General features: G+C 46.9%; 1 protein-coding gene and 1 non-coding gene across 3 annotated transcripts; one reads left to right on the forward strand and one right to left on the reverse strand.

The window, feature by feature from the left end:
- The first annotated feature begins 24,042 nt into the window (after positions 1 to 24,042).
- Positions 24,043 to 25,864, forward strand: LOC100191685 (uncharacterized). 2 transcript variants are annotated; one of them, XM_020538774.2, is made up of 3 exons: positions 24,043 to 24,657; positions 25,401 to 25,478; positions 25,600 to 25,864. In XM_020538774.2, the coding sequence occupies exons 1-2, from the start codon at positions 24,293 to 24,295 to the stop codon at positions 25,438 to 25,440; spliced, it is 405 nt and encodes a 134-aa protein (XP_020394363.1). In that variant the 5' UTR covers positions 24,043 to 24,292; the 3' UTR covers positions 25,441 to 25,478; positions 25,600 to 25,864. The 2 variants fall into 2 exon arrangements, with proteins under 2 accessions (XP_020394363.1, NP_001354045.1); NM_001367116.1 differs by having other exon boundaries at positions 24,066 to 24,625; positions 25,600 to 25,858.
- Positions 25,865 to 26,464: 600 nt separating this feature from the next.
- Positions 26,465 to 26,537, reverse strand: TRNAA-AGC (transfer RNA alanine (anticodon AGC)). The gene has a single exon. It is a non-coding gene; the product is annotated as a tRNA-Ala (tRNA).
- Positions 26,538 to 72,089: the final 45,552 nt, after the last annotated feature.

Genomic DNA, 72,089 nt, shown 5'->3' on the forward strand with positions numbered 1-72,089 from the left:
GGGAAGGCCCCTATGGCTACTAGTGCTAAAAGGAACCATGCATTTTTGTATCATGATAGAAGACAAACTAGAAATGTAAGTCATGATGCTTTTGATTCATATGTTTATGATTCTCATGCCATGTTTGCTCCTAGTTCCTCTTATGTGTATGATAGAAATGTTACTAGGAGAAATGTTGTTCCTAAAAGAAATGTTATTCATCATGTGCCTAGAAGGAATGTTATTCATGCTCCTAGGAAAGTAGTGAATGAACCTTCTACAATTTATTGTGCTTTGAATGCTTCATTTGCAATTTGTAGAAAGGATAGAAAAGTAATTGCTAGGAAGTTAGGGGCAAAATGCAAAGGTGATAAAACTTGCATTTGGGTCCCTAAGGAAATTGTGACTAACCTTGTAGGACCCAACAAGAGTTGGGTACCTAAGTCCCAAGCCTAAATTTGCCTTGCAGGTTTATGCATCCGGGGGTTCAAGCTGGATTATTGATAGCGGATGCACAAACCATATGACGGGGGAGAAGAAGATGTTCACCTCCTACGTCAAGAATAAGGATTCCCAAGATTCAATCATATTCGGTGATGGGAATCAAGGCAAGGTAAAAGGGTTAGGTAAAATTGCAATTTCTAATGAGCACTCTATCTCTAATGTGTTTTTAGTAGAGTCACTAGGATATAATTTACTATCTGTTAGTCAATTGTGCAATATGGGATATAACTGTCTGTTTACAAATATAGATGTGTATGTCTTTAGAAGAAGTGATGGTTCACTAGCTTTTAAGGGTGTATTAGACGGCAAACTTTATTTAGTTGATTTTGCAAAAGAAGAGGCCGGTCTAGATGCATGCTTAATGGCTAAGACTTGCATGGGCTGGTTGTGGCATCGCCGCTTAGCACATGTGGGGATGAAGAACCTTCACAAGCTTCTAAAGGGAGAACACGTGATAGGTCTAACCAATGTTCAATTCGAAAAAGATAGACCTTGTGCAGCTTGTCAAGCAGGGAAACAGGTGGGAGGAGCGCATCACAGCAAGAATGTGATGACCACTTCAAGACCCCTGGAGCTGCTGCATATGGACCTCTTCGGACCCGTCGCCTATCTAAGCATAGGGGGAAGTAAGTATGGTCTAGTTATTGTTGATGACTTTTCCCGCTTCACTTGGGTGTTCTTTTTGCAGGATAAGTCTGAAACCCAAGGGACCCTCAAGCGCTTCCTCAGGAGGGCTCAAAATGAGTTTGAGCTCAAAGTGAAAAAGATAAGGAGCGACAACGGGTCCGAGTTCAAGAACCTTCAAGTGGAGGAGTTCCTTAAAGAAGAAGGGATCAAGCACGAGTTCTCCGCTCCCTACACACCACAGCAAAATGGTGTGGTAGAGAGGAAGAACAGGACGCTCATCGACATGGCAAGGACGATGCTAGGGGAGTTCAAGACCCCCGAGTGCTTTTGGACGGAAGCCGTTAACACTGCTTGCCACGCCATCAACAGGGTCTACCTTCATCGCCTCCTCAAGAAGACGTCGTATGAGCTACTAACCGGTAACAAACCCAATGTATCGTACTTTCGTGTATTTGGGAGTAAATGCTACATTCTAGTGAAGAAGGGTAGAAATTCTAAGTTTGCTCCCAAAGCTGTAGAAGGGTTTTTATTAGGTTATGACTCAAATACAAAGGCGTATAGAGTCTTCAACAAATCATCGGGTTTGGTTGAAGTCTCTAGCGACGTTGTATTTGATGAGACTAATGGCTCTCCAAGAGAGCAAGTTGTTGATTGTGATGATGTAGATGAAGAAGATGTTCCGACGGCTGCTATACGAACCATGGCGATTGGAGAAGTACGGCCACAGGAACAAGATGAACGAGATCAACCTTCTTCCTCAACTATGGTGCATCCCCCAACCGAAGATGACGAACAGGTACCTCAAGTGGAGGCGCTCGATCAAGGGGGAGCACAAGATAATCATGTGATGGAGGAAGAAGTGCAACCGGCACCTCCAACCCAAGTTCGAGCGATGATTCAAAGGGATCATCCCGTCAACCAAATTCTGGGTGACATTAGCAAGGGAGTAACTACTCGATCTCGATTAGTTAATTTTTGTGAGCATTACTCTTTTGTCTCTTCTATTGAGCCTTTCAGGGTAGAAGAGGCCTTGCTAGATCCGGACTGGGTGTTGGCCATTCAAGAGGAGTTAAACAACTTCAAGCGCAATGAAGTTTGGACACTGGTGCCTCGTCCGAAGCAAAATGTTGTGGGAACCAAGTGGGTGTTCCGCAACAAACAGGACGAGCACGGGGTGGTGACGAGGAACAAGGCTCGACTTGTGGCAAAAGGTTATGCCCAAGTCGCAGGTTTGGACTTTGAGGAGACTTTTGCTCCTGTGGCTAGGCTAGAGTCCATTCGTATTTTGCTAGCATATGCCGCTCACCATTCTTTCAGGTTGTACCAAATGGACGTGAAGAGCGCTTTCCTCAATGGGCCAATCAAGGAGGAGGTGTACGTGGAGCAACCCCCTGGCTTTGAGGATGAACGGTATCCCGACCATGTGTGTAAGCTCTCTAAGGCGCTCTATGGACTTAAGCAAGCCCCAAGAGCATGGTATGAATGCCTTAGAGACTTTTTACTTGCTAATGCTTTCAAGGTTGGGAAGGCCGATCCAACTCTTTTTACAAAGACATGTGATGGTGATTTGTTTGTGTGCCAAATTTATGTCGATGACATAATATTTGGTTCTACTAACCAAAAGTCTTGTGAAGAGTTTAGCAGGGTGATGACGCAGAAATTCGAGATGTCGATGATGGGCGAGTTGAACTACTTCCTTGGGTTCCAAGTAAAGCAACTCAAGGACGGCACCTTCATCTCCCAAACGAAGTACACGCAAGATCTGCTAAAGCGGTTTGGGATGAAGGACACCAAGCCCGCCAAGACTCCGATGGGGACCGACGGACACACCGACCTCAACAAAGGAGGTAAGTCCGTTGATTAAAAAGCATACCGGTCAATGATAGGTTCTTTGCTTTACTTATGTGCTAGTAGACCGGATATTATGCTTAGCGTATGCATGTGTGCTAGATTTCAATCCGATCCTAAGGAGTGTCACTTAGTGGCGGTGAAGCGAATTCTTAGATATTTGGTTGCTACGCCTTGCTTCGGGCTCTGGTATCCAAAGGGGTCTACCTTTGACTTAGTTGGATACTCAGACTCCGACTATGCTGGATGTAAGGTCGATAGGAAGAGTACATCGGGGACGTGCCAATTCTTAGGAAGGTCCCTGGTGTCATGGAACTCTAAGAAACAAACATCCGTTGCCCTATCCACCGCTGAGGCCGAGTATGTTACCGCAGGACAGTGTTGCGCGCAACTACTTTGGATGAGGCAAACCCTCAGGGACTTTGGCTACAATCTGAGCAAAGTCCCACTCCTATGTGACAATGAGAGTGCTATCCGCATGGCGGAGAATCCTGTTGAGCACAGCCGCACAAAGCACATAGACATCCGGCATCACTTTTTGAGAGATCACCAGCAAAAGGGAGATATCGAAGTGTTTCATGTTAGCACCGAGAACCAGCTAGCCGATATCTTCACTAAGCCTCTAGATGAGAAGACCTTTTGCAGGCTGCGTAGTGAGCTAAATGTCTTAGATTCGCGGAACTTGGATTGAATTGTAGCATACATGTGTTTATGCATTTGATCAGGTTCATTCTGCATTTTGTTGCTTATTGTGGTGCTCAAGTTGTACCAACACTCCCTGGACCTCACAAGTCCGTTGCAAAGTGATGCACATGTTTAGGGGGAGATGTGTTACAACTTGACCCTTTGAGACTAACCATTTGCTTGAGTTTGCTTGATTTAGTCTCGAAGGAGGATTGAAAGGGAAAAGGTGGACTTGGACCATGAAAGACTTCCACTGCACTCCGATGAGAGGGTAACTAATTCCAAGTTCATCTCATGAAATCTTATTGCCATTTGCTCTTAATTGAAGACTTTGGTGAGGCAATGGGGTTAAAAGGCCAAGATTAATCCCGTTTTGGTGCTTGATGCCAAAGGGGGAGAAAATAAAGGCCAAAGTGATAAATGGATCAGCTACCACTTGAGAGATTTTGAAAATAGTAGAATAGAGTTTTTGTTTTGTCAAAAGCTTTTATTGTCTCTATTGTCAAAAGTTGACTTCTTGTGGGGAGAAGTGGTGATTATGGGAAATAGGGGGAGTTTTTGAAATCCTTGATCAATCTCTTTTGGTATGACTCTCTTTATGCTTCAACATATGTGTTTGACTTAGAGATAGAGATTTGAGTTTGATTTGCAAAAACAAACCAAGTGGTGGCAAAGGATGATCCATATATGACAAAATTGAATAAAACTCAAAGTTAGTTTTTATTTGAAGTGATTTTGCACTTGTTCTAGTTGCTTTATGTTGTGTTGGCATAAATCACCAAAAAGGGGGAGATTGAAAGGGAAATGTGCCCTTGGGCCATTTCTAAGTATTTTGGTGATTGAGTGTCAACACAAGTGTTTAAATGTGAATCAACGCCCCTGGATGAACAAAGTGCAAATCTAGAGAAAAGGTATGTTTCTAAGTCTTAGTACATTGGTTTTGTGTACTAATATATTTGTCTAAGTGTTAGAAACAGATAGAAGAAGAGAAGAGAAGACTTGGCTGTGTACAGCCAAGGGGCTGCTTCGGTCTGGGGCACCGGACTGTCCGGTGGTGCACCGGACAGTGTCCGGTGGTGCACCGGACAGTGTCCGGTGCGCCAGACTGCCTCGGCCGAAGAGGCCGCTCTCGGGTTTTGCTCCGGCGACTTCGGCTATAATTCACCGGACTGTCCGGTGTGCACCGGACTGTCCGGTGAGCCAACGGTCGGCCGGGCCAACGGTCGGCCGCGCGATCGGCGCGCGACACGTGGCCGAGCCAACGGTCGGAAGGAAGCACCGGACTGTCCGGTGTGCACCGGACTGTCCGGTGCGCCAGATCTGCAACGGTCGGCAACGGTCGGCTTCGCCATTTAAGGAAATAAATCGGGCACCGGACAGTGTCCGGTGTGCACCGGACTGTCCGGTGCGCCCGACGACAGAAGGCAAGGATAACCTTCCAGATGTGCTCTCAACGGCTCCTAGCTGCCTTGGGGCTATAAAAGGGACCCCTAGGTGCATGGAGGAGTATACCAAGCATTCCTACAACTCTTCTAAGCACCAAGACATCAATCTCACGCATTCGTTTCATTGTGATAGCATATAGAGCTCTTGTGGAGTTGTGAACTCTTTGTGTTGCGTTGCGAGCTCTTGTTGCGACTTGTGTGCGTGTTGTTGCTCTGATTTTCGAGTCTTGTGTGCGTTGCTCATTCCCACCTTACTCCGTATTTCTTTGTGAACTCAATTGTAAGGGCGAGAGACTCCAAGTTGTGGAGATTCCTCGCAAACGGGAAAAGATCAAAGGAAAGAAAAACACCGTGGTATTCAAGTTGATCATTGGATCACTTGAGAGGAGTTGAGTGCAACTCTCGTCCGTTTGGACGCCACAACGTGGAGTAGGCAAGTTTTGTACTTGGCCGAACCACGGGATAACCACCGTGTCAACTCTGTGATTGCTTTCTTGTGGTTATCGTGTTTTGAGTTCTCTCTAGCCACTTGGCCATACTTGTGCTAACCCTTAACAAGTTTTTGTGGCTTAAGTTTTGAACTTTCTCAGGATCACCTATTCACCCCCCCCTCTAGGTGCTCTCACCTCGCTAACTGAAAGTCACCTAGAGGGGGGTGAATAGGGCGAATCTGAAATTTATAAACTTAAGCACAACTACAAGTCGGGTTAGCGTTAGAAATATAAACGAGTCTGAGAGAGAGAGGGCACAAAACAAATCGTGAGCAAATAAAGAGCAAGACACGATGATTTGTTTTACCGAGGTTCGGTTCTTGCAAACCTACTCCCCGTTGAGGTGGTCACAAAGACCAGGTCTCTTTCAACCCTTTCCCTCTCTCAAACGGTCACTTAGACCGAGTGAGCTTTCTCCTTAATCAAATGGGTCACTTAGACCCCACAAGGACCACTACAAACTTAGTGTCTCTTGCTTTGATTACAAGTGCCTTGAGAATAAGAATGGGAAGGAAGAAAGCACGATTGCAAAAGCCAAGCGACAAGAGCGACAAATAACACACGGATCACTCTCTCTCTCAAGTCACTAATCACTAATGATCACTTGTCTCAATTGTGGAACTTGGAGAGATTGGAGGCTTTGACTGTGTCTTGGGATGGATTGCTAGCTCTTGTATTGAATGTTGAAGGTTGGAATGCTTGATTGTAGTGAATGGAGGTGGTTGGGGTTGTATTTATAGCCACCAACCACTTCCTAGTCGTTGCTTCATTCTGCCAACCGCGGACGGTCCGCCCGCCTGGACCGGACGGTCCGCCCCTGCAGATCAACAGCTGAAAACGCAACAGTCAGCAGTAACGGCTATATCAACGGCTATATTGCATTTAATGCGTCGTCAGATGTCAGATAAAGCCAGTCACGAACGGTCCGGTCGTGCACCCTGGACGGTCCGTGAGGATGCTATAATTCATTTTACCGAACCCGTCACCTTCGGGTTTTTCGGTTCCTCACCTACCGGACGGTCCGCGCCTGAGGCCGGACGGTCCGCGCGTGGTCTCGGACGGTCCTTGCTTTTCCTCCGGACGGTCCGTAGTGTAGACTTGGATTTTTGCATTGGTTCTATCCGAGGGTCATCCTGATGTCGCGGATGGTCCGTCGCAAGGGCCCGGACGGTCCGCGCTTAGTCTGTTTTTCCAAAAAGCTTCTCCTGTCTGGAATAATCTACGGTATTCCGGACAGTCGATTTAGAATAGTTGTAGATGAACCTTTGACACCTGTAGAACATATAATCTATACCAAACTAGTTAGTTCAATTATTTGTGTTAGGCAATTCAACCACCAAAATCAATTAGGAAAAGGTGTAAGCCTAATTCCCTTTCAATCTCCCCCTTTTTGGTGATTGATGCCAACACAAACCAAAGCAAGTATAGAAGTGCATAATTGAACTAGTTTGCATAATGTAAGTGCAAAGGTTACTTAGAATTGAGCCAATATAAATTCTCATAAGATATGCATGGATTGTTTCTTAATATTTAACATTTTGGACCACGCTTGCACCACATGTTTTGTTTTTGCAAATTCTTTTGTAAATTCTTTTCAAAGTCCTTTTGCAAATAGTCAAAGGTAAATGAATAAGATTTTTGAGAAGCATTTTCAAGATTTGAAATTTTCTCCCCCTGTTTCAACTGCTTTTCCTTTGACTTAAACAAAACTCCCCCTCGATAAAATCCTTCTCTTAGTGTTCAAGAGGGTTTTAAGATATCAATTTTGAAAATATTATAAATAAGATATCAATTTGAAAATACTTCTTTAAAACCAAATTGAAAGACTAAAATTTTTGAAATTGGTGGTGGTGCGGTCATTTTGCTTTGGGCTCATGCTCTCTACCCCTTTGGCATAAATCGCCAAAAACGGAATCATTAGAGCCCTTTCGAACTACTTTCTCCCCTTTGGTAAATAGAACATGAGTGAAGATTAGACCAAAGACGGAGAGTTGCTCAGAGCGACGACGAAGGATGAGTCATGGAGTGGAGTGGAAGCCTTTGTCTTCGCCGAAGACTCCAAATCCCTTTCAATACACCTATGACTTGGTTTGAAATAGACTTGAAAACACATTAGTCATAGTATATAAAAGAGACATGATCAAAGGTATATTTATGAGCTAAGTGTGCAAAACATTAAAAGAAATTCCTAGAATCAAGAATATTTAGCTCATGCCTAAGTTTGTTAAAGGTTTGTTCATCTAATGGCTTGGTAAAGATATCGGCTAATTGATCCTTAGTGTTAATGTATGCAATCTCGATATCTCCCTTTTGTTGGTGATCCCTTAAGAAATGATACCGAATGACTATGTGTTTAGTGTGGCTATGCTCAACGGGATTATCCGCCATGCGGATTGCACTCTCATTATCACATAGAAGAGGAACTTTGGTTAATTTGTAACCATAGTCCCTAAGGGTTTACCTCATCCAAAGTAATTGCGCGCAACAATGTCCTGCGGCAATATACTCGGCTTCGGCGGTAGAAAGAGCTTCGGAATTTTGCTTCTTTGAAGCCCAAGACACCAAGGATCTTCCCAAGAACTGACAAGTCCCCGATGTGCTCTTTCTATTAATTTTACACCCCGCCCAATCGGCATCCGAATAACTAATTAAATCAAATGTGGATCCCCTAGGATACCAAAGCCCAAACTTAGGAGTATAAACTAAATATCTCAAGATTCGTTTTACAGCCGTAAGGTGAGCTTCCTTAGGGTCGGCTTGGAATCTTGCACACATGCATACGGAAAGCATAATATCCGGTCGAGATGCACATAAATATAGTAAAGAGCCAATCATCGACCGGTATACCTTTTGATCGACGGATTTACCTTCCGTGTCGAGGTCGAGATGCCCATTGGTTCCCATGGGTGTCTTGATGGGCTTGGCATCCTTCATCCCAAACTTGTTTAGAATGTCTTGAGTATACTTCGTTTGGCTAATGAAGGTGCCTTCTTGGAGTTGCTTCACTTGAAATCCTAAGAAGTACTTCAACTCCCCCATCATAGACATCTCGAATTTTTGTGTCATGATCCTACTAAACTCTTCACATGTAGATTCGTTAGTAGACCCAAATATAATATCATCAACATAAATTTGGCATACAAACAAATCATTTTCAAGTGTTTTGGTAAAGAGTGTAGGATTGGCCTTTCCGACTTTGAATCCATTAGTGATAAGGAAATCTCTAAGGCATTCATACCATGCTCTTGGGGCTTGCTTGAGCCCATAAAGTGCCTTAGAGAGTTTATAAACATGGTTAGGGTACTCACTATCTTCAAAGTCGGGAGGTTGCTCAACATAGACCTCTTCCTTGATTGGTCCATTGAGGAAGGCACTTTTCACGTCCATTTGGTAAAGCTTAAAGCCATGGTAAGTAGCATAGGCTAATAATATACGAATTGACTCAAGCCTAGCTACGGGTGCATAGGTTTCACCGAAATCCAAACCTTCGACTTATGAGTATCCCTTGGCCACAAGTCGGGCTTTGTTCCTTGTCACCACACCATGCTCGTCTTGCTTGTTGCGGAAAACCCACTTGGTTCCTACAACATTTTGATTAGGACGTGGAACCAAATGCCATACCTTGTTCCTAGTGAAATTGTTGAGCTCCTCTTGCATCGCCACCACCCAATCCGAATCTTGTAGTGCTTCTTCTACCTTGTGTGGCTCAATAGAGGAAACAAAAGAGTAATGCTCACAAAAATGTGCAACACGAGATCTAGTTGTTACCCCCTTATGAATGTCGTCGAGGATGGTGTCGACGGGGTGATCTCGTTGTATTGCTTGGTGGACTCTTGGGTGTGGCGGCCTTGCTTCTTCATCCTCCTTGTCTTGATCATTTGCATCTCCCCCTTGATCATTGCCGTTATCTTGAGGTGGCTCATCTCTCTGATCTTCTCCTTCATCAACTTGAGCCTCATCCTCATTTTGAGTTGGTGGAGATGCTTGCGTGGAGGAGGACGGTTGATCTTGTGCATTTGGAGGCTCTTCGGATTCCTTAGGACACACATCCCCAATGGACATGTTCCTTAGAGCGATGCATGGAGCCTCTTCATCACCTATCTCATCAAGATCAACTTGCTCTACTTGAGAGCCGTTAGTCTCATCAAACACAACGTCACAAGAAACTTCAACTTGTCCAGTGGACTTGTTAAAGACTCTATATGCCCTTGTGTTTGAATCATATCCTAGAAAAAAACCTTCTACAGTCTTAGGAGCAAATTTAGATTTTCTACCTCTTTTAACAAGAATAAAGCATTTGCTACCAAAGACTCTAAAATATGAAATATTTGGCTTTTTACCGGTTAGGAGTTCGTATGATGTCTTCTTGAGGATTCGGTGTAGATATAACCGGTTGATGGCGTAGCAGGCGGTGTTGACCGCCTCGGCCCAAAACCGATCCGAAGTCTTATACTCATCAAGCATGGTTCTTGCCATGTCCAATAGAGTTCTATTCTTCCTCTCCACTACACCATTTTGTTGTGGGGTGTAGGGAGAAGAGAACTCATGCTTGATGCCCTCCTCCTCAAGGAAGCCTTCAATTTGAGAGTTCTTGAACTCCGTCCCGTTGTCGCTTCTAATTTTCTTGATCCTTAAGCCGAACTCGTTTTGAGCCCGTCTCAAGAATCCCTTTAATGTCTCTTGGGTATGAGATTTTTCCTGCAAAAAGAACACCCAAGTGAAGCGAGAATAATCATCCACAATAACTAGACAGTACTTACTCCCACCGATGCTTATGTAAGCAATCGGGCCGAATAGATCCATGTGTAGGAGCTCGAGCGGCCTGTCAGTCGTCATGATGTTCTTGTGCGGATGATGAGCACCAACCTGCTTCCCTGCTTGGCATGCACTACAAATCCTGTCTTTCTCAAAATGAACATTTGTTAATCCTAAAATGTGTTCTCCCTTTAGAAGCTTATGAAGATTCTTCATCCCAACATGGGCTAGTCGGCGGTGCCAGAGCCAACCCATGTTAGTCTTAGCAATTAAGCAAGTGTCGAGTCCAGCTCTATCAAAATCTACCAAGTATAGCTGACCCTCTAACACTCCCTTAAATGCTATTGAATCATCACTTCTTCTAAAGATAGTGACACCTACATCAGTAAAAAGACAGTTGTAGCCCATTTGACATAATTGTGAAACGGAAAGCAAATTGTAATCTAAAGAATCTACAAGAAAAACATTGGAAATGGAATGGTCAGGTGAAATAGCAATTTTATCCAAACCTTTGACCAAACCTTGGTTTCCATCCCCGAATGTGATAGCTCGTTGGGGATCTTGATTTTTCTCATAGGAGGAGAACATCTTCTTCCCCCCTGTCATGTGGTTTGTGCACCCGCTATCGATGATCCAACTTGAGCCCCCGGATGCATAAACCTACAAAACAAGTTTAGTTCTTGACTTTAGGTACCCAAATGGTTTTGGGTCCTTTGGCATTAGACACAAGAACTTTGGGTACCCAAACACAAGTCTTTGACCCCTTGTGCTTGCCCCCAACATACTTGGCAACTACCTTGCCAGATTTGTTAGTTAAAACATATGAGGCATCAAAAGTTTTAAATGAAATGCTATGATCATTTGATGCACTAGGAGTTTTCTTCTTAGGCAATTTAGCACGGGTTGATTGCCTAGAACTAGATGTCTCACCCTTATACATGAAAGCATGGTTAGGGCCAGAGTGAGACTTCCTAGAGTGAATTCTCCTAATTTTGCTCTCGGGATAACCGGCAGGGTACAAAATGTAACCTTCGTTATCCTGAGGCATGGGAGCCTTGCCCTTAACAAAATTAGACAATTTCTTAGGAGGGGCATTAAGTTTGATATTGCCTCCCTGTTGGAAGCCAATGCCATCCTTAATGCCAGGGCGTCTCCCACTATAGAGCATGCTTCTAGCAAATTTAAACTTTTCAATTTCTAAGTCATGCTCGGCAATTTTAGCATCTAATTTTGCTATATGATCATTTTGTTGTTTAATTAAAGCCATGTGATCATGTATAGCATTAATATCAACATTTCTACATCTAGTGCAAATAGAAGTATGTTCAACGGTAGATGTAGAGGGTTTGCAAGAATTTAATTCTACAACCTTAGCATGCAATATATCATTTTCACTTCTAAGGTTGGAAATTGTAACATTGCAAACATCTAGTTTTTTAGCCTTAGCAAGCAATTTTTCATTCTCAATCCTAAGGCTAGCAAGAGAAATGTTCAATTCTTCAATCTTAGCAAGCAAATCAACATTATTATTTCTAGGATTGGGAATTGAAACATTACAAGCATTTGAATCAACCTTAGCAATAAGTTTAGCATTGTCATTTCTAAGGTTGTCAATGGTCTCATGGCAAGTGCTTAGCTCACTAGATAGTTTTTCAAATTTTTCTACTTCTAGAGCATAAGCATTTTTAACCTTGACATGCTTCTTATTTTCTTTAATAAGGAAGTCCTCTTGGGTGTCCAAGAGATCATCCTTTTCATGAATGGCACTAATCAATTCATTTAATTTTTCCTTTTGTTGCATATTTAGGTTGGCAAAAAGGGTACGCAAATTATCTTCCTCATCACTAGCATTATCATCACTAGAGGACTCATATTTAGTGGAGGATTTGGATTTAACCTTCTTCTTTTTGCCGTCCTTTGCCATGAGGCACTTGTGGCCGATGTTGGGGAAGAGAAGTCCCTTGGTGACGGCGATGTTTGCGGCGTCCTCGTCGGAGGAGGAGTCAGTGGAGCTCTCGTCGGAGTCCCACTCCCGGCAAACATGGGCATCGCCGCCCTTCTTCTTATAGTATCTCTTCTTCTCCTTTCTTCTCCCCTTCTTGTCGTCGCCCCTGTCACTATCACTAGATAGTGGACATTTTGCAATAAAATGACCGGGCTTACCACATTTGTAGCAAACTTTCTTGGAGCGGGATTTGTAGTCCTTCCCCCTCCTTTGCTTGCGGATTTGGCGGAAGCTCTTGATGACGAGTGCCATCTTCTCATTATCGAGCTTTGAGGCGTCGATTGGTTGTCTACTTGATGTAGACTCCTCCTTCTTCTCCTCTGTCGCCTTGAATGCAACCGGTTGTGCTTCAAACGTGGAGGGGTCGTCAAGCTCGTTGATCTTCTTTGAGCCTTTGATCATGAACTCAAAGCTCACAAAATTCCCGATCACTTCCTCGGGAGTCATTAGTGTATATCTAGGATTGCCACGAATCAATTGAACTTGAGTAGGGTTAAAGAAAATAAGTGATCTTAGAATAACCTTAACCATTTCGTGGTCATCCCATTTTTTGCTTCCGAGGTTTCGCACTTGATTCACCAAGGTTTTGAGCCGGTTGTACATGTCTTGTGGCTCCTCCCCTTGGCGAAGACGGAAGCGACCGAGCTCCCCCTCGATCGTCTACCGCTTGGTGATCTTGGTTAGCTCATCTCCTTCGTGCGCGGTTTTGAGCACGTCCCAAACTTCCTTGGCGCTCTTTAATCCTTGCACCTTGTTATACTCCTCTCGACTTAGAGAGGCGAGGAGTATAGTTGTGGCTTGGGAGTTGAAGTGCTCGATTTGGGCCACCTCATCCTCATCATAATCCTCATCCCCTACGGATGGTACCTGTGCTCCAAACTCAACAACATTCCATATACTTTTGTGGAGTGAGGTTAGGTGAAATTTCATCAAATCACTCCACCTAGCATAATCTTCACCGTCAAAGGTTGGCGGTTTGCCTAATGGAACAGAAAGTAATGGAGTATGTCTAGGAATGCGAGGGTAGCGTAGGGGGATCTTACTAAACTTCTTGCGCTCATGGCGCTTAGAAGTAATGGATGGCGCGTCGGAGCCGAAGGTGGAAGGTGATGAAGTATCGGTATCGTAGTAGACCACCTTCCTCATCTTCTTTTTCTTGTAGCCACTCCGATGCGTCTTGTGGGAAGAGGATTTCTTCTCCTTCCCCTTCCCCTTGTTGCGGGACTCTTCCGATGAAGCTTTCCCGTGGCTTGTAGTGGGCTTGTCGCCGGTTTCCATCTCCTTCTTGGCGTGATCTCCCGACATCACTTCGAGCGGTTAGGCTCTAATGAAGCACCAGGCTCTGATACCAATTGAAAGTCGCCTAGAGGGGGGGTGAATAGGGCGAATCTGAAATTTATAAACTTAAGCACAACTACAAGCCGGGTTAGCGTTAGAAATATAAACGAGTCCGAGAGAGAGAGGGCACAAAACAAATCGTGAGCAAATAAAGAGCAAGACACGATGATTTGTTTTACCGAGGTTCGGTTCTTGCAAACCTACTCCCCGTTGAGGTGGTCACAAAGACCGGGTCTCTTTCAACCCTTTCCCTCTCTCAAACGATCACTTAGACCGAGTGAGCTTTCTCCTTAATCAAATGGGTCACTTAGACCCCACAAGGACCACTACAAACTTAGTGTCTCTTGCTTTGATTACAAGTGCCTTGAGAATAAGAATGGGAAGGAAGAAAGCACGATTGCAAAAGCCAAGCGACAAGAGCGACAAATAACACACAGATCACTCTCTCTCTCTCAAGTCACTAATCACTAATGATCACTTGTCTCAATTGTGGAACTTGGAGAGATTGGAGGCTTTGACTGTGTCTTGGAATGGATTGCTAGCTCTTGTATTGAATGTTGAAGGTTGGAATGCTTGATTATAGTGAATGGAGGTGGTTGGGGTTGTATTTATAGCCACCAACCACTTCCTAGCCGTTGCTTCATTCTACCAACCGCGGACGGTCCGCCCCTGTAGATCAACGGCTGAAAATGCAACCAGTAACGGCTATATCAACGGCTATATTGCATTTAATGTGTCGTCAAATGTCAGATAAAGCCAGTCGCGGACGGTCCGGTCGTGCACCCCGGACGGTCCGCGAGGACGCTATAATTCATTTTACCGAACCCGTCACCTTCGGGTTTTTCGGTTCCTCACCTACCGGACGGTCCGCGCCTGAGGCCAGACGGTCCGCGCGTGGTCTCAGACGGTCCTTGCTTTTCCTCCGGACGGTCCGTAGTGTAGACTTGGATTTTTGCATTGGTTCTGTCCGAGGGTCATCCTGGTGTCGCGGACGGTCCGCCGCAAGGGCCCGAACGGTCCGCGCTTAGTCTGTTTTTCCAAAAAGCTTCTCCTGTCCGGAATAATCTACGGTATTCCAGACAGTCGATTTAGAATAGTTGTAGATGAACCTTTGGCACCTGTAGAACATATAATCTAGAGCAAACTAGTTAGTTCAATTATTTGTGTTGGGCAATTCAACCACCAAAATCAATTAGGAAAAGGTGTAAGCCTAATTCCCTTTCACTAACCTCCACTGACGTCGCGCTATGGAGCAGGAGTACGCAAAATCTCCAATAGAGCACTCGGGTCTGCCCCCTAAAATAGTTCTTGACGGCTCAGACTCTTTTCTAGATCCGCCACTTAGCCCTAAGGAGGGTGCCTACTCGACCTAGTCAGGTACTACTCCACCGTCGGCCCCGAGTCACTCCATAGGGGGCGGGGCTGCACCTTCTTCAACTTCTCCTGGCCCTGCTAGCCAACCAAACCTGGGACCCGGTGCCGCGTCCACCAGGCACCAACGTGGTCACCGTCAAGTGGCTTCATCGAGTCCAAGTCGGACGCGTCCCTCTTCATCTTTCGGCACGGCGACGACACTGTCTACCTCCTGCTCTACGTCAACAACATTATGCTCACGGCATCCATCGCCAACCTTCTACAACGCATGATCATCGCCCTTTAGCGGGAGTTCACGATGAAGGACCTGGGGCCCCTTCACCAATTCCTCCGCATCACCGCCGAGCGCCGGTCTCAGGGTCCCTTCCTCCACCAGCGCCAGTACGCCAGGGACGTCTTGGAGCGGGTTGGCATGTCCGACTACAGCCCTGCTCTACGCCCGTCGACACTCAGGCGAAGCTCTCTGAAGACGATGGGCCCCCAGGCACCGACGCGACAACCTACAGGAGCCTAACCGGCGTCCTCTAGTACCTAATCTTCTCCAGGCCTGACATCGCGTACGCCGTCCAGCAGGTGTGCCTGCACATGTACACCCCGTAGGAGCCCCATCTCACTGCTCTCAAGCGGATCCAGCGCTACCTACGCGGCTCTCTCGACTACGGCCTTCTACTCCGACCCTCCCCGCCGACGGAGCTCGTGGTCTACACCGACACTGACTGTGTTGGTTGTTCCGACATGCACCGATCCACTTCCGGTTATTCCATGTTCTTGGGCGCCAACCTCGTCTCCTGGGTTGTCAAGCAGCAGCCCATCGTCTCCTACTCCAGCGCAGAGGCCGAGTACCGCGCTGTGGCCAACGGTGTGGTAGAGGCCTCCTGGCTGCGCCAGCTTCTTCACGAGCTCCACAGCTCCCTCCAGCGTGACAGCATCGTCTACTGTGACAACGTCAGCGTGGTCTACCTCTCCACTAATCCCGAGCAGCATAAGCGCACGAAGCACGTGGAGATCAACCTACACTTTGTCCGCGAGCGGGTCGCCGCTGGTGACGTTCGGGTTCTCAGCATTCCACCACGCTGCAGTTCGCCGACATCTTCACCAAGGGGCTGCCGTCGAGTGTCTTCGCTGACTTTCCATCCAGTCTCAACTTATGTACAGGATAGAGTTGAGACTGCTGGTGGTGTTAGAGTATTGTTAGGATTTCGGGGGTTAGTCCCTGTGTAATTACTTGCATACCCTTAGTGTAATGGGCTTGGCCCAATAACTCAACTTATATATATGCACTCCCAACCCGGTTAGGGTTTTCCATTCCAACTGTAAGACGTCCCCACGGTATTACATTAAAAAGACCTTCTCAATGTATAGCCCGTGTAAGAATGATCGTGATTGGGGTCGAGCCTTAGGCATGTGCTTCGGCGTGGGACAGACGGGGGGATTTTTAAATCGCAACGATCAGAAGTTGAACTCGGGACCTAAGGAGTGCTATTCAGACCACCTAACTAACTCAACTAGAGGTCTAATATAACATAACATTATTTACACCCCTTCCTTAAACAGGAGTTCCATGCAAACATTTACAGGTATTGGAAACCATTATCTAGTTATCTTAGACGTGAACGTTTTGGCATCAACAGTCCTGTCCATTTTCAGTTTGGTGCAAACTCACAACCATCTGTTAATTAGGTAAAAACGTACTTTCCAATTTAGGTGCCGTTTTTGGTAACATAATGGTTAACCGATAACGTTAAATCATGTTTGTTTAAGTCTAACCGTAATCGATACCACACTATACAAATAGATACCACTTTATTCAAATTGTTTTACTGCCGATATTGGAGTGTGTTGAGCTCCATTTTGAGTGGGCGGACGGTCCGGCCCTGAGGCCAGACAGTCCGCGGTCCGGACAGTCCTCGCCTGTGGGCCGGACGGTCCGCGCATGCACAGAGCAGTTTAGGGTTCCGAGTTTTGTGCTATGTTTGTTGGCTAGATTTGCGGAATTAGCTCGGAATCTAGTCGTGTAAAGGGTCCAGCCCCCCTCCTCTATAAAAAGAGAGGTCTACGGCCGATTTGTAACAATCAATCGAATCAACACAACTTCTATTCGCATTTATTTCCAGTACAATTAGGAGTAGTTCTAGTCTAGTTCTAGTTTAGCCTCTCGATCCCCAAATTCTCCGCCTCTCCTCGACTCTACGTCGATTAGAGGAGTCTAGGTCGGCCTGCCCGAGCCTAGACAACTCCTAGGATCTCTCCTCCCCGACGGGGTCCCTCCCGGGAGCGAGATCCAGGCGCTGCCGGCGATCTTCCGCCGCCCCTGCGCACGCGCGGACCGTCCGGCCCTAGGGCGCGGACCGTCCGGCCGTCAGGCAGGAAACCCTAGCCCCTGCGCCAGGTCGCGGACCGTCCGGCCCCAGGCCGCGGACCGTCCGCGCTTGACCAGAGAGCACCGCCACCGGTTCTTCTTGAGTATTTGGCGCTGTAATTTTCTCTTTTGGGACCGTGTCAATCCCGCTGGGCACCATCGAGGCATGGAGTATTTTGGATCGGCTGTTTTGATGGTAGTCGTATCTTTTTTGGTTGTGTTGGCCGATTCACCAAAAATCATCGGCCCTTTATTGTCTCCCTGTATGACAACATCTATAGTGACTATTTTGATGATTTCATTTGAACTATTGAACACACTAACATCACATCTTAATAACTGTGATCTTCAGTTTTCTTCATTTCGGGTTGAAGAGTCTGCACAGTTATGAATTGAACTCAATGATTTATAACTCTCGTCTTCTAACTTTGCGATGCTAACTACACTACAACTCCAATCAGAAACCAATTTATTTATCTACCATTTCATTCACAACATATTTCGAACACCAACATTAGTATCATTGCACAAGGCTCTTGTGCTGTTGAACTTCTGTAAAAAGAAACGACACTGCTACTTTTTATACTGTGTTAGTTATACAAACATAACAAAAAACACGATGCCAGGAACTGTCCCACCATATCATTCAGTTGATTATCAATTTACCAGTCAGCTTGACTTGGCCTTTGCTGTCACCAATAGACCAAAATTCCACAATTGCCCATTCATTTTACATTTATTAGCCTCTACATATGCCGTGAACATCAGGTCCAGAAACACGCCTATTTTTCAATGAAACTTTTTACAGGATCTGTGTAGGAATCTCACGTGAAAAAAAAAACAGAGAGCATGATCCAAAGGGGCCCTGAAAATACACTGCTCAGCAACGAGTTGCAGCTTCCACTCAGCAACATTATATGACCACCAACAATTGTCGATCTGCTCTGAACACAAGCATATGTATTCAGATATATATATATATATATATATATATATATATATATATATATATATATATATATATATATATATATATATATATATATATATATATATATATATATATATATATATATATATATATATAACTGCTGCTGAAAATGCAAGCCAAATCAAACTTGGTGCAGGGCTGATGAGGAAAGCAAAGCCCAACCAAACCCCCCGTCCAGCCAGATGCATAGGATCACGAACCACAACCCGCTTGCCGAAAGAGGCAACTTGCGCCACTGTCGCTGAGGGAGTTGCTTTCTTCATTCGGCAGGCGATAAGGTATTAAAATTCAACTCAACTAGTCGGTAGCCATCATGGTTAACTGGTTGGTTAGCTGGCTCGCTCGCTTATTAATTAAACCCGTGCATGTCAGCAACCACAAGCATATATACATCTGGGCCGATGCTTGTATGGTTTATTACACCAATGCTTATGTGATTCTAGCTAGCTAGCTAGCTACTTATTATTGATCTCGACAGTTGCTACTATTTTATTCCTCATGGCCGTCTACTGTCTGCAGACGAAGCTGAGTGATGTAGTGACGATGTGGCTGGTGCTTCTTCTTTACATGTAGACATCCTATGGTCGGCAAATACAAGCATATCCTGCCTCATTATTCTTTGCCACAGACCTAGAACGCCCTTTTGTCGTCGTAGTTGCAGCCTGTAGATCCTTGAAAGATCCAAAGTAAATGCACTGCACGGCGGCAAGGTCAGAAGCCCCAAGCTAGGCGTTTGTTAATGGTCAGTCCTGTGCAGCGTGACGACATTTGCAGCTAGCTTTCCTGGAAACGATGTCGACTGATTTGCATCTTGCTCTTTTTTTTTCTTCGGTTTGGCCTGGCCTGGATTGGCAGATGACTGGGGAGGGGTTCAGAACAAGCCTTAATTAGTTGTTTTGTTTTTTTGTTCAGAAATTGATACTGATAGATGGGTATTAAAACAAAGGTGAGTTTAGGAGGTCTCGGCAGGAACAGGTGGAAATATCTTGCACAAGGAGATGAGGCCAAAGTTTCAGACATCACACGCAGAGCTAATCAAAGAAATGTGTGTGCATGAGAGAGAGAGAGAGAGAGAGAGAGAGAGAGAGAGAGAGAGTATATGCATTGTTCGCGGAAATCCTCAAATTAAAGTGCTTCGCTTTTGACTCACCATCTCCGCCTGTATAAACATCTATATATATTATATATATTGTCCCAACTATTTGCGCGCATTGCAGCTACGTACGACATGCTCTGAAATCTGAATATATATATACCGAAGGCGAACAGAGTGCCGCCGCGTGTGATAAACACAAACTACTTCCTGCGAGATAAATATCTCTGCACGGGACAAGGATTGGATAGATATATAAAGGAAGATGGCCAGTTTAACGTGATCCTCCTTTTGGTTGCTATTGGGTCAATGCAATGCTGCTGATGAAATGGGAATTACGATTGTATGTTAACTGCCGCGCGGATTAATACAGCAGGTCTGGTTTCAGAACTACGCATGCATGCTTTTGGGTTGATTACAGTCGGCGTCTAGGTTGGAGTAATGGAGTGTCGTCGTCAGACAGCAACTCAACCTCAAAAGTTTTTAATGCTAGTGCTGGACACCAAAATGAGCCGACGGTCCGGCCCTTGGGCCCGAACGGTCCGCGTGTCCCGAGATTAGATTAACTTAGATGTTTATCCTTATCTCGTGCGTGGTTATCCATCTAATCACGTGAAAGTTTGTTGGCTACCTCTTAGAAAAAGGTCCAGACCTCCTCCCCTATAAATATAAAGGGGTACGGCCGATTGAAAACCCCGAACACATTCCAATCGAACCAATTACCTTATTTACTTTTCCTGCCCTAGGAGTAGATGTAGCATAATTCTAGTTGTAGTCTTCCGCATATCCACCTCCACCACTATTCGACTCTACGTCGTCTAGATCCATCTTGGGTGGCCTGTCGATCCCAAGACGACCCTAGGATCTCACCCCTCCCAGGGGCAAGATCTAGTTGTCCACTCGAGACCTCTTCCTCGAATTGATCTCTTAATTCCTAGGCGACTCCACGTCGTCTGAGGACGCCCCGAGTGACCTGTCGACCCGGAGCACCTTAAAATCTTTTTCTCCCAGGAGACGAGATCTAGATTTCAGCAAGGAGGAGGAAGACGACCCTGTCGCCAGGTCGCGAACCGTCCGGCCTAGAGCTGCGGACCGTCCGGTGTGACACAGGAAAGACACCGCTCCTACGTCCAGGTCGCGGACCATCCGACCCAAGGCCACGGACTGTCCGCGCCGCCGCAGAGGGCACTATCAGGCAACCCGTCGACCTGTCGCAGGCCGCCACCACTGTTCACCTCGCGGAGCCGAACTCAAGGTATTGCTCATCACGAGAAGGTCATAGGGTTCGTTGCTATTTGGTCCCAAATAGGTGGTGACCATCATAGAAGTATTGCCCCACATTTAGGATAACCACTTTATTTGACCCTACATCATCTAAAGGTGCCAATTATCGTCAAGCAGTTCATTATAGTGTTTGGTGACAAAAAGGCACCAACATACTTTTGGCGACTCTGCTGGGGACGAAGTTGCAAATCTACAAAATCAGGCTTACATGGCCGATTCTAAAGATCTCAACGGTGCTTCTCCAAACAGCAACACAAGGCTGACTAATTTATCGGCCGTTGAGCATAAAATATTAGAAGATGGCATGAAGAAAATAGACGAGGAGGCCCACCGACAAAAGGATCAGGTGCTCAAGGTGGCGTATAAGTGGTACCTCTCGCACTTCAGGGTAGACTGCCACTAGAAGACTGTCCAAGAGAGGGAGATAAACGCCGAGTATATGTTAGCCGTGCTACAACAGCTCCCCACGATAGGTGATGCTAGGTCAGCCAATGATATTCCATCTATTAAAATTTCTTTTGATAATCGGATTAAAAGTATCACGAAGGATATAGAGAGGATGACACATGCATTATGAAAAACTCATATGCCTAATTTTTTATCACATAAGTTAGGCGCTGAAACAATTGCGCCAAACACATCGGCGACAAATGAGTTTCCCCAGCCATATTCTGGTATGCTGATGGACTCATATCCAGGACGACCATCACCACCATCTTCGCTAAATGGTGAGTCAACCCTGAGCACGGTCGGACCGTCCGCACACAATCGCGGACTGTCCGGCCCTCCGTCAGACCGTCCGGCACCCTATGCCGGACAGTCTGGAGTTACACAGAGCCCACCACAAGGGTCATAGGTGTTGCCTGACGTGACCGGACAGTCCGAGGAAAGTACCGGACCATCCGATCCACCCGCAGACCGTCCGACTGTGCAGGTCGGACCGTCCGGAGCACCAAAAGTCACCTGTGATCCGCCTAGTGCGGAAGGCCGGCATAAATATAATCGGCCACCCAAGCACGATCGGACACCCGATCACGGTCACCTGTCCTGCGTACGCCGAACGATCCGGGTACTAAGGCCGAACAGTCCGAGACAGGAGCGGACGGTCCGGCTATAATGGTCGGACGGTCCGCAGATAGTCAGAAGCAGCAACCTCAGACCACTGGACCAAAAGGTTCCAAAACAAGTGTTAGGAAACAAAATACTACTAAGACGTCTGGACGACTCAGTAGAGTCGGCCCTACTTTTGGTCAGTTGCTTGCCAAATATACGAAGAAGGCCGTTCCACACAACTGGCCAATAAAGCAGACAAAGTCAAAAGGGTGATCTGTGCGAAAGCAAAAGCCGACTAAACGGACCCAAAAGGTAGCACAACCAAGATCGCCTTGTCATCCTCCTCCGGGGATAGCATGGTGCGTCCCGTTTTATCCATCGCCGATGTGTTGTCCTGCTCATGTGTGGGGTGGTACGGCGACGAATTCGTATTACTGGCCCAATCAGTTTGCTTATTTGGGCTGGGGGGGCACCACAAGTTTTTGCCTATTGACAGGTTCATCAGGTAGACATGGTCGAAGAGGATGCGATCCAAAACGGCCTCTATGCATTAAAGTTCCATCAAGTATTTATATTATCTGATCGCAAGAGCCGATGACTTGCATCGAGCTGAGTCCTTACTTCAGGAACAAAAACTCATGAAGTCAATTGTTTCCGAAGTTTTCGCTGATGCCTTTGGTTCGCCAAGCTCCACCAAAAGACAGGGGGCATATGTTGGACACCAAAATGAGCAGACGGTCCGCGTGTCCCGAGATTAGATTAACTTGGATGTTTATCCTTATCTCGTGCGTGGTTATTCATCTAATCATGTGGGAGTTTGTTGGCTATCTCTTAGGAAAAGGTCCAGTCCTCCTCCCCTATAAATATAAAGGGGTACGGCCGATTGAGAACCCCCGAACACATTCCAATCGAAACAATTACCTTATTTACTTTTCCTGCCCTAAGAGTAGATGTAGCATAGTTGTAGTTGTAGCCTTCCGCATATCCACCTCCACCACTATTCGACTCTACGTCGTCTAGATTCATCTTGGGTGGCCTGCCGATCCCAAGACGACCCTAGGATCTCACCCCTCCCGGGGGGCAAGATCAGTTGTCCATTCGAGACCTCTTTCTCGAATTGATCTCTTAATTCCTAGGCAACTCCACGTCGTCTGAGGACGCCCCGGGTGACCTGTCGACTCGAAGCACCTTAAGATCTTTTTCTCCCAGGGCACGAGATCTAGATTTCAGCAAGGAGGAGGAAGACGACCCTGTCGCCAGGTCGCGGACCGTCCGGCCTAGAGCTGCGGACCGTCCGGTGTGACGCAGGGAATTCATCGCTCCTGCGTCTAGGTCGTGGACCGTCCGGCCCAAGGCCACGGACTGCCCGCGCCGCCGCAGAGGGCACTATCAGGCAACCCGACGACCTGTCGTAGGCCGCCACCACTGTTCACCTCGCGGAGCCAAACTCAAGGTATTGCTCATCACGAGAAGGTCATAGGGTTTGTTGCTATTTGGTCCTAAATAGGTGGTGACCATCATAGAGGTGTTGCCCCACATTTAGGATAACCACTTTATTTGACCCTACATCATCTAAAGGTGTCAATTACCGCCAAGCGATTCATTATAGTGTTTGGTGACAAAAAAGGCACCAACAGCTGCTAGCTATAGCTAGTACACTAAAACTCATCTCTGTGTCAACGTCGAGTTGTTATAGAGGACGATATATAGCTGTAAAAAATTAAAAACTGAACTCTGAATGAGTAATAGTGTGGCGTACAGCAGCAAGTACTACTGTCCCGTACCAGCTAAACTACAAAGGCCATGGAACGATCTTGCATTGGGAAAGAAAAAGGAAGACGGCGATCGAGAGGTCCATTCCAGATAATATATCACGGCTATTATATTAGCTAGAAAGGGCCGGGATGCCCTACCCAGATGACAGTTCACTGGAAATTCTTGCATTGGTATCATATCGATCGATCTCCTAGTGGGTCGGAGACTCGGAGTCGTCCAATAAGTAGTGGTGGGGTTAGTCAACTGCCTCCGTCGTAGCCCTCTAGCTAGACATGATGCATGATTATGCAGATGCCAATTAATTAACAATCATCCGTTATTATTAGCCTATCATGCATATACGAATACGACACACGCTGCTTGCATCAGCATCTCTGTCGCCACAGCCTGCTGCGCCGTGTATATATATAACTCCTCCTACAGCAGGGCAGGGCCATGAAATATCTCACCGCCCGCGCGCGCGCGCCGGCAAATATATATAAAGCAATTGCATTAGCAGCAGCTAGCTCAGTGCTGCCAAAGCTAGCTGAGCTGCACTGCACTGCACCACAGCATATATCCAAGCAGCAGCTAGAAAGTAGAGGAAGCACCACTACGATTACATATATCCAAGCCAAGCGCCCTAGCTTGCTGGTGTTGTTGGTGCTCCGGCCGGCCCTCTCTCGTCTCCTTACTAGCTACCCGTCATGGCGGCCAACTACCACCACTACCAGATGGCGGTGCACGCGGCGGCGGCGGCGGCGGCGTGGAGGAGGGAGCCGGACAGCCCGCAGCTGAGCTTCGTGAGCGGGTGCAGCTCCCTCTTCTCCATCTCCACGCTGCAGGACGACGACGACGACCGAGCCGCCGCCGTCGTCATCGCCGCCGGCCACGCGCTGCCCTCCACGCCCGTCTCGCTCGCGGGCTTCGTCGGCGACGAGGTCGACATGGAGGTGCAGCAGGCCAGCGGCGACGATCGGAGGAGCATCAGGATGATGAGGAACCGGGAGTCCGCGCTCCGCTCCAGGGCCAGGAAGAGGGTCAGTATAGTAAACTCACTACACAAAAACATGTACGTCGGTCTGTACTATAAAGTATATATATACAAAACAGATCGTACGTTTGTATTTGGATACAGTACGTTTTTGAATGCTACCCCGGCCTCGATCCTTCGTTTCAAACTATAGATATATTTTTTGGAGCTGGTGGAGAGCACTTATTTCCAAGCCTAAACTAAAGCATTTACCTACTACTATCACGAAGATATATAAATATATATATATATATATATATATATATATATATATATATATATATATATATATATATGTTTTGTTTGGATATATATATGATGGCCACCATCGCTAGCTCTATCATCCCAGTAGAAAAATCTCAAACAGAAGCTATAGTTAGCTAATTATTAACGCTAGCTGATCAATGATCATGACGATGAGTTCAGTTGTACCTGCCCCTCAAACTAGAGTCTGAAGTCTAAGCACGAATTGATTCATCAATATCACACATGCATATCAGCGACTACGTACTGATATAGAATATAGTTACATGTAGTATGTAATCAGCTATATATGCTTTAATCAGCTAGCTAATTATTAGGGAACCAAACTACATCAGCTGGCCAAACAATCTACCATAGTTTGATCAGAACTTTGCATTGCTAGGTCAATGAAAACCAACATCCCAACCAGCAGCAGCATGGTCGACGACCTGAAAACGAAAGGCCCATGTGTTAATTAGTTTATATCTCGATTAATTGTTACTCATTGCTAAGTTTTACTCTCTGTGTGGATATTGCAGGCATACGTGGAGAACCTGGAGAAAGAGGTTCGCCGGCTAGTGGATGACAACTTGAAGCTCAAGAAGCAGTGCAAAGAGGTGCTAATATATATAAGCATGCCAAATGATGCATCCCTTAATTGCTCTTTTCTTTAATGCTGATGAACACTTGTTTTCCTCTGTTGTTGTTGGGGTTTTTTTTTTTGTGCTGGATGGACAGCTGAAACGGGAGGTAGCGGCACTGGTCCTCCCAACCAAGAGCTCACTTCGGAGAACCTCATCCACCCAATTCTGAAGGGGCGAAGGGAAATGAAATATATAGATTTATATATTTGGTGGTAGCAGTAGCAGTACAAAGTTAAGATCGAGAAGGAATATGGTTGTTGGACTTGTGCTGTGTGCATTTTTTCAGTGCCAGTGTGTGTCGGTGTGTGAAGCAGGGGCAAGGGGACATATATATGAATTAGGCAATGTGCTATGACCTATATATATATATATATATATATATATATATATATATATATATATATATATATATATATATATATATATATATATATATATATATATATATATATATATATATATATATATATATATATATATATATATATATATAATATATATATATTGTTAGCTCAAATGATATAGGGTTTTATAAAAAAATAAACATATGTGTATATATATAACTAAATATAACGGGAAAAAACATTTTACCATCATTTGGAGGTGAGTGACATATAAAATGTTATGTTAGTGACTGAGGTGTCAGTCAATAACACATGTTAAAGTGTCATCCATAAAAATGTCAAAAACAAATCGAAAGCCCTAGATATATATAACATGAATGCATAATATCAATCCTATGAAAACGAATTACCTTACATTTTCTCTAAATTATTAAGGTCTTCAACAAGTTTAAAACAACTATTATACAACAAAAAATACAATCTACAAAATATTTATGGATCTAAGTAGCATCTGTACTCATGTATTTTAACTCTTTTTTGAAACATCAAGCAACTCCTTGACCTAGAAACACTTGTAAGCTGTACGCCTGTAGTGACGAAATGAGTACAAAAAAATGGAGATGCGGGGTATCGATCCCTGTACCTCTCGCATGCTAAGCGAGCGCTCTACCATCTGAGCTACATCCCCTTTGTGATTTCTAAAAAGATTCTGTTGTTTATTTAACAAACGTCTGTGAGTTTAGAGCTGTAAAAACACGTGAAGGCGTCTTGTAACCTTCCGCTTAAACTATTTTTTTTTGTTTTTTTTCCGAACCCTTAACATGTCCTACAGCTATTGAAATCGAACCCAAACACCATACTGGATCCACAAAATCGATTACTTGAATGTCAACCTTTTGCCAAACATATCATCGCGTACACCATCGTTGTCAATTCACTTCCACGTATAAAGGATCGTAATATTTGAACTTATTTTTTTTGCTACTAATATAATTAATGTCTTTCTTTTCGGTATCTAATTGCAAGGGAGAACTGCTTCATAGCGCCGGAAGCAATTCCAGCCTATAGTTCAGGAGAAGGCTGCGCGAACTTTATCACCAAGGTCATTTCTTGAAGAATGGAACCCCGCTTGCCTGCCACACATCAACCAGCAGAATTTTATCCTATACAGCTACAACGAATATAATGATCTATGCATCTGATCTGAGGTCTAAACTCTAGACCAAAACTGAGCAGTATCTACGATCTGTAGCCTTAGTATATATGTACACAAGGTCACAAGCACGTACATATTGCGGCCGCCGTCAGAGACGAGCGCCGCAGCCGCCAGCACCAGCATCGAGCTAGAGGCCTCCCGCTTCCAGGCCCAGCACGCTGGCGGCGGCGTTGCGCGACCTCGACAGGGGCGCCGTGCCGAGGTACCCGTTGCGCTGCCGTCGTTCTACCGCCTACCGCTGCCGCGGTGTGGCGTTGGCCAGCCCCCGCCGCCGGGGCCGGGATGGGTGTGTCGTTCTTGACGATAGCTAGGCAGTAACCACCGACGGCGGGACGGAGCTGGCCGCTGCTGACCTCGTCGGCGAAGATAAGTACGGCCCTGGTGACCGGGAACAGGTTAGGGCCGCTGCACCCACACATCAATACATGAGTTGGGATCATGTCGTCTGGCAGTGACAATGAGGTTCACTTCACCTCCACTGGTATCAGTATTTATTCGAACGGGATGGCTTCAGCCTGCCCTTCAGAGTCGGCGCTGAGATTGGTTTTTTCCCCCCTCAGCTCCAACCTGTGAGTTAAACTGCAGTGAAACAACAAGTTTGGCATTTGTTTCTTCTTGTACGATTATTTTTAAATGTCAAAAAACAACCAAGGATAGTCAATATTTCCCTCACATTAGTGGCGAGCTCCGTGTATACTCCGGGTCGTTCAGGTACGTGAAGGAGGTGCCGGAGTCCACAACGGTGGCGAACTCCGCCGGCCGCCACCGACTTGCTCCCGACGTTGACGGATGTGAAGCTCACGTTATACGCGTGGGGCTGCACGCACAAAATAAAAAAGAGGATCGAGATCACTATTTCAACCTGCGAGTTGAAGAAGGGAAGGCAACTAACCGTGAGCTCCTGGCGATGAACGGCGTCTCGGCCTGGTAGCGGCCGCCGGCGTCACCAAAGTTGAGACGGCCGACGCCGTTGCGACCGAAGCACATGAAGAATCTGTCGGACGCGACGAGGCCGCTGGCGGCGAGCGCGCTGGGCACGGCCACCTTCTTGCCCATGCCGAGGCCCAGCACGCCGCGCCGTCCAGGAACGCGCCCGTCTGCACCCGCCCGCACCCGAACACGACGTGCGTCTGCAGGGCATCGCAGGCGGCGGTGTAGCACGTCCCGCACCAGCACCCCCGACGACTATGGGTGTTTGGTTGGATAGACTAAAGATTAATCTCTAGTTTTTAGTCTCATTTAGTTTCTTTTTTGTCAAACATTAGGACTAATATATGGACTAAAATGATTTAGTCTTTAGTCCTTCACATATGTGCTAAAAAGACTAAACCATATTAATTCCACATTTATCCCTCATTTAGTTCAATTGTACTAATAGCAGGAGAATGTTAAAGATCATTTTAGTCTTCTTATGAGTTATTTAGTATATTCTTACTATTTTTAACCCCTAGAACCAAATATGTTAGGGACTAAACTTTAGTCCCCTAACTAAACTTTAGTTCCTAGATTAAAGAAACCAAAATGGCCTATACGTTGGCCGACACGTATGGCATCCATTGCTCCGCGGGGCGTCACACAACCCGTCGCACGTCACCGGCCGTAGAATCCGAAAATTTAAATCTTGAAAATTTCTCAAACTCGATCTACATTTCAAAATATTTGTTTGCGAGTTAATCTCAATAAATAAAATATAGTGATTTATATTCTCTCCAAAATTCTTCTCAAAATATCCTACAAATATTTCTCCAATAATCAATATTTCACCGATATCTCTCCAAATATTTTTCTCCTAGAAACACCTTCAGAATCATTTTTTAAAGTCCCTACAAATATTTTCTTAATAATTTTCCTCATGCTCATACATATACATACGTTTCCGGTGTGATACATTGATGTCTACAAGCTAATTTCACTTATACATGACTAATACATGCTTATCTCTCACTAATCCTCGCCTTCTCCCACTAATCCCCCACCTTGACTATAAATAGAGGAGCAAGGGCCTCCCCTCATGGCCTCATGCCATCCCAAGCCATTTCACTCCCACTCTACACAAGCACAACACAAGCACAAGGATCGTTCGGTCGTTCATTCGATCATTCGTCCAAATGTTCATAGTTTGTTCGTTCGTTCGTTCGTCCGATCGTTCGTCCGTTCGTTTGTCCAAATAATCTTTGTTTAGTCGTTATGCTGTCGAAATTCTGATCGTTCGTTCGTTCGTCCGATCATTCGATCGTTCGTCCGTTCGTTCAAAATCCATATTCATCGTTCATCGTTCATTCATACGACTATTCATCGTTCATCAAATTATTCATCGTTTGATCATTCGTCCGTTCGTTTGTCCAAATAATCTTTGTTTAGTCGTTATGCTGTCAAAATTCTGATCGTTTGTTCGTTCGTCCGATCATTCGATCGTCCGTCCGTTCGTTCATAATCCATATTTATCGTTCATCGTTCATTCATACGACTATTCATCATTCATACAAACTATTCATCGTTCATCGGATCGTTCATAGTCACTATTCATCGTTCATCAGATCGTTCATAGTCACTATTCATCGATCATCGTTCGTTCATACGAGCTATTCATCGTTCATCGTTCGTTCACTGTTCATTGGATCATTCATAGTCACTATTCATCGTTCATCAGATCGTTCATCCTACTATTCATCGTTACTATTCGTCGTTCATCCGATTGCCAAATATTCAACTACTCATTCATCATGCTATTCAACTCACCTAAGACCTGTCAGACTAGTATTTCAGTCATACAGACTCTGGTGACTGTGATTTTTCTTCCTGTAAGAACTTCTCGTTTGGTCACCCATCCTAGATTGCTCTAAATTGAGCACACTTAACTTTGCGGTTCTTTTGAACCAGGCTTCCAAAAATAAAGGTGAACCATGTTTGTATGGATACGTCGTCAATCCTATAAAACCTAGCCCAAGATACCACAACCCACCCAGTCCAGAATACCACATGTACCTAGCTATAAATACACCCAATTACCTTCTCCCTCTCTATACCCTTAACACCCTGAGCCAAGGCAAACCCCCACCCACTCAGTTACCCCGCTCTACCAGCTACACGCCTAGTGTCGCTTCGCCTCCAATCCACCCTTCTAGTAAGCACCTCCACTCCACCACTAGTAATATCACAACACTGCATGACACAGATTCTTCTCAAGACTCTACTCATTCATATATCGCCATTCTGACCACTATACTAAATATTTGTTGGTATACTTGATGGTTTGTATGTTTGCTTGTTCATGCTGCATAGTTATCGAAGTGTTTGTGTTGTCTCGTGAAGGTCAGTTCTGTAAGTCTATGTCAGACAGTGGAGCTAGAAGCCAGTCCCATGAGCTCTCACCCTTTCACCGGTTAAAGCACGACAAGCTCACTGGATCCCTTTGATGCATAAATTACCTATGTTTTTAAACACAGCCCTAAGATATGATTTTGCTGCTAAGAGACATGTTAATATGGCCACCCAGCCTTAGAACTTTATCGCAATTCATCATTATACTCCTTGATATTTTTGTTACAAAATGATTTGAGAAAAGGTGTGAGTTTTTCAAAAGAAAATGTATTTCAAAATGTGTATGATGAAGGGTTATCACCCTTATCGCCTTTGAGCGGGATGATCAGGGACTCCCCGGTTTGGGGAGGGCCTTAAGGTGATGGCTCAGCCGAGTTAGGTGTGAGCATGAAGAATTGTCCCTCTCGTATAAGGACCGGTTTGTCATTCTTCACTGCTTGTACTGTTATCAAGTAACACCCACTCGAGACTGTATGGGCAGTCGCTTGATTCGAACTTGCACGGTCTGCACCGCAGGGTTATGGTGGCTGGGGAGCACCAGGAGGACAAAGAGTGGGAAAGTTTTGTCCTGGTTTGAGCATGGAGGTTGTCGGTACCCTGAAACAGGGGCACCTCTTACTACAGTATGAAGACGCGGTGCCCGCGCGGCTATCTCTAGTCGCGTGGTAAACAGCGACCGACCCCACCACGTGGACGGCTCCAGGGCCGCCACGTGGCCAGAGAAGACAATATACTCCAGGGTATCAACAGTGGGTCCGGACCCCCATCGGGAAGTGTCGGACCCCTGTATATGCAGACCGGACCTCCGGGTAAGGCCCAGGACCTCCACGGGTGCAAACTAGACCCCCTGGATGGGGTTCGGACCCCTCTGCGTGGGGTCCGGGCCACTCACGGCAGGGTCCCGGGATTCTGGGACAAAGAATACCCAGACCTTAATCAAAGCCAGGCAGGGGACCGGAGCCGACATGTGTCCGGACCGTACCGTGTACGCCTCTGCTCCCCGCTCAGGTGGAGCCCCGATGCTGCCACGTGGCCTGCTGCCCGTGACGTAAGCCAGCGGGCGGAGCCTGATGTAAGGCCTCTGGGCCGCGCGACATCTGCATTTATTGCGGATAAGGCGCACCGCCTGTCCATTCCACTGGCAGGTGATGTGCCGCCTCAGCATTTAATGAGCCCTGTCCACTCCACTGACAGGCGATGTGTCGCCTCAGCATTTAATGTGCTCTGTCCACTCCGCTGACGGACGGTGACCAGGCCATCTTGCAGGCGGCGTGCCTATCCATTCCTTGGCAGGCAGTACGCCCGTGCTGCGGCGTACACTATGCTCATCATCACTCGCGCGTTACCAAGGAAGCAGCCGCGACACATCAATATCGTATGGGCTACGAACATTACGGCGCTTGGAGATTGCCCAGCCGTTGCTGGCATGAGACACTTCTATAGTGTATTCCCTCCATTTTGCCCCTGGGCCCACATGTCGGGGCTCAGTATCCTTGTACGTGCCCCCTTGAGCTATAAAAGGGAGGGCACACGATGTTACAGGGCAAGCCAACTTACACGCTCAATTAGACTCACAAGTTCATACTAGCTCTCAAGTTCAATATTATACACAGTGGAGTAGGGTATTACGCTCCGGCGGCCTGAACCACTCTAAATCCTTGTATGTTCATGTGTTCTTCCCGATTCCATCTAGCAGGAAAAACGCTTAGGCCCCTCCTCATCTTAGGATTTAGGGCGGGTGCGTTCCGCCACCCGGCCGGAGAATTTCCTCTCCGACATTTAGCGCGCCAGCTAGGGGCTTAGGCTTTAGGTTTTTGCTTGTTTTTCTGCTCGACACCATGGTCCACATCGTCGAGCACCATGATTTCATGCCCGAGGACTTCATGGTGGAGGAGGAGGCTACCTCTTCCACACCGCGGGCCACCAACCGCCCTACGCCTGGTGCTGCTGTTGTGCATTCTGCATGGTAGCACACTCCTGCACAGACGTCCAGGGCATCTAGGGCTGTGCCTGGGGCGCTGTCTGCGGCCAGGGAATTGCTGCGCCACCCTCCAAGCTCCACGGCCTCGCCGGGGGCCATGAAGCAGTGGCGTGATGATGTCGATCGTCTACTCGGCATGGCGCATTCTGGCTCAGCCAGGCCCAAGCCTCGGTCGTCCTGGCGTCAACATGAGGCGTCCGCGTCAGTGCGCTCACCCTCGGTGAGGGCCGCACCGACTGAAGACCTGCGGGCGGAGCTCAACCGCAGGCGTGCGGGGGAGGACGCTCCAGTCTCTCTGGAGAGGTCTAATGACCTGCGGGCAGAACTCAACCGCAGGCGTGCGGGCAAGGATGCCCGCGTCTCCCTGGAGAGGGCGCGTGAGCGCCAACAGAACGTCGAGGGTCGCAACCTCGACTATGACTTCGCTGCGGTTGCACCGCAAACCCCAACGGGCGCCCGGATCCAAGCGGGTGTCCCATTGGCCGACGTGGGCTGCACCGCGCTGGCGGATCATCTCCGCGCGGTGACTTGGCCATCCAAGTTCCGGCCACACTTGCCGAAGAAGTATGACGGTACGTCAAATCCGTCGGAATTCTTGCAGGTGTACATCACCGCCATTACGGCAGCAGGTGGAGACACTGCTGTAATGGCGACATATTTCCATGTAGCCTTGTCTGGGCCAGCCCGGACCTGGCTCATGAATCTCACCCTAGGATCGATCTACTCCTGGGAAGAGCTCTACGCGCGGTTCACTGCGAACTTCGCCAGCACTTATCAACAACATGGCGTGGAGGCTCACCTCCATGCAGTGAGACAGGAACCCAGGGAAACTCTCCGGGCCTTCATCTCCCGCTTCACCAAGGTACGAGGGACTATACCCCGTATCTCTGATGCTTCCATCATCACCGCTTTCCGCCAGGGGGTGCGTGATGAAAAGATGCTGGAGAAGTTGGCCACGCACGACGTGGAAACAGTCTCCACGCTCTTCACTCTAGCTGACAAGTGTGCCAGAGCAGCCAAGGGCCATGCATGGCACTCGGCACCACAGACCGGAGTTGCCCAGATGGGTGGCTCCGGTGCCGTCGCCTAGGATGGCAAAAAGAAGAAGAAGAACCGCGACCACGAGAGGCCACCGTCTGCTGCTCCGATCATCGCAGCCGCGACTGGGGGCCAGAGCGAGCGCAACAAGCGCCCACGACCGCACAGGGGTAACAGCGGCTCATGCCCTGTGCACCCCAACAGTCGCCACAGCGTCGCGGAGTGCCGCGAGATCATCGAGCTCGCGAAGCGTGTCAGCGAGCGGCACGAGCAGACTTCCAAGGATGGCTCCCCACCTTGTTGCCGGCCTAGCAAGGAAAGGGTCGACGACGGTGAGGTGGCCGCGGGAGAACGGGACCTCGGGTATCAGTCGCCCGAAGGGGTCCTGAAGGATGTTTTCACCGGAGACTCCGACTCCGGTGACGACAGTTAGTCGAGCTATCGGGGAGGCCCCGTCCTTCCTGGTCTACGAGGCTGAAGCCTGCCTTCCCCGGAAATCCTTATGGGCTCCCCACGGGTCCAGTCTTTCGATAAGTCTATGCAGGAACGACTACGGAGTGGGGACGTGGACTTCATCAACGAACGCAGATGGCAAGCGGCGATCCGAAATGCACGGTACAACCAAGCGCTCAGGCGCTACCATCAGCGGTTAGTGCATAGTAGGGAGCTCTGGGTTGGGGACCTAGTCCTAAGGCGAGTACTGAACCGAGAAGGGCTCCACAAACTCTCCCCTAGCTGAGAAGGACCCTTCAAGGTGACGGAAATATGCTGACCCGGGTGTGTCTGCCTTGCTACAACTGAAGGAGTGCCTCTTCCCAATCCCTGGAGCATAGAGCATCTCCGTAAGTTCTACCCATAGAAGCAAGTCTGAGGGGTTAAAGTTTCTTCTTTTTGTAACTAGGTTGTGCATATGTGTACGCCAGCTCGGTGAGGTCCGCCCTTATAAGCCCAGCCTGTTGGTCTGTACCCGTGCATATCAAGTTATAAAGAAAGGATTTACCCCCTCAGATGTGCTTCTGTGATGGTCTTATTCTGCTACAGCTTCCGGATATTATTTTTTATCTAACCCACCCATATAGTTTCCCACCCTTGCTGGTATGATGACATTCGAATTGAGTATCTAGGCTTGCAGTTTGGGACCCCTTTACGAAGGCAGGGGGTCCGGCAGCCTGGGGGCCGGTTCTAGAGAATGGGTACTCGTTCCCTGGAGTGGTTCGGAGCTGTGTAGCCGCCTAGCTTGGTTCCATACCCTAAGCCTGTACACTCTGCCACTCTGTGACAGGTATCCTAGTATTTGGAGCTATAGCCCTGTGGGTCTGGCAACCTGGGGTCTGGTTCTAGAGAATGGATGCACGTCTCCTAGGGTGGTCTGGAACTGTGTAGCCGCTTAGCTTGGTTCCGTACCCTAAGCTTGCACGCTCCACCACTCTGCGATGGGCATCCTAGTATTTGGAGCTGTGATTCAGGGGGTCCAAACATATGGCTTGGCTTCCCAAGCTAAATCCTGCAGGTCCTGTTGCATGAATCAAAGGATGGCCGATACCAGACGATGGGTCCTAGTGGGTGTGCCGCTAACACTCCCTAGCTGAAGATGTGTACAGGTCCAGGTCCCAGTCGAGGATACCTCCTGCGGACTAGGTCACCAACTCTTTCTTAGGTATGCTGGTATCCAGCCTCGACACGTCGAGCCTACATCCCAGGGGGCCAAGTACTAGGAGAGGAGTTGGTAACGCCACACACAGCAAGAACAAATACCATACAGATAAGAGTTGTTTTAATTAATAGTTCCCAAAAGTATCTTACAAAAACAAAAGTTATTACATCCGCCTTCAAGCGGAGCCCTAGCCTCATTTCTACAAGTATGAGCTACTCGACATCAGCAGGGTCGCGCTGGAAGCGCGCGGCCGCCGTTTCCGCGGCGTCTTGTACGACCTCCCGGGCGGTGTCTTCAGTGTCGGCAACCAGACCAGCGATCACTACCACCGCTTGTGGGCATCCTCCCTCAGCGTCGTCGTAGCGCAACTGCCACCGCAACCGCCGGGCGCAGGCTTGCCGCTCACTCTGAACATGGTGGCGGCCACTGGGAACAGCGGCGCTAGCGGCAACCGCTGCTGCAGCTTGCCAATGGCGGCGGTCTCCTCGATGCATGCGTCAAGGCAAAGGAGCCCTCATCGTTGGAGGCGACGTCGAGGCCATTAAAGCCAAAGAGATGGAGGCGCGGCAGCGCACGGCGCTCGGCAGCCTGGTCGCTGAGATGGAGCTGGACCAGTTCATGGAGGCATACCACGAGATGCTGGTGAAGCTCAGGGAGGAGCCAGCGAGGCCGCTGCAGGAGGCAATGAAGTTCATGTGAAAGATGGAACTGCAACTCTACTCGCTTTCCATCTCCAGAAGGTCGCTGTGCAACACCCTTTCGTCCGGACGCTGACGGAAGAAGTGCCACCCCCATGAACATCTCGCACAGGTGGATGAAGATGGCCGCTTGGAGGATGGAATGGGGCGTGAGGTGCTGAGGCTAGAGGCCGAGCTCCTCCAATAGCAGCAGGAAGACAATGAGATCGGCAGCGCCAACCCGCAGGAGAGGTAGGAGACGAAGAGCACGAACTCCCCGGCGGCGAGATCGCACCAGGACGAAGAGCACGAACTCCCCATCCGAGCAGGTTGCGCACCAGGTTGAGTGCCTCCTCGGACTGGAAGCGCTCGGGATGAACTAGCGAGGCCATGGCGACTACGGCGGCGGAAAGCAGAGGAACGCAAATGCAAAGGGGTGCAGAGAGCTCGAAGGCGAAAGGGCGCAGCAGTTGGGAGAAGATGTGAAAGCGTAACCGCTGCACGCGGGGTGAATCCCTTTTCAAGGAAGACTCCCCTGCTCGTGCCCCGAGACGCCGCAGAAAATCTCGCCCGACGCGCACCAAAGCAGCCCAGCCTATGACACGGGGGCCCGGGCCCACAAGTCATATAGCTGGTGTGCGGGTCTTCGAGTGCAAAGAAGGCGAGCCGCCACGGGCAAACCGCCGCCCGCGGTAAGAGCGCCTTTTCACCTTCGCCGAAAACAACGGCCCAGTCTCTAACATGGGGGCCCGGGCCCACGAGTCATCCTCATTGGGCGTCAGTTCCTGGGTGCAGAAAAGGCGAACCGCCGCTCGTGCCAGCACTGCGCCTCCTCGGGGCCACCGCAAAAGATAGAGAAGGTGATTTTTCAAAACCAATGCAGCAGTATCGAGGCGCCCCGCGCGTGGCCTGGCGAAACCATCAGGCGTGAGGGCCACGGGTCAGTCACCCGTGGGGACAGATTTGGCAGTTGGCGTGACCAAAGGCAGACTGGAAGTGATTACGTCAGCAAGCGCATGGAAGCGGCGCGCCAATTGCCAATCAAGCTTTGGCACCCACCTGCAGACTCGTATCCTCCCCTGAGGTGGGCCCGAGGGCCACTATCGGTACCCTGAAACAGGGGTACCCCTTACTACATTTTGAAGACGCGGTGCCCGCGCGGCTATCTCTAGTCGCGTGGTAAACAACGACCGACCCCACCACGTGGACGGCTCCGGGGCCGCCACATGGCCAGAGAAGACAATATACTCCAGGGTATCAACAGTGGGTCCGGACCCCATGGGAAAGTGCTGGACCCCTGTATATGCAGACCGGACCTCTGGATAAGGCCTAGGACCTCCACGGGTGCAGACTGGACCCCCCGGATGGGGTCCGGACCCCTCCGCGTGGGGTCTGGGCCACTCACGGTAGGGTCCCGGGATTCTGGGACAAAGAATACCCAGACCTTAATCAAAGCCAAGCAGGGGTCCGGAGCCGACACGTGTCCGGACCGTATTGTGTATGCCTCTGCTCCCCGCTCAGGCGGAGTCCCGATGCTGCCACGTGGCCTGCTGCTCGACGTAAGCCAACGGGCGGAGCCTGACGTAAGGCCTCTGCATTTATTGTGGATAAGGCACGCCGCCTGTCCATTCCACTGGCAGGTGATATGCCGCCTCAGCATTTAATGAGCCCTGTCCACTCCACTGACAGGTGTTGTGTCGCCTCAGCATTTAATGTGCCCTGTCCACTCTGCAGGTGGCGTGCCTGTCCATTCCGTTGGTAGGCAGTATGCCCGTGCTGCGGCGTACACTATGCTCATCACCACTCGCGCGTTACCGAGGAAGCAGCCGCGACACATCAATATCGTATGGGCTACGGACATTACGGCGCCTGAAGATTGCCCAGCCGTTGCTGGCATGAGACACTTCTATAGTGTATTCCCTCCATTTTGCCCCTGGGCCCACATGTCGGGGCTCAGTATCCTTGTACGTGCCCCCCTTGAGCTATAAAAGGGAGGGCACACAACGTTACAGGGCAAGCCAACTTACACGCTCACTTAGACTCACAAGTTCATACAAGCTCTCAAGCTCAATACTATACACAGTGGAGTAGGGTATTACGCTCTGGCGGCCTGAACCACTCTAAATCCTTGTGTGTTCTTGTGTTCTCCCTGATTCCATCTAGCAGGAAAAACGCTTAGGCCCCTCCTCATCTTAGGATTTAGGGCGGGTGCGTTCCGCCACCCGGCCGGAGAATTTCCTCTCCGACAGAGGTGACCTTGTTCCTTTCAGTATAACCGTAAGGTAAAAACATGCATGGGAGGAGAGAGTTTCGGTATTTGGATCTCATGATGGTGAGATTGCAGAAACTGGACTAGTGGATAAAGTGTACACCTTTGTGCAGAGTTCAAAAACCTATTCGAATAGTCCGTGTCCACGGAAATGGATGAGTTATGGCTTGGTTTGACAATTAGTGTTTTGTTTTCAAAAAAATGCTTTTGAAAAGTTGTTTTAAAAGGTCCGACGGTTGAGCCGTGAGCTATGGTGGATGGGAAGTCCGGTAGCTGTTTTTGAAAATAAAAACTGGTGGGAAACTACCGAGATTTCTAGATGGTTTAGTCCAGGGGATTTTGTGCTATACTGAAAAACTTTCTGCTCCTTTGAGAGAGGATGCACTTTGAAAAAAGATAAAGTGTTTTACAAAATAGCCCTGCATAAAAAATGATCTTTCTGCAAAAATATCCTAAGCTCCACATACTCCATGCATTGTATCTGATTTTCCCATTCCGTGGGTGAAGGTGGGCTGCTGGTTACGTAAGTACTCACTCTTGCTTATTTGTTGTTTTTCATAGAAGGAGATCATTGATAGGGTAAGAGTTACACCTATTACCAACCATGCATGTGGTTGTTGGACCGCTGATTTGCTTCGCTGCGTATATTAGGCTGCTTCAGCCCCACTCTAATGATATGTCCCGAGTTGTGGACCAACTCTTAAAGTTGATCGCCACCTTTATAGGTTTGTCTCATTTAAGCATATCTAAAACTATCTGATGTATAAATATGTATACTAGCCTCCTAGGACTAGTATTTAAATCACATTTGACTCATAGAGGATTAGGACGCTTCAACCATGCTCCTCACGACAGTCGCGGGTTGTAGGGCCATAGCGCCAATGCGTCCTGCCTCGTCGTGATGGCGATGGACACGCATTGCTCGCAGTCTGTAACACCCTAAATTTTGGGGTATAAAATTTATTTCTATGTATCTACCAAATTTAGGTGTTACACTTTTCTCTCTCTCTCTAGTTCCTCTCTCTCGTTTCCTTTTGGGTAGATTTAGCTTAATTAGTGAGGGATTAATTATTTTATTTTGTCAAAACAATATGAGTCATGAAATGTTGCATCATGTTGAGCTTAAATATTCTTTGAATTGTTGCACATGTTTGAATTAGTTTGAATTTGAATTGAAAACCCTAGAGAAAATAAAAAGAAAAGCAATTAGAAATTCCCTAGAAAAAGAAAAGGACTTTTCAGCCCAGCCAGGCCGCGCGCGCCCGCATCACATGATAGGTGGACCCCACCTGTCAGCGACCGCCCACGTCCGCGCACGAGCGCTCTCTCTCCCTCTCTCCCTCCCGCTGCCCGGTGGGCCAGGCCTATCGGCGCCGATCCCCTCGCGCTCGCACCCATTCTCTCCCCGCTGCCCGGTGGACCCTTTCCGTTAGTGTTGACCGCCCATTCACGGATCCCCTCTCGCTGCCCCATGGACCCCACCCGTCAGTCCCCTTTGCTTCCCTAACCTCTCGTCCACGTCTGCGCGTTTTCCGGTCACCTCCTCACGCCCTCGCCCCCTTTAGAGCCCGCACCCCGCTCTCCCACTTCCCCTGTTCATTTGTGCCCTCAACCGAGCACCCTCGCCCTCTCTCTCACCCTGCGCGCGCACCCAGGCAGCTCCACCACCGCTCACCGACGTCCGCCGCTCGTTCTACATTCGTCGTGGAACTCCCCGCCGCGTCCATTGCCCCGGTAAGCTCCGCCCTATCACCTGCCACCTAGAACGCCCCTTAGTTCGCCTTCTTTCCCTCTGGTTCATTCGGTCCACGCTCACCAGAGCATTTCTTGCGCAGCCAGAGAACCGTCGACGTTGACCCGCATCCTCACCGCACCCCAGCCTTCGTTCGTGAGCCCCTGAGTCTCCACTTGAGGTAACCTATCTACCCCTGCCCTTATTTTTCGATGTCGTGCGCTTTCTTGCCCGCGATTGCTCGTCGGAGTGCCCCGATCCGCTGAGGATCTCCCTCTCCGTTGTCCAGTCGCCTCACCCTCGTTCCTACTACCCCGACCCCGCCATAGTGTTCGCCAGGCCTTCCCTAACCTCCCTGGCCACCCAGACCGCCCCTAGTGCCCCTAGGAGCCCTAGTCCACTTCGCCGCCGGCGGCTGCGCCATCGCAGGTGCGAATGGTGCCGCCCCTGGCCGCCCGAAGAAGACAAAACCCTTTGTACCGATCCTGGTCGTCCAGTCTTCATCGAATGGTTTGGATGCGGATAACGCTTCGCGTGGACCGTGGAACCGGGGCCGTTGATCCATGATCTAGCAGCTAGCGCGCCCCGCGCTCTCAGCACCCCACTGACGCGTGGGCCCCGTGCGCCAGTGCCTCAGCCCTTCCCTGCCCCCACATGTCAGTCGCGCCCGCGCGCCCGCCCGTGGGATTTAATCCCAGCCGTTCGCTTGTGATCATGCGGTCCAAATCACCTGATACCCCTTCGCATGGCAGTTTTGCGTAAGAGACCCTTGGGTTTCCGAGAATCAACCCGCCGTCCCGCGATTTAGCGTGCATGCCCCTGGTTTCTTTTAAATAGACCCTTGACCTTTTAAATAATCACAAGTTTGGGCTTACTTTCATATTTTAATCTTCAAAACTTGTTTATTTCATATCTTTCTCATATGAACTCCAAATTTAGTGGTTCAAATTGCAAAATGTTCATAGGAATATTCTCTGTTCAAATAAATTATGTTCATCCACAGTCTGTGTACTCTAATTTTTTGTCTATGCTATAGGATAGTTTATGTGTTAATTTATCTATTTAAGAAAATAAATAAAAAGGAAAACCTTATTTGTAATTAGATGTTTAATGTTGTGAGATTGATAAAATGTTGTGTATAAAGTTAGTCTTGTTGTAATTTTGTGTCCCACCAAAATTAGTAGAACTAAGCTATGTGATCCATAATCACTGATCTCTAATTATATTAAACCCTAACATTTAAGTCTACCCTTCTATGTTCATAATGTCTTGTAAAACTAGTGTATACTTGATTGTACATGTTTGGTGTGCTGTTCATTTGTACTTTTCAAATGTATTGAATGTATGTTCGTTTTATTTAGACAACGAGCAGCCCGTGGTTCCTGAGTGTGTTGCCGAAGATCTTCCTGAGCAACAACCTGGTGAAGGCAAGTGTCCTCAGACCTTATATGTCCTATTTACTTTATAATTCACTGTCTCGAAGTACATTATTGAAACCTAAGGATTGACTAGCCTGTATTTGTGGGGGACAGATATCCCCCGGGTCCACTAAAAGTCGAGAAGGCCCCACGCGGGGCCACATGCCAGTTACCCCGCGAGGCCATCCCTTCATGGGCTGGGCTAGAGCCACTGGCGGAATGGGCCGACCTGAGAAGGCAACAGACTCAAGCCCAAATAATCCGCCACAGCAACCACCCGACTTTCCCGTGCATGGCGTCCTCGAATATCGGGGCGGATTTGGGATAAGTCGGCAAGATTGTAGGGAGATCAGTTTAGTCGTTTCGGTATTATTTAGGAGACATATGATCCTCATGTACGTATGGAGTGCCCCACGGTCGTGTATATAAGGCCCAGGGGGTACCCCATCATTTCCATCGACCATCTACCTATCTCATTAGCTTTTCTCCATTCAGGAGACCTCGCTTGTAACCCATCACATATAGATCCACCCCAGGAAGTAGTGTATTACGCCTCTCTAAGCGGCACGAACCTGCAGAAAATCGCATGTCCCTCTCTCGTGTGTCTAGCACAAACTATTGAGTTACAATCAACAGCACGGTCCTACCCAAAAGCACCGCAAGGGGTAACCCAGGGTGTGCGATCGGACTCTAAACACCGACAGGTGGTGCGCCAAGTAGGGGGTGTGTCGTTGATCCAAGCTAGCTCAATGGTCATCACCTCCAAGTGCAAGATTGCCCTTCGCCCCGAGACTATGTTCTGCTTTGGAACCATCTCATCCATAGCAGATGAAGAGGGAACTCTGCACCACGTGGCAGATCCGTCGAAGAAAAAGCTTTCCTCGGAAATCTCGAGGGAAGCCAGAGCAGAACAGCGGGTGGCGCCATCACCTGCATCCCAAGCGAAGATGACCTCTTACAAACCAAAGGTCGGAAGCTCACCTATCCAAAAAACTCCACTGTCCACCTCGCCCACAAAGGAGTGGACATGGAGCACTCGAAAGAAGGAAGCAAACGTCCCGAGTCAGGGGACGAGAACACGCCGAGCCATCTTTCTGACACCTCCGCCCTCAAAAGAGGACGGAAAGAAGAGTGCCACGGGGGGAGATTGGAGTCATCACCCATCTCCGACGATGATCCAATCATGCAAGGGGAAGAACCTCCCCAACGTGAGGCACGACGATGGAGGAACAGACGTCGAAACGTGCGGTGACATCACGAGGCTAGGGAACGGGATCCGGCGCAGCCTGTATCCCGGGACGAAGCTTCAGAAGTAGGAGAAACTCCCGACGAGTGAGTACACCAAGAAAGGGGGAACTCTCACCGTCGTGATCGCCAACAAGCTCAGGACTGAGAACGGGAGCAAACCGAGCAAGGTGCAAGGCTGCGCCGAGAGAATCCTCTCTTTGCTCGAAACCCGTACCCCGACTTTGCTCGTGTAATGAACACGCCGAGTGAAGTCGGAGGGGTGCTGGCCCAGATAGTTGATGGCCTCCCGTGAACCCCAGACGCAGAAGGCTACCGGTGACTGCTTACTCGAGCAGCTAATCACCTTCTACCCATCGCTCATCCTCTGAGCGACCTACGCCACACCATTAACAGCTGATGAGACGCGCGGAGCTCCATCAACGCTTCGCACGACCAACGACACGAAAGTGAGATAAGGCGCCGGGAGGAATATGACTGGGATCACGGTGTCCCTGCACGAACCCGCGCCACCTGAGCTGAGTTAGCTGTGGCGTCGACTAGTGACCCGCTCCGGGGATGGTCAAGACGACACACAACCGGCTCCCCTCCCTGGGACCAACCTCACGAATGCTGACAGGAAGACACGTGTGGAGTCTCCGTGCTTACTCCGCGTCTCCGGGCCATCCAGTGGCCCCCCAACTTCAAGGTCTCCAACGTCGACAAGTACGAGCCCAAGCAGGATCCGGGTGGCTAGTTGGCCGTCTACACGACCACCGCTCGGGCCGCCGGGGCGACGGAGGACGTGATGATGGTGTATTTGCCCATTGTCCTAGGGAAAGATGCACTACAGTGGCTCCAACATCTACTCCGACACTGCACCGATGACTGGAGCGACTTCAGTCGGCGTTTCATCGCCAACTTCCAGTCCCTCTCTGACAAGCCGGTGTAGCCACGGGACCTCAAATCCATCAGGTATCAGAGTGATGAAATGCTTCGGTCATACCTCAAGAGGTTTCAGACCATGAGAAATCGCATCCCCGAAGTCGCCGAGGCGGCGGTGATTGAAGACTTCTACCGGGGATCCAATGACTCGGCCTTCGTCCGAGCCATACTCCAGAAAGCACCTGTCACCTCTGAACAATTGTTCCAAGAGGCAGACCTCTACATCACCATGGATGAACGGGCCCAGGACCTCATTGGAGGAACAAAACCCACGCCACCCGCGCCATGGCGCGACACGAACCAACAGCCTGATAGGCATTGGGAAAAGATGCCCCACGAGGAGGTGCACACCGCCGGACCACCCGTCGCTCGAGCCCTTGGTGCACCCCGCAGAGGGGTAGAGACAATGGATGAAATCGTCGACGCCCAGTGTCCCTATCACAAGGACATGCACCACACCCTACAGAACGGTAGGGACTTCAAGCACTCCGTTGGGCATGGCCGACCATTCCAGCCTCTACCACCTCCCGCACCGCGAGGAGAGCCTGACGAGCCCAAGCAGCCTCAGTAGCAGGAAGGGGGAGATGTGGAGCTTTTCCATGCATCGACAGGGAGGTCAACGTCATCTTCGGAGGTCACGGAGCACAAGAGAACAGGAGGTAGCAAAAACGACCGACAAGTCCTGTTGGCCAGCACCAGTGCCCTAGCTCCTTACCGGTGGTCAAAGCACACGATAACCTTCAGTCGAGCTGATCAATGGCTCAACTTTGACCATCCCTGCAAATACCTGCTTCTTGTTGATCCAGTGATCCGATAGAGCCAGGTGAAGAAAGTATTGGTGGACGGGGGAAGCAGCATCACGTCACCTTCCCCCGGACACTCTAGGCCCTAGGGGTTGCACTCAAAGACCTCACCGAGTCAGATACTCCCTTCTTTGGCATTGTCCCGACAGAAGGGGAGCACCTGCTCGAGAACATCTACATGTTATCACCTTCGGGACCCAGAGAACTACAGAACCAAGTTTCTAAGGTTCGAGGTGGCGCGTTTCGACTACGGGTACAACGCCATCATCAGAAGGCCAGGACTAGCGAAGTGCATGGCCATTCCACATTACCCGTACATGATACTGAAGATGCCGGGACCTCAAGGGATCATCACTGTGCGTGCTAACTTCCAAGGCACCGCAGAGTGCTTCCGGGGAACCATTCAGACAACTCTCACTGCTGGGCCCTCGACAGCTCTTCCCACGCAGCCGAACACCAGGCTAGAGGAGGAGGGTCTCACAATACCCACTAATGAAGCTCAAGTCCTGACCTCTACACAGCCGACTGAAGAGACTAAGAGGATTAATCTGAGATTCTCTGATGAGCGCAAGACTGCCATCATCAATTCCAGCCTTGACGACAAATAGGAAAGCACGCTCGTCCAGTTCCTGCAAGATAACCGGGACGTATTCGCATGGCAACCTGTGGATATGCTGGGAGTCCCGAGAGAACTGGCAGAGCACAAATTGAAGGTGTATCCTCAAGCAAGGCCAATTTGACAGAAGCTATGTCGTTTCACGCCTGACAAAAGGGAAGCTATTCGCACCGAGTTAGCCCGCTTAGTGTCAGCAGGGTTCATTAGGGAAGTACTGCACCTCGAGTGGCTAGCGAATCTTGTTCTTGTTCTCAAAAAGAATAAAGTTGATTGGCGCATGTGCGTCGACTATACTGATCTCAACAAGCATTGTTCGAAGGATCCCATCGAGCTCCCTAGAATAGATCAGGTAGTTGACTCGACTGTTGATTGTTCTATGCTCTCCTTCCTAGACTGCTACTCCGAATATCATCAGATTAGCCTGGCAAAAGAGGATGAAGAGAAGACTGCTTTCATCACCCCATTTGGAGCTTTCTGCTATACCTTCATGTCGTTCGGCCTCAAGAACGCTGGAGCGACTTACCAGAGAGCCATCTAAAATGCTTAGCCAATCACTGGGGCAAGCGGGTGGAAGCTTACGTCAATGATGAGGTAATCAAAACAGAAAACTTCATCGAAGATTTGCAGCTGGTCTTCAACAGCCTAAGGCGCTACCAGTGGAAGCTGAACCCAGAAAAGTGTCTTCGGAGTACCAGCCGGGAAGCTACTCGGATTCATTGTCAGCCACTGAGGAATTGAAGCAAATCCGGAGAAGATCAAGGCCATCATGAGAATGGAAGTGCCACGATCGCAGAAAAAGGTGCAAAGGCTTACTGGATGCATGGCAGCTCTAAGCAGGTTCATATCAAGGCTGGGCGAGAAAGGAATGCCATATTATAAATTACTCAAGAAGGTGGATAAGATTCAGTGGACCATAGAGGCACAAGAGGCTCTAGAGGCACTGAAGAAGTTCTTGACCACACCACCAGTACTCAAGCCACCGCGCCGAGCTATGTCCGGTCAGCCGGCAGAAGATTTGCTCCTGTATATCTCCTGCAGGACTCACGTGGTAAGCACCGTGTTAGTAGTCGAGTGGGCGGAGGAAGGACATGCATACCCGGTACAACATCCAGTTTATTTCATCAGTGAAGTCCTCGGGCCCTCAAAAATAAGGTATCCTAAAGTCCAAAAGGTGTTGTATGCGGTACTCCTAACTACTCGCAAGCTCCGACACTACTTTGATGACCACAAAGTCATAGTAGTCACATGATTTCCGATAGGTGATATTCTCCACAACAAAGAAGTTATTGGAAGGATAGACAAGTGGGCATGTGAGCTCGGGGCTCACGACATAGAGTCCCGGCCCCGCACGGCGATAAAGACTCAGGCATTGGTCGACTTCATATCAGAATGGACTAAGCACCGGGTCCCAAAAAGCCCGGAAGTTGCTGAAGTATGGAGAATGTACTTTGATGGCTCGCTGAAGCTGCAAGGAGTGGGTGCAGGGATTCTCTTCATTGCTCCCGGAGGTGAACAACTTAAGTATGCACTCCAGCTCTTGTTTCTGGCATCCAATAATGCAACATAGTACGAAGCACTGATCCACGGGGTGAGCATCACGGTATCACTCGGCATCAAGAAGCTGATGGTGTATGGCGACTCGCTGGTAGTCATAAGTCAAATAAACAAAGATTGGGACTGCTCGACTGACTCAATGGGCAGATATTGTGCAGCCGTGCGAAAACTAGAGGATAAGTTCGAAGGATTGGAGTTCCATCACGTGGAAAGGGATCGCAATGCAGCAGTTGATGCATTGTTGAAGTTGGGATCCAGTCGGGCCCAGGCTCCACCTAGGATCTTCGTCCAAGAAATATCACAGTCAAGCCTCATCACGGACCAGATGGAAGAATGCAACATCTTGAGTCAGCTAGAGGCAGATCCCAATGGCTGGAGAGAGCCTATCATCAGGTACATAAAAAATGAAGAGGAGCCAGACGACAAGGCTGCGACAGAGCGCATTGCAAGGTAGTCAGCCCACTACACCATCATAGGGGGCCTGTTGTACAGAAGAGGCGCAGGAGGAGTCCTCATGAAATGCATCCACTCGACCACCAGGAGACAACTATTAGATGAAATTCATGCTAGGTAGTTTGGTGTGCATGTTGCATCAAGGACTCTGGCGGGAAAGGCTTCAGATCTGGTTTCTACTAGACAACTGCGAAGAGTGACGTTGTCGAGTTAGTCCAGAAGTGCGAGGCGTGCCAATTCTTGTCAAAACAGCAGCACTTGCCCGCGCAGCAGCTGCAGACCTTTCCTGTAACCTGGTCGTTTGCATGCTGGGGGTTGGACATGATCAAACCTTTCAAGAAAGCTCAGGGAGGCTATACTCATATACTGGTTGCCATTGACAAATTCATGAAGTGGATAGAATACAAGCCAATTGCTTCTTTGACCTCAACAAAAGCAGTGGAGTTTATCCAGGAGATAATGTTCATGTTCGGAATACCAAATAGTATCATCACTGACTTGGGATCCAACTTCACCAGCTCAGAGTTCTTCTGTTTCTGCGGGCAAAGGAGCATCCAGATCAAGTATGCATCAGTGGCACATCCAAGAGCTAATGGCTAGGTGGAGAGAGCCAACAGAATGATACTGGATGCACTCAGAAAAAAGGTATTCGACAAGAGTGAGAAGCTTGCAGGGAAGTGGATCAGAGAGATGTCATACATGGTCTGGAGCTTGCGAACTCAGCCCAGCCGAGCTCTACATGGAAACACCCCGTTCTTCATGGTGTATGGGTCGGAGGCAGCACTGCCTACCGATCTGATCTTTGGGGCGCCTAGGCTGACCTTCGAAAGCATAGCTGAGGCAGAAGCAACCAGGCTAGAAGACATTGATGTGCTAGAGGAGGAACGACTAAACATGGTAATCCAGTTGGCCAGGTACCAGGAGACTTTGAGGCGCTACCATGACAAAGCTGTGCGACACCGATCCTTTGCAGTGGGAGACTTGGTCCTCTGCCGAGTACTAACGGGGGAGGGGCGGCACAAGCTATCGCCATGATGGGAAGGGTCCTTCGTTGTGGCAGAGGTCACAAGGCCAGGATCCTATCGGCTTACTCAGATGGATGGCACTGAGGTGGGGAACTCATGAAATGTCGAGCACCTCAGGAAGTTCTACCCTTAGTGATACCTCAAAAGTCTCGAGGGAAGTTGTACTCTATAACCAAGAAGGTTTCGTCATCAATAAAGCTTTCATCTTCCAAAGGCATTCAAACTCTTGATTGACAACTGCCTTAGATTGGGCTCGACTCGAAATCGACATGACATGACTTAGGGATCACTATGCCCTACTAACGGAGCAATCGGCTTAAGTCAGAAATGCCTTAAGTCAGTGCGACATGCTCATGCTTACATGACTTAGGGTGATCAATATGCCCTACTAACGGAGCAATTGGCTTAAGTCGAAAAAGCCTTAAGTCGGTGCGACATGCTCATGCTTACATGACTTAGGGTGATCACTATGCCTACTAACAGAGCAATCGGCTGAAGTCAGAAATGCCTTAAGTCGGTGCGACATGCTCACGCTTACATGACTTAGGGTGATCACTATGCCCTACTAACGGAGCAATCGGCTTAAGTCGGAAACGCCTTAAGTCGATGTGACATGCTCACGCTTACATGACTTAGGGTGATCACTATGCCCTACTAACGGAGCAATCGGCTTAAGTCGAAGACGCCTTAAGTCGGTGCGACATGCTCACGCTCACATGATTTAGGGAGATCACTATACCCTAGTAGCAAAATAGCCAACTCAAAACGGGAGTACTTCGAAAAAAGAAATATTTTGCTTATAGTGCCAGGGGTGTTTTTCAGCACCCTGCCCACGAAGCAATCAGTTCGAACATAGCTGTCGCGCATATACAGAACTCACATTACACTTTTTCTCTAAAAAGACTAACTCGATAAAACAAGTGTTTTTCAGGCAAATCATTGCGCTGGAGTACTTTTGCAGGCGACATCATTTCAAGGAGCAACAGAAGATGGACGACTTGTGGCATCAGACACGACCATGACATCAGCGACAATATCATCAAGCACCACGACGTCGGACCTCCTCATCAGAATCCGCTCGACACGAACAACCTTATCCATGGCCTTGTCGCACATTGCCTTCATGACGACACGATCATCCTCCAAGGCCTCGATAGTGAGGCGGACGGCCTCCAACTCCTGCATGACAAGCTTCTTGGAGGCGCGCAACTCCTTGATGGTGGAATCCTTGGTGGACAATAGCTTGCCGAGTCGAGAGACTTCATCCTGAGATGCCCGCAGCTCGTTGTGATGATGGTCCAAGTAAGACATGGTAAAGTGATGGCTCCTCTCTAGGATGGTCAAGGAGTTACTAGCATCATGATAAAGCCTGTCTAGATTGTCACGAGATGCAACGAGTGCTCGTTTTTCCTCCTGCAAGCAAGAACAACACTAAGCATTGAAGCAAGGAGAGCAAAGCAGGAGCAGTCAGGAAAGTTTTACCTCATGTGCCATCTTCTCGGAGTCAAGTTGTGCATTCAGAGAGGAGTTCAAGGAGCGAGCACCGTCCAAGAAAGCAGAAGTTTGGATTAAGTCGGCCTGGCTCTAGGAATACTTCTCTTCAATGTCAGAGCACCACCGAGCCAAATCTGATAAAGCAACAAAAGAAGAGCGCAAGATTTAGAATGAGCGAGTAATGAAAGCAAATAGGGAAGCTATGAGCTCACTAACAATTATTTGATGCCCTCAGATCATCTATTTGTTTTTGAAGCAGTAGAGGGTTCCACTGCATCAGAGACGAAACTTGATCAGGGACAGGAGCACCGCAGGATCTCAGTTGGGCAGATACACCATCAAGAACATCATATGATTATGAAAAGATAAGAAAAAAACTACTTTGCTAGCAGGAACAGTAAAAAAGCGAAAGTTGATTCACCTAAAGATTGGAGAGGAACAAGGGAAGACCCAAAGTAGGAAGAGTTGATGCATTGCTTGATGAGGGGAGATCAGCATGAATGATATCAAAGGCATGACCCGGAGGAACTTCAGTCCCATCAGCAGGCGACATGCTCCTGGCGTCTGGTTCACTGGCCTCTAAAGTTACCAGACCAGCAAGAGCCATAGATAAACATGTCACCATAGCCTCTTTGGATTGGACTGGCGACGATCCAACGTGGACATCCATGGAAGCAGCAGAAGGGGAACCTACCGCAACACCCTCGGGGACTGAGTCGCTATCAGCACCACCCTCGGGGTCTAGGTCCTCCACGACAGCCACCTCTAGGGCTGGAGATCCCTCACCACATCCATAGGAGCTGGGTGACTCGGATCAGCATCTTTGTGAGGAAGACCGCCCTCTAAGGTCGACGAGGCACGAGAAGCTACCCGGGTGATCTCTTGCCCGATAGAATCATGTGATAGAAGACCACCATCTGGGACCTCTGCACAGATAGTGGGATTGTCAGCTTCAGGAGGCTCTGATAGAAGGTATTCATGGACAATCTCTTCTAGCGCTTGGTCAAAATCAGATATTGACAACCCTTGAAGGCTGACAAGCACCGACAAGGCTTGTATGGGAATGTTGCTGACCCTATGGCGACGGTTGTTCTTACGGATCAGTGGAATCTCTTCTTCTTCCTCATCAAGCACACCGCTAGCAGCATGAGCATCATCGCAACCTCTAGCATTGTCCTCAGGGATGGTGCTCGCTGGGCCATCGCCAAGGAATAATGTAGAGGGGCCAGGGTCTTGTTCCAGGCATGACAACTGCCAGTGTTGCCTTTTCTTCCTCTTCTCCTCATCAGGTGCAGCTGGATGGTTCACTCGACGTGAATGTTTCCGACGAGCACCCTCTGGTCTCTGAATTTCCTCGTCTTCGCCAAACTCTTGCCCAGTCGCAATTGCCATCGGCTCAGTACGGGGAGAGTCAGATGATTCTCCGGCTAGTAGGCTAAGAACAACATCCATCTCAGCATCATCGATACTGGATGGCATCTCGAAGTGAGTTTGCTTCTTGACCTCAGAAAGATTCCGAAGGGGAGCAATTAAGGCCTCAATGTCCTCTGAGGAGGGTCACACTCTATGGCCCGGGCTACCATCTCGAACAGGAGGAGTGGAGACAAAATCAGAGAAGGGACTATGCAGAGGCAGGTTCCATGCAGAGTAAGATAAGGGAGCACCAGCATTCAAAACCCTGCCCCTCAGTATCATATCAAGTCGGCTTAGCAGGTCCTCATTGGGAATTTGCCTATTAGTGACCCGGGTAGAATCGTTGACGCCAGTGTACAAGTAAGCAGGGTAAACTCTGTCCTTCAGAGGTTGAATGTTCTTGAAGACAAAGTCAGCAACCACGACTTCGTAAGTCAGACCTCTGTCCTTTAACGAGCAAATTTCAGCAAGCAGAACCTTGGCTTCGGCTACCTCTGAATAAGTGGGGGATTCTACCCAGCTGGGCGTGCAAACGTCTGGTTGCCTCCCTGATCGAGGGGGAGGGATTTGTTGTGATTTTCCATGGTGAACCACTCGAGGCGCCATCCCTTGATGCTGTCCTTGAGGGGGATATCGAGGTATTCCGCTTTCCTCCCCCAACGAAGCTCCAAACTGGCACCACCAACAAGCTGATGATGCCCTACAGCCATACCGGGTCGACAATGGTAAAGGTACCTCCAGAGTCCAAAGTGGGGGAGGATTCCAAGAAAGGCCTCGCACAGGTGTACAAAAATGGCAACTTGAAGAATGGAGTTAGGGTTTAAATGTGTAAGATTTAAATCGTAGAAGTCAAGGAGACCGCGGAAAAAAGGAGAAACAGGAAGAGCAAGTCCGCGAATGAGAAACGACACATAAACAACGGTCTCGTGGGTGTCCTCTGTCGGAACAGTGACCCCGCGCTAGATCCGCCAAGAACACGGTTCTTTCGGTGGCAAAATTCCAGTCTCCACAAGGTGCAAAAGATCTGATTCAGAAATTATGGACATATGATTACCAGCGAATGGAAGCTGACTGTTGGGATCGATGAGCGGGATGAACGGAACGACGACGCTCTGTCTCTTCCGCTTGGGAGCCATCGCAATCTCTCGGGCAGAACGAGCGGGCTCAAGTATTCAGAAAGCAGAGAAGCGGCAGAGGAAAAAGAAGATTTAGGGTTCGGAACTTAAGAAGGCACGTCGGCATGAATATAAGTTGGCTCCTTAGGTCGGGTATTACCTCTAAAGTACCATATCACAACTCGGAAAAGTAAAGACTGCAATCGTCACTCGAGCATTACCTCTAAAATGTCGTCACTGTCAAGCACACGGACAAACTTCAAGCGCACGAATAAAAAGCAAGCAGTGGTGATTAAGTGGATTAACTTCATCCTTCATTCGTAATAGAGGAAGTAACATAAACTCGAAGCTGGCTCATTATGAGTCAGCCTCTTTTACCCCTGGTCACTGCAGTACATTACATTACATTACCGTACTACTTACACTACACTACGCTACTAACTTACACTACCTTATTCTACTGCTACTTACTACTACTACTACTATCTATACTAATATTTAAACCAGTGGCATTACGCCACTGGCCTTGCCACGACCGTCGTCGCCCTTGCCGCTACTGCCGCCGTCGCCCCTGGCGCCGTCGCCACTGCCATCATCGCCCTTGCCGTCGCCGCCGCTAACGTCGCCCTTGATGTCGTCACCCCTGCTGCCGTCGCCCGGTCGTCACCGTCATCGCTGCTGCCGTCATCGTCGCCCTTGCCGTCGTCGCCCTTGCTGTCGTCATCCCCGCCGTCATCGTCGCCGATGCTGCCATTGCCCTCACCATCGTCGCCGCTCCACTCCTTAGAGGAGTCGGAGAGTCCACCTCCTTCGAGGAGACCCCCGACTCATCCGACCCACCGAGCCTGGCGTGCTCGATGGAGCACCAGTACGCCTAGGCCGCGGTGGACAGCCCCATGGAGTCATCCGAGTCCTCGTATGATGCTGCGGGAGAAGCCAGAGCAGGCGATCGATCAGACTCGGAGGAGGCCTCCTCCGAGTACTCTGAGTCACCGAAGTCCTCTGATGGAGGACTCAGAGCACGCTTGCACTTGCCGTCGGCATGACGAGGCCAACAACTGCCCCCTCCTACCCCTGCCTATGGTTGGTTGGAAAGGGAGGGGTGACGAAGAAGAAGAAAGCAGATGATCAATGGATGAGTGAAGAGAACAGTTGGGCATGCACGCTATTTATAGAGGCCGGGGGTGACCGTCCACTTCCTACCCCGCTTGCTGAACAGTCGCAAGAATTCAATAAGCAATTCTAGCCGTCTGAAAATGAGTCAGGCAACAGACTCCGCTTCGCGTAACACGACACCAGTTGGACCTAAGTCAACTGCTCAGGCAAATGATTACACCTCTTAGTCACATCAAGTTACTACTCCAGGACAACGCGGTAAACACTCTGCGTACCAAGACACCCCTTAGGCACACCCATTGGGTGTGTGACTCAAAATTTTCAAAGATTTTCTGAAGAAGTCATATCCACAAAATATACATAATGAATGTACCATGACAAAAAGAGGAGATCGGCTGAGATGGAAGGAAGTTCAAATGTGGCTACTGAAGCGCAAGTCTAATCAACAAAAGCAATAAAGCACAGAGCGGGGTGATGTCCAGCTGAGAACCATCTGCCTCAACTAGCCAGATGTCCAATCTGTCACTGATCAAATTGATTTCAGACCTAACAAGGCATGGGCAGATGGCATCGTTTGAATTTCTAGAGCACAAGAGAAAGACCTTTGAATGGATTATTTCTAAGATCCACTCAAAGCTTGGACCCAATAGATTTTTAGTCCCAAGAAAACAAAATGCTGATTTCTAAAGTATAAGATGAAGACCTTTGAATGGATTATTTCCAAAATCAGGGGCTACACCCATTGGGTGCACCTTCGGTGCACCGAATATATTTTTAGTCCCAAGAAAACAAAATATTGATTTCTAAAGCATAAGATGAAGACCTTTGAATGGATTATTTCCACAATCCACTTAAAGCTCTAGGGCTACACCCAATAGATTTTTAGTCCCATGAAGACAAAATGCTGATTTCTAAAGCATAAAATGAAGACCTTTGAATGAATTAATTTCAAAATCCACTCAACGCTTGGGGGCTACACCCAATGGGTGCACCTTCGATGCACCCATCGGCAGAACAGAAATCAGGCCACATAACAAACCCATAAGCCGGACCAAGAATCTTTGGGCTTATTATTTCAAAATCAACTCAAAGATTGGGGGCTTGTGGGGGGACAGATATCCCCCGGGTCCACTAGAAGGCGAGAAGGCCCCACGCGGGGCCAGTTACCCCGTGAGGTCGTCCCTTCGTGGGCCGGGCTAGAGCCACTGGCGGAATGGGTCGACCTGAGAAGGCAGCATAATCAAGCCCAAACAATCCGTCGACTCGTTCGCTATCCACAACAACCACCCGACTTTCCCGCGCATGGCATCCTCAAATATCGGGGCGGATTATGGATAAGTTGGCAAGATTGTAGGGAGATTAGTTCAGTTGGTTCGCTATTATTTAGGAGACATATGATCCTCATGTATGTATGGAGTGCCCCACTGTCGTGTATATAAGGCCCAGGGGGTACCCCATCATTTCCATCGACCATCTACCTATCTCATTAGCTTTTCTCCATTCAAGTGACAACCCGAGATAACCGTGTAGCCACGAGGGTGGAATGGGACACCCTTAGCTGATTAATTAGAGAAGCCAGAGGAGTAGTTGGCTTCGCCGTAGGGCCGTCAATGGGGTCCAGGCACAGTACTTGCTCTGCCAAGGCTGGTTGCAGAGGTTCTCGATTTGGTTTTGTTAGTCACCCTTCCTTTCGGGAGATGTACTGTGTTTATCAAACTGGAGAAACCTAACGGGCGGCTATGACCTATGGGAAATCTTTGTAAAGGCTACGTAGTGATACCCTGCCAGTCCACCTAGGTAGTGGTCAATGGAGATTGGCTCTTTCCGGGCAGAATGGGAATCACGGCTTGTGGGTAAAGTATGCGACCTATGCAGAGTGTTAGAAACTGATTTATCAGTCGTGCTCATGGTTATGAGCGGCCTTGGGATCCTCTTTGATTAGAAGAACTTTGGGTACTTTTACGATGATGACTAATGATGATGATATAATTATGATCTCTGGTATTTCCTCTTGGAGGGAGTGCTTTTGGGTAATAACTGGGTTTATTACTAAAACTTGGCTCTACTAATAGTAATAAATACTTGACCAACTAAAAGCAACTACTTAACCTTAACTCCACATATAGCTAGTCCACTTTAGTCAAACGGGACATTTGCTGAGTACATTGATATGTACTCACCCTTGCTTTACAAACCACCCCACCCCAGGTTGTCCCCACTGTACTCAGTGCTCAGGAGGAGATGCTAGCAACATGGAGGACTTTGAGGAGTTCCAGGACTACAACGAGTTCTAGTTATCTTAGTGGCAAACCCCCGGACAGCTGCCTGTGAAGGCCTTGTCTTCTACGTTTTGTATTTCCGCACTTTGATGTTAATGACTATGTTATAGACTCAGCGGATGTCTTGGACATCTTGTTGTAATAAAGTACTTTTCCGCTATTTACTTTGAGCATTGTGTGATGATGTTCAACTATGTAATCGCTGTGTATGTGAGTTTCTGATCCTGGCACGTACATGGTTCGCATTCGATTTGCCTTCCGAAACCGGGTGTGACACAGTCGTAGGGCACCCAGATGAGGTGGTTGTTGGGCGGTGTCCAATGCCACTAGGAACGACGCATTTGGCATGCCCGCGGCCATCGCTGCCATGTAGTACAAGCTGCACACATCATCATATTCGGTGGTGGTGACTTGTGTCGTCTCGACCGACAACGAGACAAGGTGAATGGAGTAGTGGAGCTTGTGGCGAGACTCACAATCTGAGGCCAGCGACGCGCCGATGCGGTAGGTGTCTAGAGCTTCCAAGGGGAGGAAGAGGAGAACACTTCACAGGTTTTCGCCTCCACTAGGGGTGGAAACGGATCGAATACGCAAGGATACGAATTCGAATGTCACAATTTACTATGTTCTAGTTCGGATTCGGTTATGAGTTCGAATATCTTCGGATACGAATACAAAACGGATAGTCGAATCCAAATTCTTATTCGGATATTTACTCAATTCAACTCAAACAACATACCCTAAAATTTAACATATGTATATGTGGATTTTTATTTAATTACAAGTTTATAGATAGTCAAAACAAACTTAAATAAAAATAGATTTCTCGTGATCCTCCATATCCAAGTCAACAAAACTATATAAATAATATTTTTAAACTATCGAATCATGTAACAAAAGGTAAACAACAACACGTGATATTTAATAAGTGACATTTGTACAAATACAAGTAAACTAAAATTGATATAAAATAGTAAATGAACCAAGAAAAACAACTTTTCTGTTCTAAAATGAATGAATGTCCTATATAAATATGTGTACCAAAACTTAAATAAAACATGAAGAAATTTATCTATTTATTGTAAAGTGGAGAGTTATAGTTGAATGTTTATGGAACTTCATTGAGATGTGTTCACTATATAGATAAAGTGGAGAGTTATAATTAAATGTTTATGAAAACTATTGAATTTTATTATTGAATATCACTAGAAATATAAGGTTGATATATTTATTTATTTATCATATAAATATTTTTAAATATTTTAAATGATATATATCATTTTTCTAGTATATTATTAAACTTAAAATCATTTATAATTAGTAATTAGTGATAAAGTTAAGTTTTAAATGGTTTCATGGAACATATTTTTCACGGATACGGATAGTATCGGATGTTTCATGGTTTTTTCGAAGACGAATATGGAATCAAACAGAGAAACGTACTATAAATCGAATTCAGATACATCCATTTGACATCCATATTGAAATCGAATATAGATACGGATATCCATATTAGCAGTTTTAGCGAAAACAAATCAGATTTCTAGATATCCATTTCCAGCCCTAGCCTCCACAACCGATATTGTCACTTGCCTTAATCATCTTCAGAGACTTGGGATCCACTCCCTCTCTTAACTAGCTTGTACCCCTACTACAAGCACTTACGTGTGAGATAACATAAGTCTCATCCTCTTTTGCTAGAAGTAGGGCATTCTATTGCTCGAACCAGGATAAACCTTGTGTCTTCTTGCATCACCCATCTGGACTGGGACACACAACACTAATTCACTAGTTGGTTAGGACCCTGGTTCAAAACATCGACACAACTCTCAAACAAGGGCATTCACTCCCTCTCTCACACCCCAAATCTCATCACCTTCAATCACTTGAACGACCCTTGGTGCGAGGTGAAGTTTGGTGAACTTGTTGGTGATTTCATCGCTCTATTCTCTCTCTCTATTGAGCTCGTTGCAACCTTAATTTTTGTGCAGATTTGTTACTCTTGGAAAATTGTGTTCCTTGATGGATAGAGGTTGCTTGAGAGTCTCCAAATTTGTGGACGACCTCAAGAAGTTTGTATCACCCGCTCTTTGAGCTGAGTTGAGAAGAGATTGCCTTGACCTTTGTGGTCGGCTTGAGGAGGATTAGGGTTGAAAGAGACCCGACTCTTTGTGGGCACCTCAATGAGGAGTAGAACACCTTTGTGGTGTGCCCAAACCTTGGGTTAAATCGTGTGTTCTTGTTGTGTTCTTGAAAAGGGCTTCAATTCGTAGGTTAGCTCAGTCTAGTTTGATTTTGTGTGTGGATATTTGTGAACTTGGTTCACATTGATTCATCTCCTATTCTTGTGGATTTGTCTCTAGGGAAAGCTATTAGAAAGAATCTCTCATTACTCTGCGGTGTTCTTGTGTTATTAATCTAACCTAAGTTGAGCAGGTTCAAAACCGGTTCAGCCAGGATTCATACTAGTTGAACTGAGTTGCACCAGTGAAACTTGAAATTTGACTCTGTCTCGATGTTTTTGGTGAGAAATTTTAGGTGTAGCCTATTCACCCCCTCTAGGCTACTTTCAGCCGCGACGACGGGGCACGAGGAGGTGGTTGGAGTGAGGCTGAACCATGACGTGGGTGGAGCACGGGTTGGAGGCGTGCAGGGGCCACAAGGAAGGTGGGCTTGCGGGGTTGTGGTGAGGTTGGTGGATTTGGAGCATACAGAGGACGACATCTTTTGATGGCGGGAGGGGAGGGGAGGGAGGAAGAGGACCGACAGGCACAAGTCAAAGTCTCTAGTATTGGGAGTTGCCGGCGTCAACGATGCGGAGCGCAGAGTAAGAAACTAATGCCGACATGTGGAAGAAGACCAACAAGGTAGACGTGATGAGTGTTTCCACCTTTTTACCATTGGCTACTTTTTTTGCCCAGTCGTCTACAATACAACTAGCAAACCCGCTTTTTCGTGTTTGTAGGAAATCAATCTCCATGACGAGGCTGATCATATTCACATTGATTTGGTGACTAGGAATTTTGAGAGATTGGAGTGGATTGAGTGGGAATTAGTTTATTTCTTCTTTCAATCCTCTTCAATTTTCTGGTCACCAAACCAGCCCATAGTGTATTTTTGTCCCTCCGTTTAGCATTCACGTAGGTCCCGGAGGTAACAGGGTTGACCATCACATCACAATCACAAATCCACATATAAAATTATAAAAGAAGCTACTTTAGGCTATGTGTAAAGTTTAAATCTAGGAAAGGGCTAGCAACCAGTAGAGACTTTAGTTGTGACTTGTGACAAGTTTGTCCGACTATCCATATGTGCTTTGCAATATATAATTATGCTATATTTTCCATCTACCGTAAATCTTAGGAGAACTACTTTCCATCAAGGACCATAAGAAAGAGATATGTTGATTTGACGACTTGATGCAGCAAGGATATGCAAAGAATGTTAACTAAATTTGTTTTCCGTTTGTTTTGCATAGGCTCCGTTGTGACAATTAAATTGTGTTTTGGTGATGTTCAAGTCTAAATATATCCTGTCTAATTAGACTTCTCTTACGGTTGGTGATTGTTTTCACATACTCTTGGTGTAGTTTTACTAATGTGTTGCAAAAGTGCTAAAAGGGCACCTGCTTCAATTCCTAAGGTTACAAGGACCAATAGAGGGATGCTCATTGCCCAAGAGTCCTACATCTAGACTTCAAATAAAAATGCTATTTTTTATGAAATGAAATTATGCATTAATTATAAAGCACTACACTTGATCGATTGCTCTGTAAAATCATGTGTGATAAAACATTGTTTTAGATTTAATATGACTTTGCAAAGTGATTAGTGTAACATATAGTGGTGTGCTAATGTGTAGTTTCGAATTGATGTAGTGCACTTGTGGGAGTGGTGTTTCATTGATTTCTTTTGAGTCAAGTCGTGACTTTGTGATCGCACACAATTGCATGTGATGTTTGAGGTGAAACGTGGTCGATGAAAAACTAACAACTGGAACTAGGTACATGAGGAATCTAGATTTCAATACTAAGTTCACAAGGAACTTGAGTCCTATCGGTCAAAATATTAGGTGCAACAATTGAGCTAAAGAATGTTGCATATGAAGATTACATACATTGAAGATATGCATGCAATAGCTGAAAAGCGGTCTAAGTGCACATCGGCAAGATGCAACACAATCTGCTTGTTGTGAGCCTACTATGGATGAAAAGTGGTCCAAGTGTGCATCGAAAAGGCACGACGCAACCTTCTTGCTGCGAGCCCATGATGGATTTAGCCCTATAATTAGTGATTTCACCTTGGGGGTTTTTTACAATTTTTGGAATATATAGATTAGATTCGAAATAGGTTTTAATCCAGGGTTTTCAAATTTCATACAAATATTTATGGTTCTTTTATAGAGTACTTTGTACATACAATCTTGATAATAAAGGTGATGTTTACATAATATTAGCATGGTAATCTTATTCCTCTTTCTTTGCTCATTATTTGCATGCCTAACTTTTGGTTCTAGATTGATTTGCTGATTTCAAGTGATGCAATCTAGATTATCGCTAGGACATCAAGTTAATGATTTGCAAAGTTTGGTTAGTTATTCTTTTTATGGTTCTTGGTTAACCACAAAATTAGAAGTAATGGTATGTTCCTATATAATTTGCAAAGTTTGGTTAGTTAATCAATTATCATCATACTCTGTCACAATTGTCTTGTTAATAAATCTCTATGTCACTTGTATTGTGTTTCTTGTTGTTATTATTTGTGCTTTATTTTTCTAGGGTTTGCAACCGACTACTTGCATGAGATGTTTTAGGTGCAACCACTGCTTTGAGAAGCTCATCATACTCATTAGCAAGATTGGCATCTAACACTAGTAGAAAAAAGCTCAAAGCCTGCGGGACGATATATTTTTACAGACGGATTCGATTATCAACCGACTGTGCTATTTTTAGTGGCGGTTCCTTAAGAAAACTGCCTGTAAAATTCCATGTTTTTTAGTGGCGGTTTTCTTAAGGATCCGCCAGTAGAAATCGATTTCTAGTGGCGGTTTTCTTAAGGAACCGCCACTAGAAATCATTTTTATCCTTAATTTTTCGAGTTTTTCAAACGACCTCGTATGACAAAACCACCAAAATAAAAGTTGTAGATCTCTAAAAGTTATAAGACTTTGTAGTTGACAACTTTTTTATTTGAATTCGTTTAGGGTCTCAAATAAGCAATTTACACTCAAATAGTTGTAATATGTGGACAAAACAACTACAAACTAGACACAAAGCATGTCATAAACGGAGTGGTAGTGGAGGGTACACGCGAGGGTGAGGTCAACGGTTCGAATACTAACAACCACGTAGCGCGTGAATTTTGCGCGAAAAAATGCCATGACTTGCGGTGGGCGGGTGGGGTGGGCTTAGGTCCCCCTAATAAAAATAAATTTTTTACTATTTTTAAAATATGTTTTATGTTGCCTGGAACGATTTGCACTGGCGGTTTTATTACGTCGACCGCCAGTGAAAATCGATTTTCACTGGCGGTTTTATTACGCCGACCGCCAGTGAAAATCGATTTTCACTGGCGGTCCTCAGTTACCCGCCTGTAAAAATTATGATTTTTACTGGCCCCTAGCACTGGCGGTTACGAAAAACGCCACTATAAATAGGTTTACGACCGCCACTATAGAGCTTCTCTGTATTAGTGTAAATTGATCTAAGTTTTACTCATTGATTTTCACTACAGTTTGTTTTGTACTCTGGCGTGCACATTTGTTCGAGGGCTCCATGATATGATAGTTAGATCAAGTTTTGCGATTATTAGAAAAAGCAATCCTATTCACCTCCTCTAAGCTCTTTATAGATCCTTTTAGAACCCGTGAGTCTGTGGACCAAAATGACAATATTGTGCAGGTAAAGGGGTCCAAGTATCAAAATTGAAGAGTTTTTTTTCACATGAGGTTAGGCCCATTTCCATCCAGAAAAACACATAAATACAAGCGTCTAAAGAGAGTTAGAGAATGATAGTAATATGCAAGTTTAAGCATGAACTTAACTCCAAGTAATGGTATGTTCCTGTATAATTTTGTCAAACTTCGTGTTATCTAATGTAGCATTATTGTACGAACTAAATCTTTTCGAACCAGTTGTAGATAGGGGTGGTAATTAGCTCTAAATTTTATACTATAAAATTTAAAAATAAAATCGAATTAGGATCAAACTATATTTCTACTAGTATATAGTATGTGCTAATGGTACGATCTCGGAGAGGGAAGAGGAGGGATTGATGGCTGCAGTGGCGCGAGTGAGGGGGAGTGGGCGGCGGGGACACGAGTGAGGGGAGGGGTGATGGGGACGCACGAGAGATGGAGGCTAGGGGTGGCGGGATCGCGGGGAGGGAGAGGCGAAGTGAAAGTCACCTAGAGGGGGTGAATAGGTGAAACCTGAAATTTACAACTTTAAACACACACTAAGGCCGGAGTTAGCTTTAGAATTAAATCGGAATGCAGAAGATTGTTTCTCTTGCTAAGAATTGCTCAAATTAATGCGGATAGCTTTGGGATCAAACTCAAACCAATATTAGCCAAGAAACTTTAGATAGAGGAAAGAGGGAAAATGAAGATTAAATGCAAGTGAACATGGTGATTTGTTTTACCGAGGTTCGGTTCCAAAGAACCTATTCCCTGTTGAGGAGGCCACAAAGGGCGGGTCTATTCCAACCCTTTTCCTCTCTCAATCGGCCACACAGACCGGTCGAGGCTTCTCCTTAATCACTTGGGTCACTAAGACCCCGTAAGGATCACCACACACTTAGGTGTCTCTTGCTAGCTTTACAAAGCACTTATGAGAATAAGAATAGAGAAAGAGAAAGCAATCCAAGCAACAAGAGCAACAAAAGAACACAAAACACCCTCTCTCAAGTCAGTAATGAATTGAGTTAATTTGGAGGCTTGGAGGGGATTTGATCTTTGGAATGTGTCTTGGAGTGAATGCTATTGCTCTTGTATTGAATGTGAACTTCATAAAACTTGGATGCCATAAAATGAGGTGGTTGGGGGTATTTATAGCCTCCAACCACTTCCTAGCCGTTGGCTGAGTTTGCTATCGATGGGCACACCGGACAGTCCGGTGGTGCACCAGACAGGTACTGTTCACTTTCCGGTGCGTGCCACGTCAGCACGCCCGTTGGGGTTTGGAGCAGTCGGTCGTTGCAGTCCTTTGTACTGTAGCTGCACTGGACAGTCCGGTGCCACACATGTCCGGTGTGCTCTGACTTCTCTGCTCTGACTTCTACCGTGCACTGTACACTTTAGCAGTCGACTGTTGGCGCTAGGTTACCGTTGCTCCATTGGCTCACCGGACAGTCTGGTGAATTATAGCGGAGCGCGCCCTATGAAAACCCGAGAGTGGCTAGTTCGAGTGGAGCTCGGCCTGGGGCACCGGGCACTGTCCGGTGCACACCGGACACTGTCCGATGCGCCACTGGCAGCACACTCTCAAGTCTTTGCTCCAAATTTAATTGAGTCCCCAACTTAATTTCTTTCTTGGTTTGTGTTGAACCTTATGCACCTGAGGTAAAAGACATCTTGGCAAACTAATTAGTCCACGTGGTTTGTGATGGACGTCAACCACCAAAATTTCTCCCTTTTTGGTGATTGATGCCAACACAAACCAAAGCAAATATAGAGTGTAAAAATGTAACTAGTTTGCAATTTTGATTGATGTGCATATGTTACTTGAATTTAAACCAATTGAAAGACTTATGCTAAGTGAAATTTTGAAACCAAATGAGGTACCAATTGAAAATTTTGAGACTCACTAAAATACCAATTAAAATACTTTCTTCCTTTAGTTTTTGAAAAAATTTAAAGATGGTGGTGCGGTCCTTTTGCTTTGGGCTTAATACTTTCTCACCCTTTGGCATTAATCGCCAAAAACGGAGAACTTGAGAGCCCTTTAAATTCTCCCCTTTAGGGCCTAATACTTTCTCCCCCATTGGTAAAGGAAACATGAGTGAAGGTTTATACCAATAGAGAGTTTTCTTGAGTAACGACAAAGAATAAATGATACCTGAAAGGGAAATTGGGTTAACCTTTTTCTTATAATTAATTTTGGTGGTTGATAGTCAACACAAACATATGGACTAACTAGTTTGTCTTGAACTCATGTATTACAGGTGCATAAGGTTCAATACAAACCAATAAAAGTTTCAAGTTAGGGACACAATTTTAAAGGAGCAAAAGGACTTGAGTGCGCTGAACAATGGCGCACCGGACTGTCCGGTGCACCAGGTCGTACAAGTTAAAACCCGCCACTCTCGAGAATTCCAGGGCGCCCTCCTCTATAATTCACCGGACTGTCTGGTGTAGCACCGGACTGTCCGGTGAGCCAGCGGAGCAACGGCTATCTGCGCCAACGGTCGACTCTGATAGCAGAAATAGTGCAGCACAGTACCGCGCAGAAGTCAGAGCAGTGCAGTCAGAGGGGCACCGGACTGTCCGATGCCGCAAGAGGACAAAGCTCCAACGGTCGACCCAGCTCCAAACCCTAACGGTTGGGTGACGTGGCGGCGCACCAGACAAGGAACAGTGCATGTCCGATGGCGCACTGGACTATCCTGTGCGCCCATCACCAGCAACCTCCCCAACGGCTACCAAGGTAGTTGGGGGCTATAAATACCCCCCAACCACCACAACCTTTGGCATCCAAGTTTTTCAGAGATCACATTCAATAGAAGAGCTAGTGCATTCACTCCAAGACACATTTCCAAAGATCAAACCCTCTCCAAGCCTAGAATTCAACTCAAACATTTAGTGACTTGTGAGAGAGTGTGTTTGTGTTCTTTTGTGCTCTTGTTTCTTGGATTGCCTTTCTTCCTTTCTCATTCTTGTTCTCAAGTGACTTGTAATCAAAGCAAGAGACACCTAAGTGTGTGGTGGTCCTTGCGGGGTCTTAGTGACCCGATTGATTAAGGAGAAGGCTCACTCGGTTTAAGTGACCATTTGAGAGAGGGAAAGGGTTGAAATAGACTAGGTTCTTTGGAACCGAACCTCGGTAAAATAAATCATCGTGTTCACTCGCCTTGATTCTTGTTTGATTTGTTTTACCCTCTCTTTCAGACTTGAATTTAACTCTAACGCTAACCCCGACTTGTAGTGTGTGTTTAAAGTTTTAAATTTCAGGTTTCGTCTATTCACCCCCCTCTAGGCGACTTTCAATTGGTATCAGAGCCAGTGCTTCATTAAGAGCCTAACCAACTCGAAGTGATGTCTGGAGATCACGCCAAGAGGGAGATCAAGACCGGCGACAAGTTCGCAAGCTCGGGAAGGACTCTCTCAAGGGAGTCCGACAACAAAAATAAGGAGCAATCCTCTTCCTCCATCAAGTCGCATCGGAGAGGTGACAAGAAGAAGAAGATGAAGAAAGTGGTCTACTACGAGACCGACTCTTCGTCACCCTCCACATCAAGCTCCGAGTCGTCACCGCTTCTAAGCGTCATGAGCGCAAGAAGTATAATAAGATGCCCCTACGCTATCCCCGTATTTCAAAGTGTGCTCCATTATTTTCCGTTCCCCACGGCAAACCACCATATTTTGATGGTGAAGATTATTGTATGTGGAGTGATAAAATGAGGCATCATCTAACCTCACTCCACGAAAGCATATGGGACATTGTCGAATTTGGAGCGCAGGTACCTAAGGTGGGGGCCAAAGACTACGACTCAGACGAGGTCGCCCAAATTTGGCACTTTAACTCCCAACCCACGTCTATACTCCTCGCCTCCTTGTGTCGAGAGGAACATAACAAGGTACAAGGGTTAAAGAGCGCCAAATAAATTTGGGACGTCCTCAAGACCGCACATGAAGGGGACGAGGTGACCAAGATCACCAAGCGCGAGACGATCGAGGGAGAACTCAGTCGATTCATCCTCAAAAAAGGGGAAGAGCCACAAGCAATGTACAACCGGCTCAAGACGATGGTCAACCAAGTGCGCAACCTCGGAAGCACCAAATGGGATGACCATGAAATGGTCAAGGTTATTCTAAGATCCCTTGTTTTTTGCAATCCTACTCAAGTGCAATTAATTTGTGGGGATCCTAGATATAAACTAATGTCTCCCGAGGAAGTGATTGGCAAGTTTGTGAGCTTTTAGCTAATGATCAAAGACTCCAAACACATCGTCAACTTGGAGCAAGGCGCCACCTCCACACCCGAGGTGCAACCCGTCGCATTCAAAGCGACAGAAAAGAAGAAGATGGAGTCTACACCAAGTAGGCTCCCAATCGATGCCTCCAAGCTTGACAACGAGGAGATGGCGCTCATCATCAAGAGCTTCCGCAAAATCTTCAAGCAAAGGAGGGGGAAGGACTACAAGTCCCACTCCAAGAAGGTGTGCTACTAGTGTGGTAAGTCCGGTCACTTTATTGCTAAATGTCCAATTCTAGTGAAAGTGACAAGGACGAGGACAAGAAGGGGAAGAAGAAGAAGGAGAAGAAGAGATACTATAAGAGGAAGGGCGACGATGCCCACATATGCCAGGAATGGGACTCTGACAAGAGCTCCACCAACTCCTCCTCAGACGAGGGCGCCGTCAACATCACCGTCAACAAGGGCCTCCTCTTCCCGAACGTCGGCCACAAATGTCTCATGGCTAAGGACGGCAGGAAAAGAAGGTACACACTAGAGCCACCCCCAAATATACAACATCTAGTGATGAGGGTAGCTCTAGCAATAGCGAAGATAATTTAATCTCTCTTTTTGCCAACCTTAGCATGGACCAAAAGAAAAAATTAAATGAATTAATTGAAGCCATTAATGAGAAGGATGAACTCTTGGATAGCCAAGAGGACTTCCTCATTAAAGAAAACAAAAAAAATGTTAAGTTGAAAAATGCTTATGCTCAAGAAGTAGAAAAATGTGAAACTTAACTAAGGAGCTTAGCATTTGTCATGATTCAATTTCCAGTCTTAGAAATGAAAATGCTAGTTTAGTTTCTAAGGTTAAAGAATTGAATGTTTGCAATGATTCTATTTCCTGTCTTAGAGATGAGAATATTAGATTAAATGCTAAGATAGAGGAATTAAATGCTTGCAAATCATCTACATCTACTATTGAGCATGTTTCTATTTGCACTAGATGTAGAGATATTAATGTTGAAGCTATAGATGATCACCTTGCCATGATTAAGAAACAAAATGATCACATAGCTCAATTAAGTGCTAAAATTGCCGAGCATGAGCTCGAAAATGAAAAAAATTAAATTTGCTCGTAGTATGCTCTATAATGGGAGACGCCCTGGCATTAAGGATGGCATTGGTTTCCAACAGGGACGCAATGTCAAGCTTAATGCCCCTAAGAAACTGTCTAATTTTGTTAAGGGCAAAGCTCCCATGGTTCCGGATAGGGAAGGCTACATTTTATATCCCGCTAACTATCCTGATCACAAAATTAGGAGAATTCATGCTAGGAAACCTCACACTATTTCTCATCATGCATTTATGTATAAAAATGAGGCTTCTAGCTCTAGGCATTCCACCCATGGTAAAATGCCTAAGAAGAAAACTCCCACTGCATCAAATGAGCATAACATTTCATTCAAGACTTTTGATGCATCTTATGTTTTAACTAACAAATCAGGCAAAATAGTTTCCAAATATGTTGGGGGCAAACACAAGAGTCCAAAGACTTGTGTTTGGGTACCCAAGGTGCTTGTTTCTAACGTCAAAGGACCCAAGACTGTTTGGGTACCTAAGAACAAGGCCTAAACTTGTGTTGTAGGTTTATGCATCCGATGGTTCAAGTTGGATAATCGATAGCGGGTGCACAAACCAGATGACAGGGGAGAAAAGAATGTTCTCCTCCCATGAGAAAAATGAAGATCCCCAACGAGCTATCACATTCAGGGATGGAAATCAAGGTTTGGTCAAAGGTTTGGGTAAATAGCTATATCTTCTGACCATTCCATTTCCAATGTTTTTCTTGTAGATTCTTCGGATTACAATTTGCTTTCTGTTTCTCAATTATGTAAAATGGGTTACAACTGTCTATTCACTGATATAGGTGTTACTGTCTTTAGAAGAAGTGATGATTCAATAGCATTTAAGGGAGTGTTAGAGGGTCAGCTATATTTAGTTGATTTTAATTATAACAAAGCTGAACTTGACACTTGCTTAATTGCTAAGACTAATATGGGTTGGCTCTGGCATCGCCGACTTGCTCATGTTGGGATGAAGAATCTTCACAAGCTCCTAAAGGGAGAGCACATTTTAGGACTAACCAATGTTCATTTTGAGAAAGACAGAGTTTGTAGCGTATGCCAAGCAGGAAAGCAAGTTTGCACTCATCATCCACACAAGAACATAATGACGACGGATAGGCCGCTCGAGCTACTCCATATGGACCTATTCGGCCCGATCGCTTACATAAGCATCGGCGGGAGTAAGTACTGTCTAGTTATTGTGGATGATTATTCTCGCTTCACTTGGGTATTCTTTTTGCAGGGAAAAACTCAAACCCAAGATACATTAAAAGGATTCTTGAGACGGGCTCAAAATGAGTTCGGATTGAGAATCAAAAAGATAAGAAGTGATAATGGAACAGAGTTTAAAAGTTCACAAATTGAAGGTTTTCTTGAGGAAGAGGGCATCAAGCATGAGTTCTCTTCTCCCTACACACCTAAAAATGGTGTAGTGAAGAGGAAGAATAGAACTCTACTAGATATGGTAAGAACCATGCTTGATGAGTACAAAACTCTGGACCGGTTTTGGGCTAAGGCGATTAACACCGCCTGCTACTCCATCAACCGGTTATTTCTTCACCGAATCCTCAAGAAGACATCATATGAACTCCTCACTGGTAAAAAGCCAAATATTTCATATTTTAGAGTCTTTGGGAGTAAATGCTTTATTCTTATTAAAAGAGGTAGAAAGTCTAAATTTGCTCCAAAGACTGTAGAAGGCTTCTTACTTGGCTATCACTCAAACACAAGGGCATATAGAGTCTTCAACAAATCCACTGGATTGGTTGAGGTTTCTTGTGACATTGTGTTTGATGAAACTTTAAAGTCGCCTAGAGGAGGGTGAATAGGCGGAATCTTAAAATTATAAACTTAAGCACACACTACAAGCTGGGGTTAGCGTTAGAAATGAATTCGAGTCCGAGAGAGAGGGAAAACAAATCAACCAACAAATAGAATGAATTAACACAGTAATTTGTTTTACCGAGGTTCGGTTCTAAAGAACCTAGTCCCCGTTGAGGTGGTCACAAAGACCGGGTCTCTTTCAACCCTCTCCCCCTCTCAAACGGTCACTTAGACCAATTGAGCTTTCTTCTTTACTTCTCACGGGTCACTTAGACCCCGCAAGGACCACCACACAATTGGTGTCTCTTGCCTTGCTTACAAAGCACTTGAGAGTAACAAGGAAAAGAAAAGAAAGCCAACCAAGCAAACAAGAGCAACAAGAAACACAAGTGATCCTCTCACAAGCCCTAATGCGCTAGAGTTGAATTTGAGACTTTGAGTGGATCGATCGCTTTGATTTGTGTATTGGAGTGAATTCTATTGCTCTTATATTGAATGCAATGTGTGGAATGCTTGTATGGTTGGAGTGGTGGTGGTTAGGGTATTTATAGCCCTCAACCACCAAACAACCGTTGGGGATGGATGCTGTCGATGGGCGCACCGGACACTGTTCGGTGCGCCAGCCACGTCACCCAACCGTTAGGGTTTGGGAGCAGTCGACCGATAGAGGCTTTGTCTTATAGTGGCACCGGACAGTCCCGTGCCGCACCGGACAGGCACTGTTCAGTGTCCGGTGAGCCTCTGACGGGCGGCTCTGACTCTGCGTGCACTGTTCTTCACTGTAGCTCTGATCTCCAGCTTTTGTAGGAGACCGTTGCGTGAAGTAGCCGTTGCTCCGCTGTCACGCCGGACTGTCCGGTGAATTATAGCGGAGCGCGCCCTGAGAAACCCAAGAGTGGCGAGTTTGAGACTGTACGGTCCTGGTGCACCGGACACTGTCCGATCCACCACCGGACAGTCCGGTGCGCCAGACCAGGGCACACTCGGTTTCTTTTGCTCCTTTGTATTTGAACCTTTTTTCAATCTTATATTGGTTTGTGTTGAACCTTTATGCACCTGTAGATCATATATTCTAGAGCAAACTAGTTAGTCCAATATTTGTGTTGGGCATTCAACCACCAAAATTAATATTGGGAAAAGGTTAACCCTATTTCCCTTTCAAAACTAATGGCTCCCAAGTGGAGCAAGTTGATCTTGATGAATTAGATGATGAAGAGGCTCCATGCGTCGCGCTAAGGAACATGTCCATTGGGGATGTGTGTCCTAATGAATCCGAAGAGCCCACACAAGCTCAAGATCAACCGTCATCTTCAAATCAAGCATCTCCACCTACCCAAGATGAGGAACAGGCTCAAGATGATGAGGATGAAAATCGAGAAGATGAGCCACCTCAAGAGGAGGACATGGATCAAGGGGGAGATGAAGATAATCAAGACAAGGAAGATGGTCAAGAAATTAGGGATCAAAGACCGCCTCACCCAAGAGTCCACCAAGCAATTCAACGAGATCACCCTGTCAACTCCATCCTTGGTGACATTCATAAGGGGGTAACCACTAGATCTTGAGTTGCTCATTTCTGTGAACATTACTCTTTTGTGTCCTCTATTGAGCCATACAAGGTGGAGGATGCACTAAGAGATCCGGATTGGGTGCTGGCAATACAAGAGGAGCACAACAACTTCACGAGGAATGAGGTATGGCATTTGGTTCCACGTCCTAATCAAAATGTTGTAGGTACCAAATGGGTATTCCACAACAAGCAAGATGAGCATGGTGTGGTGACAAGAAAAAAAGCCCGACTTGTGGCCAAAGGTTATTCACAAGTCGAAGGTTTGGACTTTGATGAAACTTATGTACCCGTAGCTAGGCTTGAGTCAATTCGTATATTACTTGCCTATGCTACTTACCATGGCTTTAAGCTCTATCAAATGGACGTGAAAAGTGCCTTCCTCAATGGACCTATCAAGGAAGAGGTCTATGTTGAGCAACCTCTCGGCTTTGAAGATAGTGAGTATCCTAATCATGTGTATAAGCTCTCAAAGGCGCTTTATGGGCTTAAGCAAGCCCCAAGAGCATGGTATGAATGCCTGTGAGATTTTCTTATCACTAATGGCTTCAAAGTCGGTAAAGCCGATCCTACTCTCTTTACTAAAACTGTTGCAAAAGATTTGTTTATATGCCAAATTTATATTGATGATATTATATTTGGGTCTACTAACAAGTCAACTTGTGAAGAGTTTAGTAGGATCATGATACAGAAATTCGAGATGTTAATGATGGAGGAGTTAAAGTATTTTCTAGGATTTCAAATCAAGCTACTCCAAGATGGCACCTTCATTAGCCAAACAAAATACATTCAAGACATACTTAAGAAGTTTGGAATGAAGGATGACAAACCCATCAAGACACCCATGGGAACAAATGGGCATTTCGACCTCGACACGGGAGGTAAATCCGTAGATCAAAAGGTATATCGGTCGATGATAGGATCTTTACTCTACTTATGTGCATCTCGACCAGATATTACGCTTTCAGTATGCATGTGTGCAAGATTTCAGGCTAATCCTAAGGAAGTTCGCCTTAGGGCCGTGAAAAGAATCATGAGATATTTAGTTTACACTCCTAAGTTTGGGCTTTGGTACCCCAAGGGATCCACTTTTGATTTAATAGGATATTCCAATGCCGATTGGGCGGGGTGTAAATTTGTTAGGAAGAGCACATCAGGGACTTGTCAGTTTCTGGGGAGATCCCTAGTGTCATGGGCTTCAAAGAAATAAAACTCTGTAGCTCTTTCCATCGCCGAAGCCGATTACATTCCCGCAGGTCATTGTTATGCGCAATTACTTTGGATGAGGCAAACCCTTAGGGACTATGGCTACAAATTGAGCAAAGTTCCTCTCCTATGTGACAATGAGAGTGCAATCCGCATGGCGGATAATCCTGTTGAACACAGCCGCACTAAGCACATAGACATTCGGTATCACTTTCTGAGAGAACAGTAGCAAAAGAGGGATATCGAAATTGCTTATGTTAACACTCAAAACCAATTAGCCGATATCTTTACCAAGCCACTAGATGAGAAGACTTTTAGCAAACTTAGGAATGAGCTAAATATACTTGATTCTCGGAACTTTTATTGAAACATTGCACACATAGCTCATTTATATACCTTTGATCATGTCTCTTTCATTTGGTACAAATGCATATTTCTTATTCTTCTTGTGCCAAGACTATGACTAATGTGTTTCCAAGTGTATTTCTATACTAGGTCGTATATTAAAAGGGAAATGGAGTATTCGGCAAAGACAAGGCTTCCACTCCAACTCTGACGGTATCATTAACCCTTTGCCGTTACTCCCATAAACTCTCCATGGTATGACCTTTCACTCATATTCATATTACCATCTGGGAGAAAGTATTAGGCCCCAAAGGGGGAGAAAGATGCAAAAGGGCTCTCACAGTCTCCGTTTTTGGCAATCAATGCCAAAGGGGGAGAAAGTATTAAGCCCAAAGCAAAAGGACCGCACCACCACCATTTCAAATTTTTCGAAATGTAATTTTAATTGGTATTTATTTCTGTTGTGGACTTGTTCTCAAATGCTATGAATTAAGAACAAGGAAACTGAAAGTCGCCTAGAGGGGGGGTGAATAGGGCGAAACTGAAATTTTCAAAAATAATCACAACTACAAGCCGGGTTAGCGTTAGAAATATAATCAAGTCCGCAAGAGAGGGCACAAAACAAATCGCAAGCGAATAGTGAAGTGAGACACGCGGATTTGTTTTACCGAGGTTCGGTTCTCTCAAACCTACTCCCCGTTGAGGAGGCCAC

Source organism: Zea mays, chromosome 6 (genome assembly GCF_902167145.1).
Source record: "Zea mays cultivar B73 chromosome 6, Zm-B73-REFERENCE-NAM-5.0, whole genome shotgun sequence".
NCBI lineage: Eukaryota > Viridiplantae > Streptophyta > Magnoliopsida > Poales > Poaceae > Zea > Zea mays.

Bases quoted from the DNA above. Each gene is read 5' to 3' on its own strand.
- LOC100191685 (NM_001367116.1), top strand. From the start codon at position 24,293: ATGGCGGCCAACTACCACCACTACCAGATGGCGGTGCACGCGGCGGCG. The intron at 24,626-25,400 runs GTCAGTATAGTA...TGGATATTGCAG, and splicing joins GCTCCAGGGCCAGGAAGAGG to GCATACGTGGAGAACCTGGA. The intron at 25,479-25,599 runs GTGCTAATATAT...CTGGATGGACAG, and splicing joins TCAAGAAGCAGTGCAAAGAG to CTGAAACGGGAGGTAGCGGC.